This window comes from Rousettus aegyptiacus, unplaced genomic scaffold, assembly GCF_014176215.1.
Source record: "Rousettus aegyptiacus isolate mRouAeg1 unplaced genomic scaffold, mRouAeg1.p scaffold_m13_p_1, whole genome shotgun sequence".
Classification (NCBI taxonomy): domain Eukaryota; kingdom Metazoa; phylum Chordata; class Mammalia; order Chiroptera; family Pteropodidae; genus Rousettus; species Rousettus aegyptiacus.
In genome coordinates this window covers 25,394,714-25,465,310 of record NW_023416284.1, presented here as the reverse complement: position 1 = coordinate 25,465,310, position 70,597 = coordinate 25,394,714, and the positions used below count along the sequence as shown (strand labels likewise).

Here is a 70,597-nt window from a genome sequence, read left to right as displayed (position 1 = left end):
GGCCCATCAACCAGGCTAGGGATGGAGTCTTCAAAGAATGGAGCAGTTCCCATAGAAACCAAATGGATAGAGTGGAGGTGGAATGATTTCGAGAAGTAGGGTGTTGGGTTGGGAGGGAAGGGCAGCTGACAGACAAGCAGTGGGTATCCACTGTGGAGTTACTGCCTTCTAGTCAGCAAGACAGTTGTTTTCTAGCAGTAGGGGGAATCTTATGCTCAGTTCAAACTCCACCTGGGTGTCACTTGCCATTATCTTCATCATCAGACATCTGTCGTAGTCACTTTTTATATATTTATAGCACAGTATGGTTTTAACAGAGATATCTCCTTAGTCTTTGCCAAAAATCTTTAAAGTGGTTTCTATAAATGAGGAAACAGACTCATACTATTTAAGTGACTTAATGTAGATTTGGTATCAATTCAATTGAAAGGACTGAAAGCCAATTTGAATTAATTTAGGCTCCTGGAATCCCAGGATGAGTTGAACAACCGAGACCCTCCCAAAGGGCAGGTCAGGTGTACCTGGACATCAGGAACAGCCGCCACCAGGGACTCGAGACACTACCAGCACTGTCTCTGCCCCTCCTTTCTCTTCGTTGTGTGCTGACTTCACCTTTTCTTCCACGCCAGCCGGTTTTCTTCGAATGGTCATTGGAAGTTTCCACGCCTCGCTTCTCCTAGCTTTTCCCCACTGCAAAGAAGTGGACCTGCATCCCAAGTTTTAAAATTTCAGGGAAGGCCTCTGAGTAGAGTTGGATTCTATTTTCTCTCCCCGGATCAAGCAGGAAAATTGGTTACCTAAGAACATGACAACTCCCTTTAGAACCATACGATAGAATGGGGCTAGGGGTAAAAATATTTTTCAGAAGGAGGGTGAATGTGGGGTTAATGTTGAGTAGACCAAATAATAGGCGTTCGCAGCAGTGACATGGAGTCAGTAAGAGGCAGATTAAGAGAGTAGTTCAGGTCTTTCGACTAGTCCTTGGTGGCATATGGTAACTACTGAGTACTTGCAAAAGGAAGGCCCCCTTGCTATGTAAGGCTCCTGGGACAGTGCATTCTCAGGTGTGACTTTAGCCTTTGAGTCACTAGATAGGAGGAGGTGAGGCACCTGAAAGTGAGACTTAAAATCATTTAGTCCTCTCTATGCCTTCTGCCTGAGTTTCCTATCAAGGTGTTTGAGGGATAAAGACCTTTATTTAAATGTTATTTGTGGATTCAGAAATGTCTCTGTGTCCTACTAAATCTGCATAATGAAATAGAGCCGCATGAAAACCAGTGTTCCTGATGGCAGATGGATGTGCCATCCCACCCTCTTCAAATTTTAACAATCAGAATCTTCACCTGCTTTTTAAGGACTTCCTTCTTGATAGTGACGTTCATGGCTTTCAGTTGCTTTTAAGTGTCAGCATGTAAAGGGTGCAGAGAATTCAGTGATCATGTAGTTCAGTTGTTTTCAAACTTGCTTTAGCTGTGGATCCTTATTTTTCTTTTCCAAATAAAACCTGAATGCCAGCATGTAATACAGATTGAAGCAGAGTGACTCGGGGTTTGGGTGGGCCACAGGAGCCTTTGGACCCTCTAATTCAGTCTCCTCCCCTATGGAACACACTTTGAAATTCACTGATCTAGAGTAGCCATTTTATTTCACAGATGGAGAAATTGAGGCCCAGAGAAGTTGAGTGGGTCACCCACAATAGCACAAATAATAGTAGTGCTGTGACTTGAGCCCTAGCCTCTTGGCTTAGGAGTTGTGTTCATTCTATTGTATCATGGTGCTTCTAGCTATTTAGAATGAGCACTCCAACAAAGTAGTTGTATTTTTTTTTTCAGGTTCATAATAACTTGAACCGGATTAACACAAAGGCAAGTAGAGGACTTTGGAACCCTAATCTAATAAACAGATAAGAGCTTTATAATTATGGATGTCTGTTTATTAATTTCTTTAGTAGACTTAATGAGTACTTACAGTTCATCACTGTAGGTACTAGAGATGTATCAGTGAACAAGGCAATTCCTGTCTTCAAAGAGTTCTAGGTCTTTCACGCTATTCCAGCGGATGTGATAAACTGTAAGAGACGTTAGGGGAACATGCACCACTGTATCTGACCCAGTTTGGGGAAGTCTGGGAAGGCTTTCTGAGGAAACGGCATCTAAGAAAACACTAGGAAAAGTAACAGAAGTGAGTCAAGTGGGAGAGTGTTAGGAAAAAGGCTGGAGAGGTCTGCAAGAACCAGGTCATAGAGGGCCCTGTAAGCCATTGACGCCAAGGTAACTATGTCAGATGTGTTTAGAGAGAGAACTCTGGTGCAAGGAGGAGAATGAATTGGCTGGAACAACCTAGAGATGGGGGGCAGCGGGGGGTGGGGAGGACAGTTAAAGTATTTAGCAGTTAGAATTTACAGGACTTGGTGAAATATTGGTGATGTCAGAGAGGAAAGGGTTAAGAATAAGGCTCAAGTTTTTCCCACATGAGCGATTGATTGATGGTGGGGCCTTTGACCTAGATGGGGAGCACTGGAGGAAGAGCAGGAATGGGTCAAGGGCAGAGAATAAGTTCAGTTTGGGACTTGAGCCCAAAGTGCCTACAGAGAGTCCAAATGGGAAGTATAGCGAGGAACTGGATATTCAGGTTGAGCCCAGAGAGAATTCTGGGCTAGAGATAGGGATCTCTAAGCGTTGATGGTATTTGAAGCTGTGGAAGATGAGGTCACTTGAGCAAGGCATGTAGAGGGAAGTGGAAAGGTCTAGAATAGAACTTGAGGAACACCCAACAACTATGGGAGAGGAGCTTGCATGTGAAACAGGAGTGAGGGAGGTGAGTAACCAGGAGGCTGGGATCACAGAAGCCAGGTGGAACAAGCTTTGAGAGGGAAGTAAGCAGCAGGGAAGAATATGTAGAGAGCCCATGTCTGATAAGGAATGAAACGGCATTCAGTGGATTTTAGTGACGAAAATGGAAGACACATTTAAGGCAGCAGTCCTCGACCTTTTTGGGACCAATGCACTTATGAGAATCTAATGCCTGATGATCTGAGGTGGAGCTGAGGCAGTGATGCTAGTGCTGGGGAAGCAGCTGCAAATAAAGACGAAGCTTTGCTGCACACCTGCCCATTACTCACCTCCTGCCGTGTGGCCCGGTTCCTAACAGGCCAGAACCCGTACCTGTCCACAGCCCAGGGGTTGGGTACCCTTGATTTAAGGAGTGAGTGGGAAGAGAAAGGGTGGCCACGCTGAGGGTGGTATGCTCTTTAAGTTACAGAAAGGAGAGAAGGCGACGCCAAAGGGAGGCTTGGGGTTGAAGGAAGTTGTTTTTATTTCTGACTTTCACATGTTTAAATGCTTGGAAGGGCTAGTAATTCTAAGTACTAGAAAATGGTTTCCTTTTGTGACAGGTTTGGGGAACATCTGTGCCAATATGGCAGCTTCTCAATGCTGTCTCCATCTAGAGGTAGGGCGACCAACTTGTCCTGTTTGGTCCTGGACATTCCTGGTGTTGTTGGCACTCAGTTCCATGTCCTAGGAAACCCCTCAATCCAGGCAAATCAGGATGGTTTGTCTACACCCTAGGTATAGACTTTCTTCACAGGATAAGTAAGAAATATTCTATAGTTGCGGAGGGTTACTTACCATTTTCGTGAAGACTGAGAGGAGCTTCCTACCTCAGAAAAAGACCTATTTATTGCAACAAACAGAAGAAAGTGTAGGCAATACCTGATTGATGTGGCAATAAACTTCAAAAAGAAGCACATGATTAATTTACAACCAACCAGCAATCCTGCAAGTGCAATAATCAGATAAAGAAACATGGAGGAGGAGATTCAATGAAAAACTACACGGAAGCAATGAACGCCAGGGTGAATACAGTGGGTCAGTTTAGTAAAGAAAACAAGCTTCATATGTTCTCCTAGAACAGAGGAAACTCATACAGATGTGAAAATAAAAGAGATGGAGAGCAGAACAATGAAAGATGAATTTTAAGACTTCAAATGAATGGACTAACAATAAGTGAAAACATGTTGAGTCCTTACTCTATGACAATCACTTTGTAAACACTTTACATGTGTGAACTCATTTTATTCTCAAATACTGTGGATGCTATTATCCTCCCCATTTTGCGTATGGGAAGACTGAAACCGGCTATTTAAACAATGGTGCAAGTTAACACAGATAGGAAGTGACAGAGCTGGTGAACTGAGGCGGTCCAGCTCCAAAACCTTTCCTCTGAGGTACTGTGCTGTGCTACCTACCTGGTGATGTAACATTGAAACCAAAATTATTCAGGCTTTCATTTGAGTATTTTTTTTGCGTCTCTTAACTGCCAGACTCAATTCTGCCACTGGGAAAACATCAACGAGTGAGCCAAACTCGGTCTTTGCTCAAATGGAGATAACATTCTAATATGGAGATAAAGAAAATATACTAGTAAATAAACAGGAGAGTTTCAACAAGTATTAAGTCCTATTAAAAACAAACAAACAAGCCAGAAACAGAGTAGAGAATGAGGAGCATATGTGTGTGTGTGTTGTGGTGGATGGTTACTACTTTAGATAGGACTATCAGGTTAGACCCTCTGAGATGACTTCACCTGAATCTGGAATGATATGGAGTCAGCCATGCAAAAACATGAGGCAGCCAGAGTAGCAAGTGCAAAGTCCCTGAGGTGGGAATGAATCTGGCAAATTCCAGGACTAGCAAGAAGGCCAGTGAGGCTATAGCAGAATGAATGGCGGGAGGATTTGTAAAAGATAAAGTCAGAGAAGTAACCTTGGCCATGATAAGGACTCTGGATTTTTTTTCTAATTGCAACAGGAAGGTTTTTTTTTTTTTTTTTTTTTAACATTCTAATTGCGACAGGAAGGAATTTTTTGCAAGGTTTGTTTTGAGGCTTTTTAGCAGGGGAAGAATCTAATCTGATTTACATTAAGAGATAAGTCTGGCTGCTAGGTAGAGAATAAACTGTAAGGCATAATAAGGATATGGAATGTGGAAGCAGGAAAAAGTTTAACCCGGTGGTCTGGCTGAACCACAGGGCCTGGAACTCAGAAATTTTGGGTAGGTTAACGATTAATGCTAGCTGTCTCTCTGCCCCAGAGCATTTCCTCTCCTTGATCTAATCAATCCACGAATTTACATAGAGATGAAGGATTCTCCTGTGGGAAAAAGATCAGAGATTCCAACCCTCTTAGGAGTAAGAACTACCTGGCCTTTCTACATCCTTGCCGATTAGGCCATGGAAGACCCAGACTGAGCCAGACTCCTGAGAATTTCAACTTGCAACTCAGGCTTTCCTGGGTACACTTGAACACAAAAACAGAACAGCCATGTTTGGGCATATACACAAAATATAGATTTGTTATGTGAATGTGGCCGTATGGCAGGCAGAAAGGTCTGCCCAGAAGGAGAAAAGCAGATGTGTGAAGGATGCCCAGATGAAGAGAGAGAGATTCTTGCTGACTTTCTAGTTCCTGGTTTCCGACCCTCCTCAGGCCTAAGGTGCTTCCACAAGGTCCTGAGATAAACCTCTGTTTCCTTATTTAAAAGCTCAATTTTTGCTGAAGTGGATTTCTTTTATGTGCTACCCAAGGACCCCTGTTCCATGTACATAGCTCCCATCCTTCATGGTCGCGTTGCTGTCATCTGAGGCTGGTGGTGCCCTTGTTTCCCACAGCTTCAACTGAGGGCTTTCTACCTATTTTGTTTTTTTCTAGTTTTATAGGCCTGTAATGTTATCTTAAGGTAATCAAATTTGCATTTATTTTATTCACTGGTGAAAATCATCATTTTCCGGAGATAACTTTATATTCATAGTTTATATTTTAAGCCTTTTCTGAGTAGACTCTAGTTTCACATTTATATAACTTACAAACTTAATTCAGTTCATTTGGGTAATAAACATACCTTTTTTTTTATTAGTTCATATATTTTTCCACATTCACTTTTCTTTATCTACAGAATCCTTTGAATTCCCTCTCTGTGTCAGCTCTGGGTGGATGAGTATGTCAGGGGGTCCCCCTTCCCTACTTTTGCCCACCCTCTGAAGTTGGTTTCCCTTAATCTCCTCTCCTCCTAGGCCACAGCTCCCTCTGAATGACTCATCTGCTCTTAGGCCTTAGTTCCCACCTGTTCAGCAGGATAAGCAGACTTTGTTTATTATTTATTATTTTTTTTAACGATATGTGACTTTTACCCCATATACTTTGTATTCTGTCTTTGAATGTTTACTTTGCCACATGGGAAACTCCACTGAGATATTTCTGTCACTGTACAAACATGTTGGCACCACCCATAGGTATAGGTGGAGTTAACTGGCTTATGTACTAGGGGACAGGGTGGCCCTTCAGGAGCTAGAAGAGCTCACCCAGAAATGACTCAGCATGGCTGATCTACTTGGATCTTTGCCCTGTGGGCTGCCATGCAAGGCCCTGGCAAGTGTGAGGCTGTGCCACTGGAGGTGACACACTGGGTACCTCCTTGGAAGAATTAATTTGGATTCTGCCATCGGGAATGAATCTACCACCCAGTCCAAGGAGGGGTATGAGGAGGATGCTAGGTCTGAGGATGACATGTTCAATAACTGCCATCCATGAGAGAGTGTTGATCCCACATCACGGAATATGATATAGAAAAGAAAACCCATGTCTCTGACCACAAGGACCTCCCAACATTTTTAGACAAGAGACTGCACACAGATGCCTCCCAAGCCCCATCTTAGGATCCAGACCTTTCTCTTGGACATTTCATCTGAGTGTCCCATGGGTACTTCAAACTCATGTGCAAGACTGAACACACCAACCCTCCCACAATTTCCCAAACTGCCCCTTCCTCACTATTTTCAATCCTGGTTATCATGACCTCACTACCTGTCCATCACTCAGCTAAAATCCTGGCTGTCATCCTTGACCCTTTCTGTGACCGCACCCCCCATCCTTTACTTTTTTCATAACCTTCTGATCGCCAGATCTTCTTCATCTGTGTTTGTTTCCTATAGCTTTTATAATAAATACACATTCGGTGGCTTAACACAAGTTTATTAAGTGACGGTTGTGACAGTCAGAAGTCTGAAATGAGTCTAAGTGGCTAAAGCCAAGGTGGCAGAGGGCTGGTTCCCTCTGAAGACTCTAGGGGAAAGTCGTTTCTTATCTCGGCTTCTAATGGCTGCCTACTTTCTTTGGCTTACAGCCACATCACTTCCATCTCTGCTTCCATCATCACATTGCTTTTTTCTTATGACCTGATTTCCTATGTCCTCTAATAAGGATCTTGTGATTTACAAAGGGCCCACCCAGATAACTCAAGATAATCCCCCCATCTCCAGATCCTTAACTTAGTCCCTTTTGCCTTATATAAGGTGACATTCACAGATTCCAGTCATTAGGCTGTGGATATCTTTCATATCATCCTAACCACTTAACATTCCTGGAACCCATCTTGTTTCAACTGTCACTGCTCCGAAGAGTCACCTTGTCTTTCATCTAGGCCATTAAAACAACTTCCTAATTGGTCTCTGCTTCTGGTCCTGCCCCTCCAATCCATTATTCTTCTAATGACATCTTCTTTGCCGACTTCCCTTTACTATCAGGATAAGTCCGAGCTCCTGAAATGGTGCACAAGGTCTTCTATAGTCTTTCTGCTCACTCCTTCAGCCAAATTTCCCACCAGCCATTACGAGACTACTTTCAGATCCTCAGGACAGAATAATGTGGGTTATAGAGCTTCTGAAGCCAAACCTCTCAGGCTTGAATCCAACCCAGCTCTATGAAACTTGACAAATATGAATTCTTGGGCCAATAACATAATCACTTTCCCTCTCTCATCTTTTTAAGAATTTGGTCCTCAAGGGCTGTCGTGATGATTAGATTAATATTTTTAAAGTGCTCATTGAAACAGTGCTTGGCACACAGTTAGCTTTTCCTCCATAATTCCATGTTCTTTCAGTCCCATTGATGCTGTCTGGAATGCTCTCACCAGACCATTCTTTCCCTGAAAGTTCTGACTCATCCCTGCAAGGCTCAGCTCAGTATCACCTGCAGTGCACAGGCCTCCCGGCTGTCTCCTTCCATCACAAGCCAGAATTCTGCGAACTCTTCAAACCCACACTAGAGACCCTATTGCATTGTCTTTAGAAATATTCGATGATGTATGTAGCAGGAAAACAATTTGGAATACTAATATTTGTGCTTTTCCATGTTTCCTTTAATGCGACCCTTCCTCTAGTCAGAGGTATTCACATTGTCTTTAAGAATTATTCTTTTAATAGCAAGAATGCAAAGAGAAAGGAAAATTATGTTCTTCAACCTCTAGGCTTCAGTGTGGACACCTACATGTTTAGTATTGAAAGTCAGGTGGTGAGCTTTATGGAAAGAAGGGATTTTGAGAGACCGAAGAGGTGGTCCCAATGGAAGCAGGGTGTAAAACTTATGCCTTAGTCGTAAACTGGAAAGAGTGAAGAAGAGTTCCTGGACCATGCTGCTCATGTGAAGTCTAGTCAGGGGTCACTCAGGTGGAGAATGAGGACAGGAGTTGATCTTGGAGGAGATCAGAGTGGTCTGAGATGGAGGCAAAGACGTGGAGAGGAGCAGCGTCGGTGTCAAGAGACTACCCTGCAGAGGGCCGGGTTGCGTTATGGCAGCCGAGCCAACATCAGTAACCATTCATGGCCTCCTGTGTTAGCACCGCCATCACCTGTGCTGAAGAGTCGCAAGCGCTGTTCTGCTCTTTGCTTGCTTGTGAAGTCCTTCTCTTGTCAGCTGCATGTCATTGCCGTTGAATCAACCAGCGGAAGTGGAGCCCGCCCATCTTATGGCACTCCTGAGCCATTCCCTGTGAACACCCGATTTTCCTAACAGCTCAGGAACATTATAAGCCTCACAACACAAGGGATAGGATCTTGACACTGAGCGTCCATGGTGTGGGAAAGAAAGTCTTCAGCTCCTGAACTTAGGTAGAACTGGACAGTGATGCTGACCTGTTTTATATGACTACACGCCAGCCAGATGGAGTCTCTGGGAGGGCAGTTGGTTGGATTTGTCTCTTTATCCCTAAAACATGGCTGGTGTTTGGTAGATAATTATTATATTGACAGAACGAATGAAAGTCACAGTCTAGTGAGGAAGACAGATACATACATAAGTATAACACAAGCTAAGTGCTATGATAAAGACCGTAGAAAGCACTGAATGAACAAAAGAGGAAAAGGGACCAGAGACGCAAGGGATTTCCTGAGGCAACACCAAGACTAGAGCTCAAGTGTCAGCTTCACTCCAGAAGGCCACTGGCGTAGATAGATACTCTTGAGAGTATCTGCCCAGCCCATGCCGCTCTCCCTGGGCCCTAGACTGTCCACAGGACTGGGTCCCTGGTGGTCCCCTCAGCCATACTTGATGAGCTCTTGGTGCATGACCTGGACAGAACAATGGGCTTTCTCTCCCATGATTTTGCCGTTGGGGTTAGGAGATGCTAGTTCATCTCTGCTGGTCACATGACCTGAGAACCAAGAGCTGCTCATGTCTGGCCATGTGTTCAGAGACATGGAGGATGGTAAGGCCCTCAGAGGAAGAGAGGCTTCCTGGCTGCTCAATAGCTTTTAAAATCCTAATTCTCATTCTTTGCGGCTTGGTTGCTCCCTACCCTTGGGTTCCATATGACACCTCGGAAGATTTGTATTAAATTCCTCTCTTTTGTTTAAGCTTGCCTGAGTGTTTCTGTTCTGTACGACCCAGAGTCTTGGCTAACACTATCCTCCTTGATGATGTCACCACCATGATCACAGCAAATGCTTCCACAGCTGTTACAATGTCTCAGACTATGTCCTGAGAACTTTACATGCAATAACTTGTTAAATCCTCTTAACATTCCTATGAGGTAGGTAAAACTATCATCCCTAGTTTTCAGATGACAAAACAGGCACAGAGAGATTAAGTAACTCGCTATAGTCGCACAGCTGGTCAGTGGTGGAGCTGAGAGTCATATCTAGACAGAACCGTGTCCAACATTGCAATTTATCATATTTTGTTGAGCAAAAGTTTATATACGTGCGAGCTTGTGTGTGTGTGTATGTAAATACATACATTTTAAACCTATTCTCCTGAAGGTAGTAGTTCTAAATGCCAGACACCATGAGGAGCCTTGAGTGAGTTCCTTCTCCTGAAGTGAAAGTCCGCCCCATAGGTCCTGCCTCTCACTTTGCTAGGCCTGGCAGAGTAAGCGCAGGAAGGAGCTGCTGAGCCAGGTACCAGGCTTGGCGGCAAAGCTGCTTGTGCGGCGGGAGGCCAGAGCCGCACCCGGGCACCTGGCAGGCAGCCCAGCCCCACTGTTGAGAAAATACCTGAAACAAAGGAGTCCTCCCGCCACGACTGGCCGCCTCTCCTGCGCCTGGAGCTCCTCAGCTGACAAATCTGACCTCTGAGCCAGGCCAGATTGGGTCCTTACATGGCCTCGGGAAGCTGTGGAGAGGCCTCGATGCCCAGCCTGGAACCCTTTCTTGGCTGCTCTGGTTGCTGGGTATTCCAGAGGGAGGCCCTCATCTCGCCGCACACTGAATGAGTCCCAGGCTGATTTCCACTCGGGGGCTTTCCTGGGCTTCCTGAACTTCCCATTACTACCACCCTCCCTCATGGTATCCAGAGCAGATGGCTTCGCAGCTCCAGGGCCTGGAATTCCCTCAGCTAAGAGGTCCATCTTGCAGCTGCGGTTTGTCAGAGATGAAGACTGTGTGTCTCTCGAATCATCAATGGCCCTGCAAAGGAATTTGGGCATAATCAACAGCAGGCATTTGGGGGAGTAAATCATCCTGAGAGAATGAAAAGTGAAGACTGTGGGTACCCAAGGGTGGTGGTGTGGTTTTGTTGGACAGAAGCTCCACAGAGGGACTATGACCAGTTCCTTCTCCATCCTTCCCTTTTTCACATGAGTAAGACATTAGGGGCGTGGATCTGGACAAGAAACTGCCTCACTGTCTCTCTTTCATTCACAAAGGGACTGGCCCAGGAGCCCCTGGCCCAACTCCCAGCTTCGGGCCAGCATCAGGTCTTACCTAACCCTGTGCTTTAGTGACCACTGCATTCAGGACCTCTGCTAGCTCTGTGCCTATGAGGATGCCTGTGAGGGTTTAGAAAAAGAAGCTGTTTCTCCAGGTAGATACAGCCCTCGTGCAGGGCCTCCTGCAGTGCCAAGTGGAGCAAGGCATAGAGCAGGACTTCGATACCCATTTGTTTTTCATCTATATGATTTTGCGCAGACCCGACCTGTACCATCTTATGCAGGGGCAATGGCCATTAGGATAATCCCCAAACCATGACCCTGGGCCCCTGATCCTCATGGCCAAACCCCTGACCTGAATATGCCCGGAGCTGGACAAAAAGAGGTCATTTTAGAGGTGGCCCATCTTCACTGGCCCAAACCCACTTTAGGCAGCAGGGCAAGGACTCAGGAGGGTTTTCCTAGAAGCAGCTCCCAATACCATTGGCAGGAGCCTTCTCAGGCAGAGCCTTCTGGACCTGGAGTTGCCCCTGAATGAGGGAGCTCCCAGTCCTAGGCCTGAGATTATTCTCATGCCAGAGTGCTGTCCAGGGAATGATCTGCCTCCAATGTGTGGAAGATAAGCAAGCTCTTGTCAGGCAGAGGTGGTACCGAGATAGTACCCTCAGTCCTGGTTTTCTGCAGCCTGGGTTCACTTGCTCAGTGCCCAGAACCATGGAGCCCGTAAGCTCTGAGCCTGGTCACCCTTAGTTTCTGCTTGTTCCATTACCCATCATTTGCTTTAGGACCCAGGGCATGGCACCCTGTGCTCACTACAGGGCCAGGCTCAGAGAGCAGCCTACACACACAGTCAGATGAATGAGTAAAAGAATTGTCCAAAGGAAGAGGCCCTTTTGAGGCAAGTGTGGGCACCAAGCCTGGAGTCACAGGATCTCCAGCTCCTGGCTGTGGGACACTGTGAGCCTCTCTTCCTCTCCTTTAGAAGAGGCACAAATGACACCTGCTTCCCTTGGTTGCAGGGCAACTTGCCATTAATAATAAAATAGTGATGACAACAATATTAGCCACCACTTCTTGAGAACTTCCTCTGAGTTAGGTGATTTTCACAAATCCTCACTGTAGTCCTATGAGGGAGGTGCTCTTTCCACTTTATGAAGGACTTGTCATGACTTAGGGATGATTGATGAGCTTTGCTCAGAAAGTGGCAGCTGTAGCCTTTCTGTGTGCAGCAGGGTGGGGTGGGCTGTGTGACACCACGGATATCTGTGGAGTTCACAGCTGGGGTCAGAGCCCTGGCCATAGTCCAGAATCCATGCCCACCTTGTCTCCTCCCCCAGGTGCTCAGGGTCACCTGAGTCTAGCACCAAGGTCAAAGCTGCTGGGAAGCTGGAGTCTTGGGCTCTGGTCCCACTTCTGCTCCTCACTGGCTATGCCACGTGGGTCGGCCACTCCCCCTCCATGGCCTCAGTTTATCCTATTGTCAAGTGAGAAACGGGTCAGATCCCTCCATCACCAGGATCTCTGACCACAAAGAAAGGCTTAGGGAAGTTCAGGAAAACAGGGAGCCTGTTTCTGAATTCCTGGCTTCTCTCTGCCCCCTGGTGGGTACCAGCAGCCTAGCACCCAGGAGAAAATGACCGCCTGAACACAGTGACTCCCAGGGACTAGGGGACCAACTTTGTGACCCCTGCCAAAGTTCTCACCCCTTGGAGTCCCAACATCCATCTGTTAAATGGGGAAAGTGACAGTATCAACATCATCAGGATGTTGTGAGGATTAAGTGTAATAGTGAGTACGAAACTCTTGAGCCACGCACTTAGAATATGCCCATGAATGTTAATCATCATTTTCATCACCTCTCTTCCTCCCTCAACTTCACATGCACTCAGTCAGTAAGCCCTGCTGATCCCCTCCACTCCATAGACCGGGCCTCACCATCTCTCTCCGGGATTCTTCCAACGATTTCACCACCTCCCACCACCAACTCCAGCGCTCCTACATCCATCCCCCTTCAGCTGACTCCATCTGCCCACACCCCAAGGCCAGACCTGCAAACTCCCCATCTTGGACAGTTGTCCAAGCCCGTCAAGTGGCCCTCAGGGACCCTGCCCACTTCTGCAGCCTCCATCACCTTTTGCCTTTCTGCTCCTGTGCTCTGACTGTACCCAACTGGCATCCCTCCACTCAGGCCCAGAGGTCCCGCCTCCCTCCTGGAAAGCTTATTTTAGTGGTATTTTCCTCCCGTTCCCTATCTCTGCCTTAAACCCTCTTTAGGTCTCAGTTTCCTCATCTGCCAAATGCAACAGTTGTGAGGATTAAAGAGATAATATTACTGAAGTGTTTGGCCCACACTTGACGGAAGCCAGGTGACTACAATCGGGATGGAGGATTCTGTCATCAGTGCAGTGGGGAGTCACATCTGCCATTGGGATGGGGGCAGGCATGAGGTGTGAAGAGAGCTTACAAGGCCTTTCCACTGTCCCAAACACCAGCAGCAGTGGCACACTCAGCAGTGAGCTCAGATGAGGCCTCTGGATAGAGCACAGAGATTGGCCCCTCAGTGCAATCTCTCCCCCTCCATCCTCCGCAGGACTAGGTGGAGAACAGGCCCTCTGCCTCCGTGGCCCCAGGGAGCAGCACTGCCACTGAAGTGCTGACAGCCTTGACCCCAGTTTAAGAGGAGGGAGACGCCTGAAATGAGGCCGATCCCTTCCAACCCTCTGCAGGGCCGAGGCCAGAGAAGTGGACCAGAGTCCTAGAACAGAAAGTAGGGCAGCCAGTGAGGGGAGGCTCTCAGCCATCCTCCAGGCCACTTAGGGAAACTGGGGTCAAGATTATTAGGTAAAATAATTTCCATTCATTAATTCAACACTTGAAAGTTCTGTTTAATGTTTTGGCTAAATAATATATTCTCAACATTCGAGAAATCATACATAGAATGATATGCTTTAAGAAGTCTCTCACGACTTCTATCGACATTCTACCTCTTTCATCCCCTATAAGTAATCAATTTTATTAGTTTCTGTGTATCTTCTTCATGTAAATAAAAACAGGAAATATGAATATTCATTCTAATTTCACCCCCTTTGAACTCAAAAAAGGGCATTCTATGTTCTGCATTTTACCTTTTTCACTTAACAGTGTATGTTGTAGCTTAATCAATTCAGTTCTTAGGTTTCTTGTTCTTTTATTCAGCTGTCTTGTCTTCCATTATGAGGCTTTTTTATAGTTTATTTATCCATTTTCTACCTACAATCAACTCTCAGGTTGTTCCCAGATTTTTGCCATCACAAACAATACTGCAATGAATAGCCTTATATACACAGGGCTAATGAGTAGACAAGATTATCAAGGTCATGGCTGTACCCGTTGTTAAAATATTGAAATACTGCTTAGCAAATAGCACAATGTAACTGTAACAACTGATAAATTTAATTAATGATATAGATTCTGTGATAATTTCTAGTTCAAGCTATGGTTGCAGGACGTTAAGACTTATCCAGTGGGTTTCCTGCCAAAAAGGCATTTGGACAATCAGAAATATTAGGACTAGCTGGACTTCAGCCTAGGCCAATGAGCAGTGTGACAGTATGATCGTCCTGAGCCTTCTTTACAGAACACTCTGAATTTCCGAGAATCATCAGTTTATCATTGTCTAATTATCTACTTGCTTCTGCTTATAAATATTTTATTTTTCACTAAGCTTCTATTCGTTTATTTTAATCTTGTCAATTTGGATGAATGCAGTGCTTCAATATTTGCAAATTTAAGATATATAATAAAACATTAAAAACAAACACCAAAATGAAGAGACAAGAAATTCTGGATATTTCTTAATGTTTCTTTTAAATATCTTAAATATGAACCTTTTGTTTCTGGGAGGAGGTAGAAAGAAGGAATAACAATAATAATCAGTCACAGCCTGGAATATCTTTTATTACTGTGCCAAAATCTGAAGAGCCTAGAATACTTATCAGTATGCAAGAATCAGTATAAAATAAAACAAATAACTGGTATTTCTTGAATAAAAAACAACCTTATTGACTTGGATGTCAGGTTATGATCAATCCTATTCCTGAGGACAACTATAAAAGCTGGACAAAATCATTTAAAAATTATTCTACTTAACAGCTGTGACTGGTTCAAAATATGTGCATAAATTCACGATATTCCTCTTTTTAAGAGGTAGAATCTAATTTCTCCTCCCTGGAGTGTGAGTCAGACTTCAAGTGACGGTAAATGTTCAAATCGTTAAAGAGACTGAGGTTTTCTCCTTACTTTTGCTCCTGGATTAGTCATTCTGGGAGAAGCCAGCTGCCACATGATGAGGATACTCAAGCATTTGGCGAGGTCTACAAGGTGGAGAAGCAGGCCTCCTGCTGACAGCCAGCAAAATCTTGCTGGGTGTGAGTGCGCCATCTTGGAAGTAGATCCTCCATCCCCAGGCAGGCTTTCAGACATCTGCACCCCAGCTGGCAGCCTGACGGTAACCTCTGGAATGACCCTGAGCAAGAACCACCCAGCTAAGCCACAACTGGATCCTGATTCTCCGAAATTGTATAACGCAATAAATTTTAATTTAACAATATTTTAAGCAGATAAACTTAGTAGTAATTTGTTATTCAACGATAGATAACTAACACAAAGGCAGTAGTGTGCTAACAAGTTAGTGAAGAATTACCAACTGGGGCAAGACTCTTGGGAGTGTAGAGGCTCAGGGCTGTGAGCCTTGTGTTGGGGGCTGCTTTTCCCTGAGCAGGCAGCTGAGGGGCTGAGCAGTACAGGAAGTCCTCACTTAAGGTCATAGACAGTTTCTGTGATTTTAAGTGAAATGGCATGTAGTGAAACAAATTTTACCATAGGTTAATTGATATAAATAAGAGTTAAGATCATTTGGCATCTCATGAACATTATAATGAAACAATACTGAGTGAAATGAGGTTATTTGAGGACCCGCTGTACTTCCACAAATTTTCAGGGGAAGTGGGACAGAATTTGGAGTCAAGGATCATCAAGGAGTGAAATACCCTCACTTCGAGCGAGGACCCTGAACGGCTAAATTCTAGGAGTATGTAAGGATGAATGGGAAGTAGATTGATCCTCATAGAGAATGCACCTCAGCCCCATATCATCCATCACAAACGCTGAAATGGTGTTAAGGTGATCCTAGATTTCAAGCCCCTCCAGGTGCTGGGCAGAAGCGAAATAAGTTCTCTCTGGACTTACTCTCTGGAGGAAGGTAACACTACCCTAAGCCTGAAATTGTTTCTCTGAGGAACTTAGAAATACAGTGCTGAGCACATGCACAGGTGTGTGTACACACATACGAGGAATACATAAGAAATTAATATGAACAAACCCAGTAGAACCAATAGATAAGAAAAATGGACCCTCAGAGGCATCAGATATTGGAGGTATAGATGCAGACCTTTAAATGGCCCCAAAATGGAAACAGTACAAATGTCCATCAATTGGTGAATGGGGAAACATAATGCAGTTTCTATACAATGGAATATTATTCGGCAATGTAAAAGAATGAAGTACTGCTGCATGCCTACAACATGATGAACCTCAAAGACATGTTAAGTGAAAGAAGCCAGGTGAAAAATGTCATATATTGTATGATTCCATTTTTGTGAAATGTCTGGAAAAGACAAATTTATTAAAAAAAAAGAAAGTAGATGAGTTGTTGTCTAGGATTGGGAGTGGGATTGGGGATAAATTGCAAATGGATATGACGTTTCTTTCTTTTGAGGGTGATGGAAATATTTGAAAATTATAGTGTGAGAGTTCCACAACTCTGTACTAAAAATCATTCAATTGAACACTTAAGACACGTGAATTTTGTGGTGTACAAATTATACCTCAATCAAGTGGTAAAAATAGATAAACAAGGCGAGCATGTGATTTAAGATGCTGAAAAACAAAAATAAAACAAACCCCTAAAAACAGGAAAAAGGAAACAATAAAGGTAAATTTAGAAACCAAGGAAAGATAACAAAAAATTTGTTTAACATGATATATTGAAAATAATTAGTAAAATAGATAAAGCTGCTGAGTTTATTTATCCAGAGGTGGGTTAATTATCATAGGAACCATGAATCCATTTACGGCTTAAGCAAATGACTTTGGTTTCCAGTAACAAACATGTTTTATAAGCTTGTAGTCATTACATTCTTCACTGATGACAGGACTGCCATCTCAGTTGTAGGATCTGGCTCCTGTTGACTGGCTAGGCTGCACTCGCTTCTGTCCAAGCACTTCTCATGTATTATCTCTGCATCCTCACAGCAGCCCAAAGAGATGCATATTATTATTATTATTACCCACATTAAAAGATGGAAATTGGGGTTCCAAGGGGTGGGAACTTTGGCAGAGGTCACAAAGCTAGTCCCCAAGTCCCTAGGAATCACTGTGTTCAGGCTGTCATTTTTTCCTGGGTGCTGGTACCCACCAGGGGGCAGAGAGAAGCTAGGAATTCAGAAACAGGCTCCCTGTTTTCCTGAACTTCCCTAAGCCTTTCTTTGTGGTCAGAGATCCTGGTGATGGAGGGATCTGACCCCTGTTTCTCACTTGACAATAGGATAAACTGAGGCCATGGAGGGGGAGTGGCCGACCCACATGGCATAGCCAGTGAGGAGCAGAAGTGGGACCAGAGCCCAAGACTCCAACTTCCCAGCAGCTTTGACCTTGGCGCTAGACTCAGGTGACCCTGAGCACCTGGGGGAGGAGACAAGGTGGGCATGGATTCTGGACTATGGCCAGGGCTCTGACCCCAGCTGTGAACTCCACAGATATCCGTGGTGTCACACAGCCCACCCCACCCTGCTGCACACAGAAAGGCTACAGCTGCCACTTTCTGAGCAAAGCTCATCAATCATCCCTAAGTCATGACAAGTCCTTCATAAAGTGGAAAGAGCACCTCCCTCATAGGACTACAGTGAGGATTTGTGAAAATCACCTAACTCAGAGGAAGTTCTCAAGAAGTGGTGGCTAATATTGTTGTCATCACTATTTTATTATTAATGGCAAGTTGCCCTGCAACCAAGGGAAGCAGGTGTCATTTGTGCCTCTTCTAAAGGAGAGGAAGAGAGGCTCACAGTGTCCCACAGCCAGGAGCTGGAGATCCTGTGACTCCAGGCTTGGTGCCCACATTTACTAGTAATGGCAAGTTGCTCAGTAACCAAGGGAAGCAGGTGTCATTTGTGCCTGTTCTAAGGAAGAGGAAGAGAGGTTCAGTGTGTCTCACAGCCAGTGAGTGGTGGAGCTGGAGACCCTGGGATCCCATGCCCTTATCCCTGAGCCAAATTAAGGGCAGATGTCACGCCATTAAGACAGCACTCTACATTGGTACAATTATGATCCTATCCTACACATGAGAAGTCAGAGTCTGAGAGAAGTTAAGTGTCACATAGCTGGTGTGGAGCTTCGATAAGAGCTCCTGTCTGTCTGACTTCAGAGCCTGTGCTCTTAACTACTGTCTTAACTCAACCATCACCCTCTTCTGCAGGGGTGCACAAGTTCATCAGTGCAGACTTTCTGTCATTAGGGTGTGTCTGTGTGCACACTCAGCCACTGGACTGTAAGATGTCAGAGATACTCTATACCTGTTCCCTGCACTCTGCTTAATCCACTCTAGAGTGTGGTTTGAGTAAAACTGTGTAAACATTACTCTTGGTAACTTTTCTTTTTACTGTGATAAAATATACATAACAAAGATTACCCCTTTAACCATTTTTTTTTTTTTTTTTACATCTACAGCGCCTGGTATTCCTAGGTGGTCCCCCATCCAAGTACTAACCAGGCCTGACCTTGTTTAGCTTCTGAGATCAGAAGAGATCAGGCACATTCAGGGTGGCATGGCTATAGCATTTTAATTTTTTTTTTTGATGTATATATCAGCGGCATTAGGTATATTCATATTGTCGTGCAACCATCGCCACTATCCATCACTAGAACTTTTCATCATCCCAAACTGAAATGCTATACCCATTAAAAAATAACTCTTCACTCCCAGTACCCCTAGCCTCTGGCAACTACTTTCTGTCTCTGAATTTGTCTACTCTAGGTACCCCATGTAAGTGACACCATACCCATACAACATTTGCCGTTTTGTGTCTGGCTTCTTTAGCATATCTTCAAGGTTCATCCATGTCATAGGATGTGTCAGGATTTCCTTCCTTTTTAGGACTGAATAATATTTAATTGTACGTATATCCCATGCTTTTCTTATTTATTCATCTATGATTAATATTTATATTGTTTCTACCTTTTGGCTATTGTGAATAATGCTGCTGTGAACATGAGTGTATAATTATCTATTCAATTCCATGTTTTTAATTATTTCAGGTATACACCCAGGAGTAGAACTGCTGAATCATATGATAATTCCATGTTTAACTTTTTGAAGAGCCACTATACTGTTTTCCACATCAGCTGTGCCATTTTACATTCCCACCAGCAATGCATAAGGCTTTCAATTTCTCTACATCCTCTTCAACACTTGCTATTTTCTCCTCCTCCTCCTCCTCCTCTTCATAATAACCATCCTAATAGATGTAAAGGGGTATCTCATTGTGGTTTTGATTTGCATTTCCCTAATTGTTTGTAATGTTAAGCATCTTTTTGAGTGCTTATTGGCTATCCATATAAATTCTTTGGAGAAATCTTTGCTTAAGTCCTTTGTCCATTTCTAGGTTGCTTATTTATTTTATGGTCGTTAAGTTGAAGGAGTTCTTTATATATTCTAGATATTATAAAATATGTGATTTGCAAATATTTTCTCTTACTATGTGAGTTGCCTTTTAAATCTGTCCATAGCATCCTTTGATGCACAAAAGTTTTAGATTTTGTTAAAGTCCGTAAGTCCAATTGATGTATTTTTTTTCTTTTGTTGCCTGAGTTTTTAGTGTCAGCACGATAACTTTGAACTGTATTTCTAACCATTCTAACATAGAGGTCCCTCTTTATATAAAGTTCAAGCAATATTTCCCTTCAGTTGGGCCATTCATACAAAAAGGCGAGATTCGTGTATTTTTCTCAGGCAGCACAAGTCAGAGACCCTGCTGTTTTCAGGCCAGTTTGTGGACGTTTTGCAGGCCTCAGTGGACTGGTTGTATAAGGTGGAGCCACAGTTGCCCAAGGACCAGCCGGTGTGCACTGGGACCTCAACCTCGTAATGAACTTCATGGATGGCCAGAAGGTGAGGGGTGAGACCTGGGCTGCACGGAGGGCAAAGCCATTGAAACCTTTACCTATGTGTGCCTACTAGGGGAGGAAGGAAATCGGGAAGAGCCTGGATTTCGGCTTGTCAGAGGGTGACTCCATGTTCTGTGTGTTTAAACAAACTATTGCCAAGATTCTATATTGGCCATAAAGAATTTACCAAAATTGGTTAGATCCAGATTCGGCACTGTGTAAGCTTCACTTGAAAAGGTTTCCCCACTCCTACCCCCACTCCCATCTTCAGTCCATTCTCTAATATGGGTCACAAAATGGATTTAATTTCATGTGGAAACCTTTAACGATACCCACTTCCACTGAATCTCAAATACATGTGAGAATTTGTAACCATACACATCAATATTTAGTGTAACCTGGGCTTTCATGTTGAGCTGCATAGTACCCTCCTGTTTCAGTAGGATCAATTCTGATTAAGTGACACTTTTTTCACTAACTCTGCTAATACCCTTCATCTCGAAGACTAGTTTACCTGATATTACTATAGCCACTCCAGCTTCTTACACTTTTATTTTCATGATATATTTTTTTCTATCCATTTACTTTCAAACCATGTTTTTATATTTATAGTGCATCTCTTATAGATAGCTCGTCATTTGTTCTTGCATCCTCCCTGCACTCATCTGTCAATCTCTGAATTTTAATTGGAGTATTTAGTTGATTAATAGGAAGTGACATGACCCATTGGCTGGAGATTACACATGAAGCAGGACCATATCATTACGTTTCTTTTTTTCTTCTTGCCATGTAAGTACACCTTGGGAACATGATGAGCCGGATTTTCCCAGCATCCTAGATGCAGCCACCCAGGAAAGCAAGTGAGGCATCCTTTCCGTTCCTCAGCAGTCATTTAATGAGGCATTATTGTATACCCACCCCATGGCGGCCTCTGGTTTTGACACAATCATGACATAGGAACTCAGGATAGGATCCTGTGATAGGATTAAACAAACAGGTCCTCGGATCACAAAATGCGAAGGTTAAAGGTGTCAATAATAATGTTGGATAATTTTCATACCTGTAGTATGTTCCTTATGGAAAACTGTTCTCTCCCCTCTTTTAAATTGGTGTTTCGTTTTTCTGTTCAGTATAGAGTAGGTCTTAGTGATCATGAATTTAACCTTGTGGTTTCAGTAATCAAAATTTGTGGATTTGCATTTGTGGCTGGTGTGCAAGAAAACCAGTCAAATAGCTAGAGACTGAGACAGGCTGGCCACTGGTCCCCACACACCAACACAGCTTTAAGCTTCTGTTCATTGCCTCCCATGTAATAATGAACTATTCTTTTTTTTTTTTAAGTGTGTGTGTGTGTGTGTGTGCGTGTGTATTTTTTTTTTAGGTGAGGCAACCCTTGGTTGACCTCACAGATTGCAAGGACTTTGTCAGCTTACAATATTTTTTTTTTTTTTTTTACGCCTACAGCACGTTGTCTTCCTAGGTGGTCTCCCATCCAAATACTAACCAGGACTGATCCTGCTTAGCTTCCAAGATCAGATGGGATTGGGCTTGTTCAGGGTAGCATGGCCATAGACTGAACTATTCTTAATAGAAGGATTCATGAAGGTTAGAGGCTACCCTTTTCTCAGAGACTAGCAAATTCAACAAATATTTATTAAAACCCTAAATGCAAGCCTGACATTGGGATCCAAAGTAAATTTGGATGACAGTCTCTGCTCAAGAAGTTCACAGTGGAGAGAGTGGAGTGAGCAAAATGCCCTTCAGTTTGACAAAATGAGTGAGTTGGGAGGGGGAGAGATCTATCTACCCATGAAGGTAGAGAGGGCACTAGGAAGACAAGTTGTTGCTTCAGCTACATCTCAAAGAGAGGTAATACTGGACCAGGTGGGCAAAGGGGATCTGGACGTTCTCAGTAAAGGAAACCACATGTGCCAATTAACAGAAATGTCAACAGCAAGACAGGTGAGGGGGCCCCAGGTAGTCCCCTGTGACTGGAGCAAAATGTACTCCATTAGTGGCTAGATAAGACTGTGAAGAGAGGTCAGCAGCAAGGACCAGGCGACAGATGTCATTTGATCACATAGTATTCTCCTGGTCCCCAAGATGTGGTCCTCACCACCCTGGCAATTATGGTCAAATGTGTTAGGAAGACATCAAGTTAAAGCTAAGCAGGTTTCTTTACTTCAGGACTTCCCAGAGCTCAATGACAATTGCATTAGGGCTCTCCTGGGGGAAATGTAGTGTACAGGATTTACCAAAATCCTTTTCATAGGAAATTTCTCAAAAACCTCAGTTTGAGAAATTCTGCTGTTACCAGTGAAAGGCCATGGAAGGATGTTGAGCTATTTGCAGGTACAGATTTTTACTGAGAAGTGCAGGCTGGGGGCGAGGAGTGAGGGAGGAATGGGGAATAAGATGGGAACCAAGGAAGAAGCCCCTTACAGTGTCCAGGGTGGAGAAGATGCTGCCTGAACCACACAGTGTAGGAGGGCGGGGGAGAGAGATAGAGACTCCAGGATTCAAGAAGCTTTAGAAGGTCGTCAGTAGACTAAACTGCCATCAGGAAGAGAGGGACCTGCATTGGCTCCCAGGTTTCTGGCTTTGACGGTGTCTAATCAGTGATTGGCTATAACTTCTGGCCTCCAGGAGTAGGGTCTGTGCTGGGATATATTTGGGAGTCAGGCATGGCCTGTGATGGCACTGAAGTCTCAGATGGATGAGCTCATCACCAGGTTGAAAGTCTAAGAGGGAGAACAAGACTGAGGACAGAACCCAGGGGAAATTCAGCGTTTAAGAAGTGGGCAGGAAGCAGCAAGGAGGAGAAGCAGGAGAGAGGTATTCTAAGGAGCTAAGGGAGGGGAGTGTTTCAAGAAGAGAGAAGTTGGTAATCCGCCCCTCATCCCGTCCCACGTACACATTACAACAGTTGTTTTTACCTGTCACATTGGCAAAGATTTATTTATTTCCGTATTTAACAATAATACCTAGTGTTGGCAAAGGTGGAAGACGCCGAAGGCCTTCACTATTACGACGCTCAAAGGGGGTTCCCTGGAGCTCGATAAGGGCGCCACTCACTGCTCCTTGGTGCACGTCTCGCGCAGCGCTGGATCAGCGACAGCCCGCGGTGCCCCCACAGCCGCTGGAACGCCCGCCTGTGGTGCCGCCAGAGCGCGCAGGAGCCAGGTTGTTTGGCGCTAGGAGAGCAGCGTCTGAGCTGGCGTCAGGGGAGAAGCCCTCAGCAGTGTACGCAAGGGGACAGCGGAGAAGGCTCGCGGAGGCAGTCTAGGAGCTGCGATGGCGGAGGACCTGGGTTCCGCTACTGCTGGCAGGGAAAGGGGCTCCAATCTCCGGGCCGGCCCCACGAGGCCCTTCCATACGGGACTGAGGCCTTGTTCCGGGTCCTGGGGCGACACTCAGCGCACCAAGGCGGGGATGCCGGGTCAGTCACTGGCCCGACCGAGACTCAGGATCCCCGCCAGGGCGAGGGCGCTCGAGGTCATTCCTCGCGGGAGGGTAGGTTCCTGCTTTCCCTGGACCAAGCCGCTACTCTGGAGTCCCCAGACCGAGGCCCCATGCCCGCCCGACGGCGTGGCCAGCGGCTGCGACGCCAGCCCAGGACGACTCTGACGACCCTGACGGCTGGGCTTGGGATCCCTCACCCGACTTGCCCACCCCCTCCCGGAGTTAGCTGAATCTCCCTGGAGCCGCAGCCTGCGGCATCAGTCGCAGTTCAGAACTCTTTGCCCGGGAAGTGGGCTCCGCGGTTTGGCCCCGCCCCCGCGTCCCCATTGGTTAGGCCCTCGGGGGGCGTAACCTAAAGGCCGGGCGCTGGACCTAGGGCGGCTGCAGCGGACGCCGGGCGCAGACTGCCTGTGGGGTTGAGCCGGTGCTTCAATTCTGCGCCTTCGTGAGCGCGGACGAGAGCTAGTCTGACTCCCAGACTGAGCAGACCTCGCCAGCCGCGGGACTGGAAGGCTCAGAAGCGACATAAAATTACCCGACGGGCCCCAGTCGCCGGAGTAGCCTCTGCCCCGAGGCGGTGGCGGTCACAGCCACCCGACCCATCGCCAAGACAGGTGCCGCGTGCGGGGCGCTCTAGACACTGCGCGGCGGCCGCGGACGACTCCCGTCGGGTCCCGCCGTCCCCCGCCGTCCCGGAGCCCGACGTATCGCTCGCCGTCGGGGATCCAGGGCCCCGGGCCGGCGGCGGAGCGGATGAGCGCTCGGTGAGCGCCGGTCCGGTCCGGTCCAGCGCGCCATGGCCGCGCGCCCCGGGCCCCTCTGGCTCCTGGGCCTGGCGCTGTGCGCGCTGAGCGGCGGCGGCCCCGGCCCGCGCCCCCCGCCCGGCTGCCCGCAGCGCCGCCTGGGCCCGCGCGAGCGCCGCGACCTGCAGCACGAGATCCTGGCGGTGCTCGGGCTGCCTGGGCGGCCCCGGCCCCGCGCACCTCCTGCCGGCGCCCGGCTGCCAGCGTCTGCGCCGCTCTTCATGCTGGACCTCTACCATGCCATGGCCGGCGACGACGACGAGGATGGCGGCTCCCGTGAGCGGCTCCTGGGCCGCGCCGACCTGGTCATGAGCTTCGTCAACATGGGTGAGTGCGGGCTCCGGGGATGGGCGTTGGTGACCCTGCTGTGCCCGTGCGACCTCCGCGAGAAGGCGCGTGAGGACAGGGACCCAAGTGTCCGGGCGCCCCCTCGGGGAGGAACACGGGCTGCAGGGGAGATTGCACAACCTTGGGCTGTGTGGTGGACCGGGCCCCTCAGGGGAGTGGTTACTGCCAGGTTAGAGTGGCCAGGCCAGGGTGGCCAGGTCAGGGCGACCAGATCTGAGGGGTGTGGGTTCGGCGAGCTGTGGATGGGGAGGGACAGACGCAGGAATGTGAGCCCCAGGGATGTGTACAGTCACCCTGCTCCCAAACACACCCAAGAGTAGGAATCATGTAATGTCGGGTGGACCTGGGCAGTGCCAGGAAGACAGTCTGGTCCCGGGGAGATGGATGAGTAAACAGAGGCTGCGATGCTGTCATTGTGATAAGGTCAGTACTGAAGAGAGGGACAAAGTCCAGCATGGAAATCCCCGGTCACATCACCAAAATGACCAGAGCTGAGAGGAGAACCCAGATGTCCTGAGTCCACAATAGCCACAGCCTGGGAGCCTGTAGGTGGAGGTGTGGCTGTCAGGGGAGCAGGCAGAGAAGGAGCAGACAGCTCAGTGGGGCAGTCCCTGGTCTTGTCACCCATGCCCAGCACCCAGAACATAGCTTGAAATGCGCTGAGTGTCCAGGCCTGTGGAATGACCTTGTGGGAAGCTGTGACCCTCATTGTTCTTCCAGGCAAAGCCCAGCTTTTCCTTTCTGCAGAAATTTCACTCCAAATCATGGAGCCACTTACCCTTAAAATTCTCAAAGATATATTTTTCCATCACTAAACTTTAATCTACAGTCATGAATATTTGTTCCCCCATCTGCTCTTCCTCCTGTCTGTGGCCAGCGAGGGGCCAGGGGTCTGGGCTTGGGACCTGGGGGCCCAAGAACTACAACTCAGCCTGGGGTGGAGAAAGCTTGGGGCTGAGAGCAGGGAGAGGACCCTTGCCAAGGCCACCAGCCTCCCTTCACCTGCAGTATCACTCTCAATCCTCCTGACAACCCGGTTAACAATCACGATGTTCATTATCATCTCCCAGATGAGGACAGCGAGGCATCACACTCAGGATAGCACAACCTCTACGTGACTGAGCCAGGACAGGTCCAGGTCTTTTGGTCTTATATCCAGTTCTCAAAGACATTTCTACTGTCAGGAGGATGGGCTTTCAGGGTGGAGGGAGCTTTCAGAGCGGTTTAGGCAGAGGAACCCAGGGGACATGGAGCAGCAGCAGGTATTGTAGGGTCCTCAGCCATTTGCTTCCTATACAAAGGCAGGAATTGGAGACAGCCAAGGAGGCCTCTGTCCCTCCTAACCCAGAACTGGTGGCGGGCTGAGATGCAAGAAGCAGCTGTTACCCAATGCTGGGAGCCCCGTGCAAGGCAAGGACTCCAGCTGATGGATTCTGGATTCCACCTTCCAGAATTAGAGGGTGGGATAGAGACTCTGGGCAGAAGAGACGTTTTGTGGAACTGAGCTAGAGCTCTGTCTTTGGGACAAGCTGACCCAGGGCTCAAGACCAAGAAGAATTGTGGATGCAGTCACCCAGAGAATGCCCCATGGGAGCCATCTATCAGAGTGAGTCACTGCCCAGCCCATGTCCTGCTTCCCTCAGCATCCCTTGGGTCAAGGTGTACACAGTCCTAGTGGGAGCTGCTTCTGTGAATCGAGCTCAGGTCCCATTCTGACTCTGCTGTGTGATCTTAGGCAAATTCCTTGCTGTTTTAAGCCTCAAGTCCCTCCTTGTAAAATGGGGCTCCTAGTTATCAGTGTATCCTCAGAATTGTTGTGTGATTGGTTGATAGATGGGAGGAGTAGAAAGTCAGCCCCTCTTCTAGGGTGAATTTGGCCCAGGTCACTGCTGACTCTGGTCTCTCCCAGATGCTGCCTAGCCTTGGTGTGGATGTGATGGGAATATCCCCACATATCTTATATACATGTGAAACCCAGAAACAGATTTTAAAAGCCAACCAAAGGTGTTTCCACCTATTTATAAAATAAAAACCAGCATTCGAAATTCTATATCCTTATAAAAGTCCACATTTCATATGCAGCACGATGTGAAACTGTTTTACCAGCCTCATTTCATAGGCTCAGGGAGGTTAAATGGCCAGCCCATGGCCACACAGCATGTCCATGGCATCATCCAGGCTGTGGATTCCAAACCCCAGCTTCTTCCCCTGCCATCTGAGTGTTTCATTAAGACCTAAGGCCTCTGACTCTGTGGGATCAACAAGCAGGTCCTTGTTCAGTGGAAGTCCAGTTGTGGATGGGCCCAGCCAGCTGTCAGAAGGGCCTTTTTTATTCTGACATACTAATTGTACTAGCAGAGCTCTCAGTGAGAGTGGTTTTAACTAGTAATTATCTAGGCTGATGTGGGGGATTAGACACCTAGCAGGATTCTTTCCTCGTTTGGAGGCCCTGGCCCCAGGCCCATGAAAGGTTAAGGCCCTTAAACCACCATGGAGTCTAATAGCAGAGTCGCTGCGCTATCAGCACCCACGCTCAGGCTCCCACACCTGTTGCCTCCAGCTCCACCTCTCCTATCGGCCTCATCTGCCTCCAGAGAAGCCAGGCCTGGTGCCGGCCTAGTACCTGATCATCAGTGGCAGCCTGTGGGACCCAGAGGCTGTGGGCCTCGCTCAGGCTTCTGGCACATGGGTCAGGGTTCTGTGGTCAGTACCAGAGACCCTGCTGGCCTATCACTCTTAGCCTTGTAGAATCTTGACTGCCCTTGGCCAGGACACAGTAATGGGGGCCAATACCCACGTGGAGCAGACAGAGCCTGCCCCCGGTGTCGTCTGTGCTCAGGGAGGGGAGAGCCCTGAGCAGGGAGGCAACACCCAGGTTCTTGTCCTGTCTGGCCTGCCATCGATTTCTCCATGTCCCAAATCATGCCGCACTCCTTTCTCTGGGCTTCTGGTTTCTCGTCCAGTCTACAGTGTCAGAAAAATGAGGGACCCCCAGCACCTTCCAACACTATGTCATCCCCTTGCCCCGTCAGGTGTGACTGGCTGGCTGTACCTCTGGCTGGTCCAACTCTTCTGGAGGGAGGAAAGAGACAGGAAGGACCAACTCTGCTGTTCCTTCTAAATTCTTCACATATCAGTGGAGCAGCAGGTGCCCATCTTCCAGATCAAAACACTGAGGCAGGAGCAGCCATGCAGGAAGAAGTCCAGTCAGAAATGAATAGAGCCATCTTCACTTTTGTCCTGACCTTTCCCTGCACCAGACCAATTTATTCCTGGGGTCTCAGGCAGCCAAGGGCAGGAGTGTTGACAAGCTGAGGATATTGGGTTTAGGAGAGTCAGGACCCAGTGAGGGACCTGGCCCAAGTCCTGCTCAGCCCCATGACCTTGAATGAGTGACTGACACTTACCTAAGGGCTTCTTTCATTTTATTCATTAATTTATTTAATAAAGTCAGGTGGTACCTGCTCTGTGCCAGGCACAGTTCTAGCTTCTGGGATATGACAGTGAATAGAGCAAAGTCCCTGCCATCATAGAGCTGACCTAGTGGGAGAGACAAATAACATACATAAGTCATAAAGATGATCGTCACGTGGTCTAGACATTGCCATTCCCCCATCTGGAAACCAGTAGAGGACGGACAGTGAGTGAGCAGACAGGACCAGGGCGGGGGCTCGGATCTAGGACGCAGACAGACAGAATTTGCATCTTGACTCCTCCACCTACTCTCAGTGTGATCTGGACTTTCCAATTCACCTCTTGGAACCTCAGTTTCCTCTTCTGTAAAATGGAGACTGTCACAGTCTCTACCTGTGGGGCTGCTCAGGTGTCGTGTGAAATGACACCTAGTGATAACCATATGCCCAGGACCTCCACATCTGTTCTGTTGTTTGCATCTCACAGTTACTGTCAATCTTTGTTTTGAAGAGGAAAGTGAGGCTCAGAGAAGTTAGGTGACTTTCCCAAGATCGTTTCCGCACCTGCACAGTCTCTGCTCTTCTACCCAGAAGCTGCCTCTCCACCACCCTGAGGCCGGGCTTATCATTAGGTCCAGTAAGTGCTGCTGAATTGGACTGTATCGAATGTATGTTGAAAACTGAGAATCTTGTTTTAAAAAAAAAAAACTTTATTTTGGGATTTATAGTACTAAAACATGTTTATTATAAAATCTCATAGATTTATTATAGAATTTTATTATAGAAAATTCAGACCATATGTTTAGAAACATAATATGGAAATCCCTAGTAAGTCTCCCTCTACTTCAGAGAAAACCAGCATTTTAATCCTTTGATGTAACCCCCACACCCAGCCCTGGTATTTTATCACTATAGATGCTAACATTTTATTATTTTTTTACAGAGTGGGACATAAATGCCCACTGTTTTGCTACTTTGTGTTTTATTTAACAGTAAATCCTTTATCCATCTTAAAAGCTTACTGTTAGAGTGACCACTGTCCAAAGGTATTTTTCTTTTTTAAAAAAGCTAATTATTTCAGCTTGATTGAGGTATAATTGACATTTACAATTATAGGATATTTAAAGTGTACATCATGATGATTTGATATATGTATACATTGTGGAGAGATTTCCCCCACTGAATTAATTAATACATCCATTACTTCACATATTTATTATTTTTGTGTGTGTGTGAGTATTTAAGTTCTACTCTCTTAGCAAATTTCAATTATACAAACATAGTGTTATCACCTACAGTCACCATGTTTTACCTTAGATCCTCAGAACTTATTCATCTGATAGTTGAAAGTTTGCACCCTGTTACCAACCTCTCCTCATTTCCCCAACACCCCAGCCCTTGGCAGCCACTTTCTCCTCTGTTTCTATGAGCTTGACTTTTTATTTTTATTTTTTTTTTTGAGATTCCACTATAGGTGATTCTATGCAGTATTTACCTTTGTTTGGTTTATTTCACTTAGCATAATGTCCTCAAGGTCCATCTGTGTTGTCACAAATGGCAGGATTTGCTTCTTTCTCATGTCTGAGTCATATTCTATTGTATCTGTTTATTCATCAATGGACACTTAGGTTGTTTCCATGTCTTGGTATTGTGAATAATGCTACAATGAACATGCAGTGACAGATATCTCTTTGATATCCTGTTTTCATTTCCTTTGGATAATACCCGGAAGTGGGATTGCTGGATCATATCGTAGTTCTATCTTTGATTTTTTTAAGGAACCTCCATAATGACTTCCATAACGGCTGCACCAGTTTCCATTCCCACCAATAGTACACAGGGTTCCCTTTTTTCCTTGCCAACACTTGTCTTTGTGATGATAACCGTTCTAAGAAGTATGAGGCAATATCTCATTTTGCTTTTGACTTGCATATCCCTGATAATGAGTGATGCTGAGCACCTTTTCATGTCCCTTTTGGCTATTTGTATGTCTTCTTTGGAAAAATTTCTATTCAGTTCCTCTGCCCTTTTTTAAATGAAAAAAAAAATTATTATTATTATTTTTTGCTATTGAGTTATGTGAGTTCTTTATATATTTAGGATATTCTCAGGTATGTGGTTTGCAAATATTTTCTCTCACTCCATAGGTTGACTTTTCATTTTGCTGGTGGTCTGTTTCCAAAGGTATTTATTTCTCTGAAACCCTGTCTGGCCACCAGGATGGTAAATTACTCTGGAATAGGACACACCGGGTTTTAATCCTCAGTTTGCCACTCCAGAGCTGTGAGTTATTGAGTAGCTTACTTAAAATCTCTGCCTCTCAGTTTCCTCACTTTTATAATTGGGATAATAATACCTGTGTCATAGTAGAATGGATAAATAGGTAAAGCATTCAAGAAGGTAGCAAATGCCTGCTCAGAATGGCAGTCAGCGTGATGAGGGAAGAGCCTGCTGTGTGTGCCTATACTCTACCCCATCATTTGCTTAGGGACCTGCAGCCAAGTGGCAAAGAGCAAAGTTCCAGGAGCCGGCCGCCTGGGTGAGCATGAGCAGAAATGGCATGTGTAATGTACCCAATACGGTGCCTGACACAGATCAAAATGGGAGCTGGCACATTATTTCCCACCTTTGTGCCTTTGTCTGATATACTCTGCACCATTTCTGCTTGTCAAAATTCTTCCACTACATTCAAATATGTTTTCTAGACAAGTGTCTCTTCTCCAAGGCATCCTCCATGGTTAAGCCCCCGGCTTCAGTGTGTGTTCTTCTTGGGATTCTAGTCGCTTTTTGCCTGTAGATTCAGGGGCATTGCCCCTCTTTCTCCTCTTAAGGGAACTACAAACAACCTGAGACTCTTTATGATTCCCCCCAGCCCTCCGTGCACTCCAGCCTCTGCATGAAGGAAAGAGGAATTCAGTGGGAGGCAGAGTTGGGACCAGGTGAAGCAGCCGGCCTGGTAGGTGGGGCAAAGCGGCACCAGCTCTTCCTTTCTTTTCAGAAGCCAACAAAGGGGCAACATCTCCCTGGGTCCTCCTCTGAGACCCTGAGTCCTTGCAGGGAGGAAGGGGGCTTCAGCAGGCATTCTCGGGGCACCTGCTGACAGAACCTTGATCCCTCATCCTGGTATTGCCACCCAGAGGATCTCTAGGGCCACTGATTTTACATCAGCCTGAAAGTCCACATGAAGGGCCCTTAACCTGGCACGTGACCCCTGGCAAGTCTCTACCCCTTCAGGACCTCAGTTTCCCCATCTATGCAGGGTTGCCCTGAAGGCCTTTCCAGCTCTGACCAGAGAATGTGGGGCTTCTCTGGGGTGAGGCACAGGGCAAGGGGCACACCCAGCCCACCTCCTCATGGGAGTCTATCCCCATGGAAGAGAGGGATGTATCACCAAGACCACATCTTTCTGGACAACGCCCACAGTGCAGCTCTTCCCCCCTGTTTGAACTGAAGAAATCCTGTCTTTCTTGCTCACATCTCCTTGGACCTATTTTCGGCCTTGGCGGGCTTGATGTGGTAGAGCGCGCGGGTGTTCCCTTTTAATTTGCGGTCTGAAGCCGTCTGAGGCCCAGACCGGTAATTGTGAGTGCAGAGCCATTTATGGAAACAGCTCTGAAAGAAGTCAGTAATGAGAACTGCCTAAAAATACCTCAGAAATGAAGGCTTGGGCCTCCCCTCGGCAGCACTGAGATTTCTGGGTGGGAGGAAGCCCTCGGGGTGCAGAATCGATAGGTAATCAATTCTGTGGTTCCGCTGTGGGCCTGCACAGGCCGTGGGGACCCGGGTCTTGTTTTAGCTCTGAAGTGGGCCCCTCAGCCTCTGTGACCGGCAGGACCAGCCAGACAGGCCCAGCCCGTCTGCCTCTGGGTCCCTGGGGGAGCGAGTCCCGCAGCAAAGCAAAAACATGGGTGGCCTCTGATGGAGACATGCTATGACATGGAAGCCACTCCCAAGCCAGCAGAGATGCAGCCGCCCAAGGACCCGTAGATGCTGGACACTGAACCACTCCTCAGGGTAACATGAGCCCTTGGGAAGAAGGGGCCGGAGCCTCCCTCTGGGCCCCTGGGAGTGGACTGCTGCAGCCTCCCCTTCCCACCCCACATCGTTCAGTCCCTGACCTGGAACTGCTCGCCGTCCAGTGGGGCAGATGAACCAGGGACAGGGACTCCTGGGTTGAGGGAAAGGGTGAGACTGGTGGGCTGATCTATGTGGGGTCAGAGGAGGACAAGGGGCTTTTACAGCTGGACTGAGAGGAAAGCAGCCTTTAGACATGGTGGGAGGGTGGCCACCCAGGAGAGAGAGGCTTTGGGGAGGGACTGGGGGAGGTGATGGCAACCAGGAAGCCCAGGAGGTCATGTGGACAGGATGGGCCAGCTCAGGGGATCCTGGAACACAGAGCAGACCTTGGGCTATTCCTGGGGAGCCTGTGGGCCTGGAGGGAGGGTTTGAAGGCAGGAAGGACAGACAGGTCAGAAGATTCTATTCTCCTAACAGTGGCTCTGGGCTCGAGGAAGAGGGGGTTTCTTTTGAAGTCTTACTTTTTAGTCAGAAACATGGCCAATTTAGGTCATCTGGGTGACTCTAAATTTTGTCCAGGACATAAAAATAGCTGAAGTCTCTGCTGGTGTCAGACTGGTGGACGTAGAGTGTGGTGTGGCATCTGGAGGTGTAGAATGCAGGTGGCTGGTGCAAGACCCCAGAAGTGGAGAGGCAGAACGTGGGTGGCAAGCAGGTGGTGAGGGCCGCCTCTTGCCCATAGCAGGCTGTTCCCACAGATGTGGGACCCAAAGGTTGTTTAACCAGGGGCTGGAGGAGAAGGTCCAGAGTCCCATTACCACACGGTGATTCACGGTTGTTTATTGTTCTGGAAGCCACATTAAGGCGATTCAGAAACAAATTTCATCTGCTGCTTCCCAGACAGAAGCTGGTTCAGTGTTTGGACATTTTGGGCAGCTTTGATAATTTTGTTGAAAACATTTAGAGGTCCCTATTTGAGCCAAGGATAACTTTGTCTGGTCCCCATGCCCAATTAATAGCTTTGTGCATATGGTTTTTCATATTTTTGCCATTGTGTCCTTGGGATTGTTGTGTCGAAGGGTAAATTCACATGTATTTGCTGGGATCTTACAAGGGGATATTGCCAGATTCCTCTCCGCAGTGTTTCTACCAGCATCGTGTGAGAATGTTCTCATTTTCTCTTACGTAGTTCTTTCTCAGAGGACTGCCATACTGTTTACCCTATGAAAGGCACCCTCACCCCTTTTCCATTACTCTTGAGCCCATAACCGTCGATATTTCACTTACGATAGCTAAAATATCCCTATTTTACTTATAAACTCCACGAGTGCCGAGACCTGACTTACCCGTCTTGTTTACCCCATTCCCAGGGACCAGAACTGAGTCTTTCATATAGTAAGAATTTGATAAATTCGTTTATAAATTAATGAACAAACAAGTGAGCAAATGACTACATTTATTTAGAAAAATGTCATTCAGAGGCTCCCCTTCCCACCACCCCATGACCTTGGAATTTCTGGCTTGGCCTCCTGACGGTATCACATCTTGGCACAAAGTTGGGAGATTGTAAGTCAGGCTCATCCGATACTCCTGTTGAACGGCCACTCTGCCCTGCCTGTGGTCTGATTGTTTACAAAGCCCCTTCATAGCCCTGTGAGGAGGGCTGGGCAGTATCCTTATTCCCAGTTCACAGAGGAAAAGACAAGACCAAGTGGGGAAATACATGCCTGACTGGTGCAGGGTCAGGCCTGTGATGACCACTGGTTTGAGAGTTCCACGCTGCCCGAAGCTACCTCACTGGCTAAAGCAGTGAACCAGCTTAGTTATCAAGGAAGAAACAGAGGGGCCAGAAAATGCTTTCCCAAAACACCACTTTTGGGAAATATCTCTCCTAACTCAAAGCAGCAGCCACTAAAAAAGCTGTGAACCCACAGGTGTCCTCTTCCCATCCTCCCCACTGACCGTCAGATAAACGACTTGCTCTCTTTACTCAGTTCCACACTTCAGGAAATCGCACCAATTTTTGATGAAAATTATTTTTCTAAAAGTTTCTCACCCTCTGATACTTGCCTGGAACAATCGGGGTTGGCAGTTTCCTGTGCTGGAATGACTGGGTGGTTTATCGATATCAAACCCACAGAATGGAGGTTTGGAAATGGGGTCAGTTTAGGTGAACAAGGTGCTCTTGACCCAGCAAGGGAGAGAGGCCGCATGGCTGGGTGCCCGCACGGAGCTGGCAGTTTTGTGGGTTGTCCCTCAGTCCCCAGATCCAACGTGAAATCAGCATCAGGCTTGCAGACAGAGACTGCCAGCGAGCCTCTGGGACCCACCCGTCACCCCTGCTGTGCGTGGGGTCAGATACACTTAATGATGCTCTGAGAGGAGTCTGGAGAAGGGCGTGGTGGAGTGACCCTTCCCTACCCTCCAAGCCACACCCTGTGACAGCCAATAGCCTGGACCTACTCCCTCCCGCGGGTGGGGGGTTCTTACACAGCCACAGGATGGAGGTGGGCTGTGTGGCCCCTGAATCCACGGGAATTGTCACCCAAGTTGTGTGTGTGTGTGAGTGTGTGTGTGTATGTCTGTAAGGAGGGACTCGTGTAGAAATTCATGGTGGCATCACTCGGAGAAGGTCCAGAACCCTGCCCTCCACACCTGTGCAGTAGGACCCAGTGCCACCCTGTGTCACGCTGCCCCTAAAACAGCCTGCCTCCGAGTGGGCATCTGCTGCGTCCAGCACCCTGTCTGACGATGGGCGTTCTATTTTTAATCCCCCCCAGTCTGGGGGTGATACGCTCATCCCTCCCGCCCAAACGAGTGTGCCCACTGGCCTCACCCAGCACAGCTGTTTGCCTGTCCATCTCTGGACCGTGTCCCTACCGCAAGGACAGGAAGTGCTCCCCACATCCGCCTCTGCCACCAGCCTGGTGACTTGTGGTCACTGAACCCAGTAGCCAAAGAGAGAATTTTTAAAAAGACTCACAGACGTGTAATTAAAATCTCAGTGTTGGGTTTTGGGGAAGGTGCTGGGCGGCTCCCACCCCTGCTTTCCGGAAACACAGATTTTTAGTGTTTGAAAGTGACAAGAGGCTAAAGTGAGACGGCCCTAAATATACGGTCCCGGGCATTTCCCGGCAGCTGGGGAAATGTGGGATTTATTCCGCGCCCGCGGCCTCCTGCCCAGAGTGTCGCACGCAGCAGGCCCCGCTGCCTCAGGTCCCCTCCCTCCTGTGCTTTACTCTCGCCTCCACACACAGAGTCCACTCCACCCAACCACCTCCTCCTCTGCTGCCCGGAACCCTGGCCCCTGCTCCATGCTCCCAGGCCGGAGCTCCAGCCCTCAGCCAGGCTCACTGCCCGTCCCCACAGCACTGATCTGTGGGTGGCCCGGCACCCCCAATCCGTGCATACAACGTGCCCCCTGCCCAGCATGCCCTCCCCACCACCGCTTCCGTCCTCCAAGACTCTGTCCCATTCTTCAAGGCCAGTTCGGATGTCCCCTCCTCCGGGAAGCCTGCTCGGATCCCAGCACGCCATGGGAGCCTCCGACTTCCTCAGCTCTTGACTGGGCCTCTCCGGGAGAGGTTACCCCTGCCTCGCTTCTCGTTCCTTTCCGCCTCCCCCTCTGGCCCTTCCTCCCTCACCTTGTTCTAACAGGGACCTGCCGCCCTCCCCCCCCCGCGCTGTGTTTTCTGGCTGTTGTTTTCCCGCCTGTGCCGTCTGTCCCTCGGCTCTAACCTTTGCTCGCCCTGGTCCTTCCTCTGGAGTGTCCTTCTCCCATGACGTCCCGGCAACTTCACTGTCACCCCTCAAGGCCATGAGCACTCACTCTCCCCCACGCCCATCCACGCACATCGGCAGACTCTGAAAAGTACTTAGTCATGTCTCTGCCCACCAGGCTGGCCCTTTTCTACCTTGGGTCTGACGTCCATCTCCCCAGAGGAGGGATCTGTCCTCTGCCTTATCTGTGAGTCCCAGAGCCAGTGGGGGCCTGGGCTGGGGCCTTCAGGGTTTGAGGCTTGGGGGCCAGCAATGGAAGCTGCCTTTGTTGGCACCCACCATGTGCCAGGCGCTGTGCTGGGCCCCTGACTACAGGCCTCGTAGCGCCCCCTCAGCACCCGTGGGGCAGAGCTTGGGGTCAAGCCCGTTCCCAAGGAGGGAATGGACCCCCCTGGCCAGGCTTCCTCGGCCCTGGGCTCCCACCAGGCCCTGCCACCCCAGAGCCCGAGCCCAGAGCCAGGGCTGAGCGCCGGCCCCGCCTTGTCTTGCAGTGGAGCTCGACCGCGCCCTGGGCCCCCAGGAGCCCCACTGGAAGGAGTTCCGCTTCGACCTGACCCAGATCCCGGCCGGGGAGGCGGTCACAGCCGCTGAGTTCCGGATTTACAAGCTGCCCAGCACCCACCCGCTGAACAGGACCCTCCACGTCAGCATGTTCGAGGTGGTCAGAGAGCGGGCCAACAGGTGCCTGCCCTGCGCCCAGTTCCTGTCAAGCCTGGGGGTGTGTCCGGCCCAGCCCTCGGGGGCACATTTCCCAGAGGACAGAAAGGGAGCTTCTGGGAGCACACCCCAGAGATGAGGGATGCTTGGCCTGAGGCCCCGGCACCCTGGGGAGAGGCCCAGTGTCAGTCGTGGCTTCAAGTCCCTGCCCTACCGCCCTGGCTGTGGGACCTGGAACGGGCCATTGAGCTCCCGGCCTATTTCCCTATCTGTCCACGGCACAGTAACCCCTCTCTGCGGTAGAGACAGTGAGAGGAGGCACACGGGGCACCCAGCCCAGAGCCGGGGGGGTCGACGCCCCACTCAGGGTCCCCCAGGCGGGCACTGGAGACACGGAGGCAGCTGTGCCAGCCCTCAGTTAATTGTTCTTTCGTGTCCACAGGGAGTCTGACTTGTTCTTTTTGGATCTTCAGACGCTCCGAGCTGGGGACGAGGGCTGGCTGGTGTTGGACGTGACAGCAGCCAGTGACCGCTGGTTGCTGAACCGTAACAAGGACCTGGGACTCCGCCTCTATGTGGAAACGGAGGACGGTAGGACTCAGGGCCTGGGCAGCGGACCTTCTCCAGGGGGGTCCTCCGAGGTTGCTGGCAGCAGGCGCAGCTGGAGCCCCCGCAACTGGCCTGGAGGCCACCCCTTTCCCAGCTGTGCCGCTGGGGTGATAGTGTCCCCCCCAAACGCAGGGCTCAGTGGGGTAAAGAGCGTGAGGTTCCCATATTTCCAGGCGGCTGGAAGCCCCGGGCGGCGGTGGTTTGCCTCCTCTCCTTCTGCAGACCAGCATTGGAGTTGCTAAGGGAGTGAGTCCATGTTCTCTCCCCAAGAAATAGGTGATTCTTTCTCTCTACGGAGGAGCCTTCTTGTTGGGGGTTTCCGTACTGGGTGGGGCACAAGGGCAACTGGTTACGCCCTCAGGCTCTGATCAGGGAGGCCTGGGTGTGAGTCCCGGCTCTTCAGCTTTCTAATAACTCTGTAACCTTGGCAAGTTACTTACCCTTCCAAGCCTCCGTTTTCTCATGTGAATAAGGAGGGTTCACGCATTCATTCATTCACCAGGTGTTAGGCAGGGAGAGCCTCCTTCATCCCAGGCAGTGCGGATAGAAAGCCTGAAGGTGGGCACAGGACTGGCATATTGGACTACATACAGCAAGGGGCCACCGTGACTGGGAAGAGAAGGCCAGGGCGAGGTTGGAAGGAGGAGATTGAGAGAGACAGGCAGGGGGCATTCTGAGGTAGGGTAAACCAGGGTAAAGGTTTTTAGGGAGTTTCTTGAATTTAGTAGCATTGGAGGACGGCAGGATCTGATTCAGGTCTTTAGAGAAGACTCCTCTGAGACACCCCCCTCAAGGACCTGTGGCGCCACTCCCACCCCTTCAGAGTGGGTTACCCTTAGTGACTGGCTTCCCAGAGGTCAGTGTAGAGGAGATGGGGGAGGTAACTTGACAGTGGACAGAGCTAGCCAGCACCGCCTCAGCCAGGTGTTCGAGGTTCCCATGAATCAGTCATGTGGCTCCTGTGTACCCTGGATATGACGGGATGAGAGGGGCACTGCTTCTCAGGGGCCTTCTCCCCAAACCCATAACCCCAGTCTAACCATGAGAAAACATCAGACAAACCCAAATTGAAGAATTTCTTACAGAATACCTGACAAGTGCTTTTCAAAACCATCAAGGTCATCAAAAGCAAGGGAAGCCTGAGAAATTGTCACAGACCCAGAGATGCCTGAGGCACTGTAACCATAAAATGCCATGTGGCATCCTGGATGGAATCCTAGAACAGAAAAAGGACTTTGGGGAAAAGTAATGAAATCTGAATATATTGTGGTGTTTAATTAATAAAATGCCAATATCAGTGCATTAGCTGTGACAAATGTACCATAGTACATTGTTAACATTTCCCAGGGGACACTTGGTCTGAGTATATGGGAACCCTCTATGCTATCTTTGCAATTTTTCTGTAAATTTCAGCTATTGTTAAGTAAAAACTTTATTTATTATATGCATAAAATAAACACCTCCTGAATTTAGTGGGAAGTGTAAACATTGGAAACAAGAGTGAAGTGAAGCCAGAGAGGCCCAGGGAGCTGCAGTGTCCAGGTGAGAGCTTTGAGGGGCTTGTTAGTAACAGTAGAAATGGAGAAAAGTGGTTAAAGGAATCTTGGATATGTGGATGGAGCCAGTGGTTTTTGTAACATATGCTTTTTTCTGCTCTTGGGCCCTGTTCAGCAGAGTAAGCACCAGAGGAGCCCTGGCAGCTGCTCCAGTCTGCAGGGTGTGATCAATCCTATATGAGTGGCAGAAGTGGACCTCAGGCCTAGGAGTCCTCAGACCAAGGTTCTGACAGTCCCTGACCATGTGGCTCCAGGCCAGCTGGGGGTGACTGTGAAGGTTCTCGGTGACATATGAGGTCCAGGATCACTGTAAAGATGAGTGAGATCATCAGTGCGAACTAACGTTGAAACCTGTAAAATGCTTCACGAATGGCAGTGTGCTCAATTGTCACTAATACTGAGCCCACGGTTCACGAGCCCCACCTCCCACCACCTCCCTCAGAGCTGCCTGCCTGGGGGCCGGGGCTGGACGTGGGACTTAGGTCTTCAGAGGAGGAAACTGAGGGGACAGTGGGTCCCGCTCAGGTTCCCCCCAGGCCCGGCAGAGGGCCTTGCTGTGTCCGTGCGCCTGGCCACTGCCCTCGAGTGACCGCCCTCTCTCCTCTCTCTGTCTCAGGGCACAGCGTGGATCCTGGCCTGGCCGGTCTGCTGGGGCAACGGGCGCCGCGCTCCAAACAGCCTTTCATGGTCACGTTTTTCAGGGCAAGCTCCAGCCCCATCCGAGCCCCTCGGGCAGTGAGGCCCCTGAAGAGGAGGCTGCCGAAAAAGACCAACGAGCTGCCGCAGCCGAACAGGCTCCCAGGGATCTTCGGTGAGGTCCGGGTCGGGCCCGGGTCGGAGCCCGCAGGCTTTCGGCCGAGAACCAGTGGTGGTGACAGAGCCCTCCAGCTCTCTGTAGGGTTCAAGCTGGTGGTCACCCTCCAGCCACCTTTCCTAATAGCCTTCTTTGTCCCATGCACCCTGGGGACCGGCCACTGCACTGTCTCTCTGGCTTCCCTACTACCCTGTCCCTTCTCTGCCCTTCCTTGGCTTACTAGGCCTTCTCAGAAATCTCCATCAGAATCAGGTGCCCCTTCCTCCAGGCAGCCCGGCCCCTGGCGGCCCTCGGTTCACCCCGGGCACCCTGCAGCATGCACAGTTGTTTAGGCAAAGGCCTCCCCACCAGGCCAGATCTGACTCCGTGCCCTCCTTTCCTTCACTGGAGTCGGCCCTTCAGCTGGCCTCAGTGTGAGCCACATGACCCGTGGAACGAGTGTGGCAGGGGAGGTGAGCTGAGCGTGGGGTCACTCTGGCACCATCAGGAGCCATTGGGAGCCATCGAAGGTGCTTGAGCTGGGTCATGGCACCAGCAGAGCTGCAGGGATGGGCTTTATGAGACCAAATGGCTGAGTTTCCCGTCATTCATGCATTCCACAAACGTGCCTATCAGGGCGTCCCCCTCTCTGGGAGCGCCCGTGGTTGCTGCACAGAGCAGGACCCAGAAAAGACCTCGCACCATCTCTCCCCTGCAGATGACATCCACGGCTCCCACGGCCGGCATGTTTGCCGTCGGCACGAGCTCTATGTCAGCTTCCAGGACCTCGGCTGGCTGGTAATTCCTACTCTCCCCCGCCCCCCATTTCCTTAAATGACAATCTCCCCCTAAAGATCGTGAGTGTGTCTCCAGGAGGAGGCAGCATCATGGGGGATTTCATTTTGTTGTGTATTATTTTCTTCTGGGTTTTCCACGTTTTCAAAAAGGGAGAATGTGTTACTTTTAAAAAAATATATAGTTTCCGGTACATAGTACAATGGTTGGACATTTGCATAATTTATTAAACTTACGCCCCATTACTCTAGTAACCCCGGGCACTGCGCACAGCCGTGACAGTAACGTGACTCTATTCCCCCTGCTGTACTGTCCTCCGCGCCCCCGTGACTGTTTTGTAACTACTAATCTGGCCTTCGTCCTTTCTCCTTTTTCACCAGCCCCTAACCCCCTCCCCCGTGGCAGTCATCAGTTTATTCTTTTATAGTGAGAAAGTGCTTTTCTGTAAAAACCATGAAAATGGAGACAGTCTGAATCCCAAGCCATAAACTGTCAGCACCACAGCAGGGAAGCCAAGGCCAAGGTGGCGGGGCCTCCGTGCCTTCGCGGCAACAGCAGGGACAGGAGACGGGGCGGGGGGCGGGCTGGGAGGATGATGCCGAGCGCTGCCGGCAGGTGAAGGGGACAGGGCTGGTTTCCAGTCCTGCCTGCCGAGGGTCTTCAAGGGCTGTCAGCCCGCTGGGAGGGGCCCGAGCGTGGTTCGATGGGGGAAGGTAAGGGGCAGCCCTGAGTCATCTGTGACAGGTGCCGGATAGAGGGGCTCGGGAGGGGCCACCTGGTGGGATGCACCTTCTTCCATTCTCCCCCTTCACCCCCAGGATTGGGTCATCGCCCCCCAAGGCTACTCAGCCTATTACTGTGAGGGAGAGTGCTCCTTCCCACTGGACTCCTGCATGAACGCCACCAACCACGCCATCCTGCAGTCCCTGGTCAGTACCGCACCTGTCCCGCCCGGACCCCCGGGGCGGGTGCGCTGGGGAGAGGGTCTCGGACAGCCAGGGGGCAATGGGAGCGCCTGCTCGGGTCTCAGGCGGCTCCCTCGGCGTGGAGCCTCTGCTGCTGCGTGCACGCGTAGTCAGGTTCCCACACCTGTGCGGATGCTGCTCCCTGTGGGGCCGCGCCGTGTGTAGACTCTGCTGGTGCACACACATGTGCACACACGTGCACATGGGGACATGTAGGTACGGGTGGTGGAACCCAGACTCATGAAGGCAGCCTGCTTGTGGTCACACACACACACAGAACAGGTGTGTATCCCACCTCGGCACCTGTGTGCTCTGAACACAAGTGCATCCACGCACACGGGTGTGCCCGACCTTCTGTGATGCGTGCACACAGGGTGGGACAGGGGTGTGTGTTCTCCCGCCCCCTTCAGGACGCGTGCAGGGAGAGTCACCGTGTGCCCAGTGCTGGCAGTTCTGACTAGGGCTCCGCCTTCTGTTTACTCCCTGTTGGCTCTTTCCCCTGGTCCTCCCAGCTCTTTGCGTTTCCACAGATGCTGTGGTTTTTGATGCCTGGTGTCTGAGGTAATTTTAAATGCCGAAAACTAGTTTCTGTGAGGAATATCATGGCTACTGCTTATCGCTCAGTGTTTTAAATGTCTGTTGTATTGAGACTTCTTTCTAGACCATTTACGCAGACTCCTAGTTCTTAGTATCCCTAGCGTTATGTTTATCTCCTAAGAGGTTGTCAAGGTGATGCCTTAGGGTGAGAGTAAAGGACTGTAAAGAGTGGCTTTGACCCTGTAAGGCCTCCTTTCTCAACATCAAATGGGATTCGCTAGACCCTAGGGGCCGCCTTCCTTGGGGACGCTCAGGGGCGATACGCTGTGTGATGGCCACCGGGGCTTCCATTCTTCAAGCACATGCATCTCCCGGCCCCTGCGAGGGACATGGGCTGACGGCCACACCTGCATCTCTAGGGCTGTCCCTCTCCTGCCTCCGCCTGGACCCTGGCCCTTAGTCCCCAGGTGTAGGTCAGCAGGAGTGAGCGCTCGGGCTGTGCTGGGGACAAACAAGACAATGACTGCCCTCTCGGGGAGGCTGTCAGTGAACACGTGAGCCAAGCACAGGCCAAGACAGTGGGTCCTGTGAGAAAGGAAGACTGGGCCTCCATGAGGAGGAGGAACGTTCCAGGCAGAAGGGTCCAGGCCCCAGGACAGGAGCAGCTGGATGGGCTCAGGGCCTGCAGGGAGGCCAGGCTGCAGGGGAGCAAAGGAAGGCCGAGGGAGGTTACACTGGGGTGCGGAGGGGCCCTAACATAGGCCCTGGGGTCCCCGGTAAGGTGGTAAGTGGGTGGATTTAGTCCCAAGTAAAGTGAGAAGCCTTTGCAGGATTTTAGGGAGACAGCATCATGACCTGACTCTCGAGAAGCATCTCTCTAGCTGCAGTGGGAGGATGGGAGGCTGGACCATGGGTGGAGGGTGGAGGAGGCCGAGAGACACTGAGGGGGCTGCTGTGGCCACCTGACAAGAGGACCAGGGTGGCTGGCAGGTGGTGAGAAGTGGCTGAGGCCACAGGGATGGTGGAGGGAGGGACAAGGGGAGGAACCAGGGGCCTCCAGGTGAGGGCCCAGTGACCTGCTGTGTGAGGCCTGGGGGGCAGAGTTGTTGGGGTAGGAGGAGGGACTGGGGGAATGGTTGTCTGCTTCTGCTACCACTTTTTGAGGCCCAGCGAGACCCCACGTGACCAAGTCAGGCAGGTGGCTGGATCCCCGAGTCTGGAGTTCAGAGGCCAGGCTGAAGCTCTGCACTGAGATACGTGGCCCATGCCTGGCCTTTGGGTCCCGAGAGCAGATGAGATTCTCTGGGGACACAGCAGGCCCAGGGGAGGAGAAGCCTGTGAAGGAAGAGGAGCCCCGAGGAGACTGGGGGAATGATGTGAGAGGGCCTCAGGGTGTCCTGGGGGCCAAGAGAAGGAAGGTGACCCTCCAGGCTCACCCTGGGGCCGTTCTGCACGCAGCTGGGCGTGGGGTGGTCTCACTAAGGCACAGAGCTGACCTTGTTCTCAGCTGAGAAGCTTCCCTTTGCCGCCCATTATCTCCAGGAGGAAGTCTGAGCCTGGGACGGGGCCCCTCATTAGCCGCCCCGCTGACCTCTCCCACGCCCCCTAGCACGCGCCCCAGCGCGTGCCCGTTCCCACCTCCCTGCCTTTGCACTTGCCTTCCCGCCTGGGGGGGCCTCCCCCTCTGCCCCTGCCCCGCCGACTCCTGCCTGCCCCGCAGCCTCACCGGCCGTCCTTCCCTGCCGGGAGAGGTCGCCATGCTCGTGCTCCCGCAGCGCTCAGGGCCTGCCGCGACGTCGCGCCACTCCGTGGGTCCCGGCCGCTTCCCGGAGTGTCGCCCGTGTCCCCTGCTCACCCCACCGAGGGTGGGATCAGGGACCATGTCTGGGGCATTTCTGTGCTCCCTTCCGGGCACGACAGGCACAAGACACGTGTCCGAGATACGTTTGTGTTGGAAATGAGAAAAGCACCATTAGACCCCTTTGGCGGAGGAGAACACTGAGGCCGGCAGTGAGCGAACTGTACCCAAAGTAACAGGCCCTCTGATTGGTCGCCTAGGGGCTCAAAAGCGAATCTAATGGAATGGCACATCAGACTCTGCAAATCCATCTGTTTGGTGCCAGATGGAATGCAAGGCTGTTTCTCTTCTGTCGCTGGTCTGATCGAGCTTGGTCTGGGGTGGGGTCACAGAATGGCCGCAGCCCTGTGGGCCCGGTTTTTCAGGAAAAGCCCTGTCCAGTTTCCAGCCACTTAGAGCCTGTGGCTGGCTCACAAGGCTGGTGTCACCCGGTTTTACATGTGGGCCCATGAATGCCAAGCCAGACACCACATGTGCAGGCTGGGAAGTTGGGGAGCAGTGGCCCCTCACGTCCCAGTCTGGCTGGGCATCCCCGCAAGAGGCCTCGGCTTCCCCTGTGGCCGCAGACAGGCTCTGGCCCAAGCGAGCCCAGTGACCACTCACGGCCCCCCCGGCAGGCTGGCTCAGAGCCGGGGCTTTTGGGACAAGGCTGGGCATTGGGGAATGGGAGCCAGACTGCCGCACAGGTCCCCACATCAGACAGCTTCATCCAGGTCCTGCTGAGCAGCCTCCGTGAGGCCCGGGCAGTCCTGGGCCCTCTGAGTGGCCACAACGCTCACGGATGGAAGCAGGCTTTTCTTCCCTCCTGCCCCGAATAGCTCAGGGCTGCCTTTAGGGCCCGTCCATGTGGGGCCCTGACGAGGAGTCCAGTGTAAACTCGGCTCATCCTGCCAAGTCCCAGGATAAATATTTGTATGGAGGCTGAAATAGCTCCTCGATCAGGCTCTCTTTCGGTGGGAAAAGCTGTTTAGGAGGAGGGAGTGGGATCACTACCCCCGGGTCCAAGTCTCGCCACAGGTCACGTGGCCTTGTCCCGTTTCTTCATCTCCCAGAATAATACTTCCTTTAGAATCTGCCATGAGGGGTGAAAAGCACTTTGAGAAATAACAGTGTGAACACCCAGGGGTGAACCTAGAATCCTAGGCTTTGTCCAGTTGTTCCACGGACACTCGGCTCAGTGGAGGAGGAGGAGAAAGACCATAAACAGCCAAGGCGGACAAGACAGGGTCAGGGATGTTACAGAAGCGCAGAGAAGAGGGAGGGGCAGAGGGGACCCCAGAGGGGCGGTGCTCCAGGGGCATCAGGCAGAGGGACCCGCCACCAGGAGCACTGCACTGTATTTGGGGACCAGCGGGGTCCTCAGGTGAGGGGAGTCCCTGTGGCAGGGAGCTGGCACCCAGGCCGTGCCCTGAGGGCCTCAGGTAGAGAAGGGATCAAGGAGGTCAGGGCTGGAGCTGATGTGCACGTGACACCTGCCCTGGCTTGAGAATAAAGCAGGGGAGGGGAGGGGAGAGTGGCAGGCAAGAGCTTGGCCAGGGCTGTGCAGGTCCTGGGAGAAGGCCCCCCGTGCTCACCTCTGCCTGCCGCCCCCTCCCTGGCCAGGTGCACCTGATGAAGCCGGACGCCGTCCCCAAGGCGTGCTGCGCGCCCACCAAGCTGAGCGCCACCTCCGTGCTCTACTATGACAGCAGCAACAACGTCATCCTGCGCAAGCACCGCAACATGGTGGTCAAGGCCTGCGGCTGCCACTGAGGCCCTGCCTGCCGGCCACTGCAGCGCTACCCAGATCGGGCCCTCTCCAGGGGCAGGAGACCCTCAAATGCCAGCAGAGCTCGGGCCGGGCCACAGGGAGGGCCCTCATGCCTCTGTCCATGTGCAGCCAGGGTCTGGTCCTCTCCAGGCCCCTCTGCCCCCTCCCCTGGGTTTGTGGTTTGTCCCATTCCATCCCATAGGGCCTGATGCACACAGCAGCCTTGGTGTGCTGACGGCACTGTCTGCGGTCAGCACAGGCCTATCTTAGGACCTGTCCTTGGCCGTCCTGGCCCACACTGTGGCCGACCTGGGATGGTCTGAGCTGCACCTGGAGCGTAAGTGCGGCTGTTGGGCTCCGCGCCACTCACCGCAGGCTTTGGGTGTGGGAGCAGGTCTGCCCCTTCCCAGGGCAATGCTGGGCGTTTCTGGGCACAGTCAGACATGTGCATACCCCCAGCACAGTGCATGACTGAGTTCCTAACCTGACCCGCTGGCCGTTAGCACGTTAGAAAAAGGACAAGCTGGGGGTCCTCATGCCCTGGGCCTGCCCTTCTGCCTGGGAAAGAGGCGTCACCCCTGGGGAAGCAAGAGCCTTGGGGGCTTCCAATTCCCTCAGTCTCCACGTGGAGCTCAGCACTGAGTCAGAGTTAACTCTCAGCAGAAGCAAGGAGTCTGTGCAGCGAGTGGTCCTGGCAGACACAGCAGATGCCCCACTGCCCATCCCCTAGCCCATAGCCATCAGAATCAGCCTGGGTGTTTTTTCCACTGAACCTGGATAGGGCCTCAGGACCCCCAGCACAAAACTCTAGGCAGCCACCAGCGGTTCAGAGTTGAAATGAACGGGTTTCCCGCTCCTGCAGTGCGAAGGAGCAATCCATTGCTCCAGAGCCTGGTGCCTCGGCCGCCTCTGGCCAGACACTGTCAGTGTCTGCTGGAGTCTAGGAGGTAAGAACGGGCCGGTCACCCCATGTGGCCAAGTCCTGTCCTGTTTCTCGGGGCCTCTGAGCCAAAGAAAAGGCCCCTGTCCCAGGGGGAGTGACAGGTGGTAATTAGGCCGAGCTGCGTGGGGAGGTTCCCGGAAACCACTGTTCTTGGAGCAGCCGAGGCAGTTGGAGTGTTTATTTGATTTTTGACTTGCTAAGCCTGTAATTTACCTGCTGGAGCACACAGAGTCCAGCTGCCTGAACCCTGAAATACTATGTCATTAAAAGCAGGTCCTGGGCCCACCCCAACCCACAGGCACAGCCCGCAGAGGGAGCACGACCCGTGTGCCCAAGGACACGCATCCTTGAATTCACTGCACCTGAAGACAGGCTCCCGGAGAGCAGGTCTAGAGCAGGGGTGGCGGCTGGGGCCATGCTGTGGGACAGCTGTCCCCCCACCAGGAGACTCTGGGAGCAAGTGCGGAGGAAGAGACTCCCCGCCCCCAGGTTCAGAGGGTAGGCCCAGACCGTCTTAAAGATAGTGAGTCCCTCATCAGTGTAGGCATCTAAAGTCTGGCCTAGATGTTGGTAGACCTGACTTGTAGGTGGCTTCTTTCTCTGGGCCTCATTTTCCATCCTTAACATGAAGGCAGGGGACTTCCTGATCTCCAGAGGGCCTGCAGCCAGGGAATCTGTCTGCTGACCCTTTCGCACACTGTGCCCAGATGCAGCCCCAGAATCCTGAACACGGAGCTCAAGTGGCCGTTGTGAATCTGAGTCACAAATCAGATGGTGGTTACAAATTGGCACATAACTGGAACCTATTTGTCATTCTAGTACTTATCTAATAGCTCTTTCTTCCCAACATCAAGGATTGTCTTTTAGTAACTGTACATTTAAAATAAGCCAACTAACTTCTTATTTCCCCTGGAAGCTTGAGTGTCCAGCCAACGGCCTGGTATAGGTAGGGGTGCACTTGGAATGTCTGTCAAATTACCCAAAGATTTGTAGATATGGAGTTCACCTTCCCTATCAATCAAGTTATGCACAGCAGGAATGAATAGGAATTGCAATCCTCCTTTTTCATGCAGAATAACTGAAAAACAGTAAGTCATTGCTTACCTATCTGGCCATCAGCAACTTATGAGATCTAGTCATCAAATGAAATCAAATTTAAAAAGTCCTGAGCAGTGAAACAATTGTGGACACAAAGCCCATGCGTTTTATTCTGCGAGTTATCTATTTGCTGCGCCAAGCATGGCAGCTGCAGTGTGTGGCCTAGGCTGGCAGATAGATACGCAGCACAGATGCCACCATTTCCCTTTCTCTTGCTCAGGGCATGGCTTCACCAGACCACAAGGATAAATGAGTGTGGTCAGACTCACTGACAGCAATGAGAAACCAATGACAGTTGGCAGGAAGGGAGGACACACGGAAAAACAGGCTAAGGAGAAATGCACAGCAGTCTTGGTATTTGCAGTTGAATCCTGGCCTTGAGACCAAGTTGTCAGAATGTTAGCATTCGCTGTCTGCTAAGGTAGGGGAATAATATAGTCTGGAAAATCTCTAAGGAATAGGAAAGAAGCAGCATAGCAAGAGTACGGATTTTTGGAGACAGATGGATTTGAGTCCTGGTTCTTTTTCCTCAGTAGAGCAGGATATTGGTTATTTCCTTCCAATCTGTTATAAAGATCAAATATGTGCATAAACATTTAGGACAATGTCTGGCTTATAAATGCTTAACAACTTGTACCTGCTGGTATTACTACAAATAAATTTGCTAATTTTGAGCCACTTCTGTGCTTGTTCCCTAAACCTCCTCCTAGGATGTGTTCTGTGGGTGGTGGTGTATTTACTTCCGAGCTGTGTTTTTCTGTAATGTATCTACACATGGTAATCCTTTGAGAGCAGCACTTGAATTCTCACTTGCTTGATAGGCCTGAGGCATGTGCCCAGTTTTGCCCACGGTGGCCAGGGCTGTGGAACTTTGCGGTGTTCCAGAGGCACGCGGATCCCAGTCTCACTGAGGGCGTTCAGCACCCACCAAATGCATCTTTCAGCAATTTGAACGGAGGATTGTCCATCTTGGGTTTTCCTACTTATGGCAAGACCTTGTGCAAGCACTTGACCCACTTTTTTTAAAAAATGTGTTTTTCATTTACTACAAAAATAATGCAATTTTGGAGGAAAGTTAAAAAAAAATCAAATCACCATAGTTCTATGACTCAGATAAACACACTATTAATATTGTGAATTTAATTCATTTTTTTCTAGAATATACTTATATAGATGTTTACATATTATAGATAGGTATTTTGACGAAACTGGTATACTGTGCTATATAAGTGCTTTGAGATATGCTTTTCCCACTTTATGATACAGTGAACATTTCTATTAATAAATATTTTTTAAAAACATGGCTTTCTAGTTTTCCATCACCTGAACTCTACGATACTCAGTTTTCGCCATTAAAAAGTAGGTCCCACAAACCCTTTGTTGGAGGGTTGCTGCGAGGCTGCCGTGACTGACAAATGTACCGTGCGGGCAGCATCTGGAGGCCGATATGCTGTTAGAGAAGAAACTCCAGCAGTAACAGGACTGATTCTAGGGCTACAACCCCCGGTCTCTGCCTTCGTGTGGCTGTTAGAGGGCCAGCACACGGATGCGGCCCAACCCTGAAGGAGTTGTTGAGGGAATGAGTCGGCAGAACTGAGCCCCACATCCTTAGCCCTGGCACTGGAGAAGCAGGAATGTGACAGGGAGGCCACCTTGCACAGGAGCCAGGCAGTCGTAAGAAAGCAGCTTTTCCCTTTAGTCTGCAGCAAAGGGCCCACGGTGCCCTGGGGTCCACATCCCCCTGGGGTCTACTTCGCATAGGCCAGAGCACTCCTGAGAAAGGGGGATCAGTGTTGCCCTGAGTAGCTGAACTAGGCGGCCAGGTTACTGCTCCCCAAGCTCTGAAGCCTTCCTCCCACCTGGCAGAGTTGAGTCCCGTTTCCTCAAGTCTCTCACAAGAGTCCAGACCAATCCTAGGGATCAGGACTGTCTCCCCTGAGGGCCTTGGGCCTCCCTGCCATAGACTGAGCCTGAAGCCCAGTTAAACTCCCAGGACTCCATTATGATCTGGGGGTGAGAGACAGGCTAAGCTTCTGGTCCCAGCTTTGCATATTGTCCCAGGTGACCTTTGCAGTCACGTCCTCTGAGCCTTGGTTTACCTCTGTACAGGATTCTGGTATAAACAGTGAGATGACACCTACAGACGCTCCAGCAGAGCCCTGGGAAGGGCAGCAGCACCTAATGACTCCAAACTTGCTAAGCTTTCTGACCTGCTTGCTGGTCTCAACCTCCTTAGGCCATGAGGGAAGAGCAGAAAGTGGCAGAGTCACCATCACAGGTGTCAGCCCTCTCTTGAGAGGCTGGCTGTGCTAAGTGCTTCAAATGCATCCTTTTCTGGTTCTTGAAAAAGCCCTGAAGTTGCTGCTATCATACCCGTTTCATGAAAGCTGCCTATGCCTGTGACTGAGCTGCAGTGGCTGTGGTCTACACCAATGGGGCCCAGGACATGGATGGTCTCTTGGAAGCTCACGGTAACCATGTGGTACATCTCAGTCACAAGGAAACAGAAAACTGGCCAACTGCAACACAGGGAGCTCAGCTGGGAGCAGGCAGTCCATTTGGTACACGGGAGCCAAAGGCAGGGCCAGAATGCCATCAGCCCCCAGCAGGAGCTGTCCTGGGTTGCAGGACCAGAGGGCAGCAGGCCCCTCCTGCCTTCTGGCCCATTCAGATCTCAACTCAAGATGAAAAAGCCTAGTCCGGTGGATTCTGAATGGCTTGAGTAACCCAACTCACAGGGAGGTGCCCAGTGGCTATAGGGCTCAGTCCTTGTTTGGAGTCTTCCATAGGTAACTGATCTTCAAAGCCACATGGAGGGGGAGTGGAGAGAAGCCAGCCTAAACAGTGGCTGCACACAGTAGGACCAGACTGTGAGCTCAGCATTCAGCATGGGGTGGGACCATTTGTCTCATTCAGGGGCCAGCAATTTTCTGTAAAGTTTCAGGTAGTAAATATTTTTATGTGTCAACTTGGCTAGGCCACAGTGTCCAGTTTTTAATCACACACTAGTCCAGATGTTGCTGTGAAGGTATTTTTCAAGACGTGATTAACATTTAAATCAGTAGAGTTAAAGTAAAGCAGATTACCCTCTATAATGCAGGCGGCTTCATGCAATCAGTTGAAGGCCTCAAGAGAGAACAGACTGAGGTCACCAGTGTTTCCAGGGATTTTTATATCTGGTAAAACAAACTAGAATTTACTGAATCAGAAGAAATGTCCAGGAGCCACACTGGTGAGCCCAGGAGAAGCCCTGGCAGCAAAGGCCTCACACAAGGCAGGAGGAATTCTGCTTCCAGACGGCCTGTGGACTTGAACTGCAAATTCAACTCTTCCCTGGGTCTCCAGCCTGCTGGTCTGCCCTGCAGATTTCAGACTTGCCAGCTCCCACAATTGCAAAGCAATTCCTTAAAATGAATCTCTCCCTCTACACACACACACACTCCTATTGATTCTGTATATCTGGAAAACTCCAATATTGAGACTATTTAATGTCTGTTGCCAGATACTCAACAATGCCACTATAGTGAGAAAGCAGCCATAGACACTACATAAACAATGGATATGGCTGTGTTCCAATAAAACTTTATTCATAAAAATAGTCAGCAGGCTGGATTAAGCCTGCGTAATGTGCTGACCTCCTGTCTGACAAATAAGCAAAGTACCTGGCATAGAGAAGGCAGTTTGAGTTATAAGTTTCGTTTTTTAAATTCTGTAGAATAAAACTGAATAAATAAATGAATCATTGAGACTGATAAGTTTGCTGGCTACTACTGAACAGCTTGAGTTTAGGAGTATGGGCAGCAGATGGGAACTTTCCCAATATCTTTGATTTCCGTTGTCCTGACAATGGTCTGATAAGGATATCTGGCTTGAAGATACATCCCCTGGCATCTCAGGGAATACACCCAAGGATGGAAAAAAAAGTTGTGAAGAAGACACTATGCCCTATTCCCTCACCTGCCTACCTTGGCCATAGATGCAGCCTCTGACATTTCCCAGGAACTAGCTTGAGGCAGCAGTATAGGAACTAGAATTTATTTTACCACAGGAAACATCCAGAAGACACACTGGTGGGCCCAGGGGACGCCCTCACAGCAAAGCTGCAACAGCCATGCACAGCCGTCCACAGCGGGGAGAGTGGCTTGGTGCCCGCGCTGGCTCCCAGGCCCACAGTCTCGCTTGGGAAAGAGCCAGAGGAATCCAGGCCATGCCTGCAGAGGAGCTGCTCCAAGCTGACCCTGCAAAGGGCCATGACACAGACCCCTGCTTAACGGGACACCCTCGCGTGCTGGTTCCCCGGGCTGACTGCTCCTGGATACGCAGGGGCAGCGTAGAGAACGTGCCTCTCACACGTACTCCCCACAGTCGGAGATGATCACCGTCTGCTTTGGCTTTCCGTCCTTGCTGCCCTGGGCCTTTGTGGGTGGAACAGAAGAGGGGAAAGATTAAAAGGTGGCTCAGGGATAGCCCCCAGCTCCCAGCCTGAGCAGAGGCAGCCTCGGCCCCTCTCTCCAGGACACAGGGCGCCCACTCCAGCTCTCCCACCGGGCTGTGCATCAAGGGCCCGGGCGGCCACTCACCTCAATCTGCCGCAAGACATCCAGGCCTTCTGTGACCTCCCCAAATACCACGTGCTTGCCATCCAGCCAATCCGTCTTGTCACACGTCAGGAAGAACTGGGAGCCATTGGTGTTTGGGCCAGAGTTGGCCATGGAGAGCAGGCCTGGGGGACAGAAGGAGCATGTCAGCTACCTCCACCCAGGGTACGAATGGTCATACTGCCAACCACCCTTCAGCCAGGCAGACTCCAGGATGTACAGACCATGCAGATGCCTTGTCTGTCACTCAAATGATAGTCGATAAAATGATAATCAGCATCATTTTAATCATTTGATACTGGTTTGTCTTTTCATTCATTCGTTCATTCAACAAATATTTATTGTCCGCTGCTGAGCCCTGGTGACACTGGTCCCAGCTCTGGTGGAGCTCACTGTCTAGGGTAAAAATCACTCTGGGAAAATCACTCAGGAGAACTGCGCTGTGACGGCCACAACACAGCGAAGCCCACTGATACAGACATCTGTGCGGGGAACGGAAGCACAAGGGGCAGTCACGTAAGAGTGTGTGTGAATGTATCGTGTAGGCTGGCGTCACTGTCGTGGAAGGCTTTCTGGTGGAGGTGCCGTCTGAGTTTAGTCTAAAAGGCCCAGGTGTGGTGGGGCTGAGGGGCAGGAGGAGCTGCAGCTGACCTGTGGCGGTGAGAAAGCCCACTCATGGCTGGGCCTCTGTGCCATGTGCTCCCTTTGGATGGGGTCTGTGTCCCCTTCTACTCTCAATGCCAGAGGAGAACAGGGTGTCTGACACATGACAGACCGGCCCTGGGAATACCTGTTTTACACAGTCAAATACTTATTGTGTGTTCGCTATGTGTCAGACGCTGTTCCAGAGCACAGTGCTGAAAAGAGCCTGCGTCCTGCCCTCACGAGGCTGACATTCTCAGAAGGGAGACAGAAAATCAACACGAAAAACAAATTTGTACCATAATTTCAAGTAATAAGTGTGATAAAAAATGAAGTTGACTAAAAAGAATGAGACGACAGGAAAGCCCATTTAGAGGGAGGTCAGGGCAGGCCCCTCAGACGAGGTGACCCGCGTGTGACACCTGAAGGAAGCGAGGGGTGAACCGTGTGGGAACCAGAGGACGGACGCTCCAGGAGAGGACCCGGCATCTGCCGAGGCCCTGGGTGTGTGAGGAACAGGGGGACTGCAGTGGGGACGGGACGCACGGGGCAGAGCACGCAGTCAGCGATCATGGGGAGGTGCCAGGTCAGTGGGCCCCACAGGACCAGATCCTACGAGTGATGTGGCCACAAGGGGCTGTCAGCAGAGCGATGTGATGGGACTTCTGTTTATAAGGTTCGCTCTGACTACCCCTCGGAGATCAGACTACGAGGGCGAAGAGGCAAGAGCAGGAACAGGGAGTGAGCGCGCAGGAACCTGGGGGTGGGGGTGCGGGGAGAGAGCGGCCAGACCAGGAGGTGACCTGAAGACAGGTGGGCCTGACGTTTGGGTGATGGAGGAGCGGGGTCAAGGATGAGTCCTAAGTTTCTGACTAGTGGGCTCGGTGGACGGTGGTGTCACTGACTGAAATAGGGAAGGGGGAGAAGAGTTTGGGGGAGGAGAGCAAGAGCTATGAGGGCCTGAGAAGCGTGGGGTGTCTTCTCCCCATGGAGGGACTGGCACGGAGATGGAAATGTGGGCAGATGAACTTGCAGATGTGACCGAGAGACCTGAGACTGGAACTCTGCCTGGGTCAGTGGTTCTCAATGGTGTCGGTCCTATCCCCAGGGACCCCTTGGAAATTTAAATGTATTTTTGAATATCAGAAATATTATGGATTGCTACTGGCATTAGTGGGTTGGGAGGCCTGGAATGCTGCATGTTCTACAATATCTTACAAAATGAGAAACTGTCCTGTATCTTCTTAGACTTTGAAATGTCCTACCAGACAATGGTGTGGGTGGAAGATCTATTTACAATTTTCTGCACCTAAAACCTAATTCCATCATATATTTAAGACCAAAGTTTTCTGTTTTTGTTTTTGGCAACTATTATCAAGAGAATACTGTCCTTTGTTTAACTGAGAATTTAACCAACTATATTTACCACTCCACAAAATCATGTCACCAACAGTAATGCTACCCCTGGTGTTCAAGCTGCTGGTCTACACAGCGGCCTGCATTTCTAGTTGCTGCACCTGAATAATTCTTTGTCATCTGGTTTAGTTGTGCTTGAACTTTTACCTATGAAAACCCAAATTCTTCTATTACAACTCATTTTCCTTCGAAGTTTGTTTCTATTAGTTACGGAATATTTTTAAAACAATTATGTCAGGAGGTAGGATAATCATCTATGAATTCTGTTTCAGCACAATAAGAAGGAAATTATAAGCTATCAGAAAAAGGGGGCAATGGGCTTCTATGGGGACAAAGACTGAGCTCTGGGCCACTTATGTTTTTGGGGGTCAGGAAAAGGAGGAGAGCAAAGACTGAGCAAAAGTAGTCAATTAGATAAAAAGAAAACTAGAAGGGAGAGGAGGCCTGCCAGCCAAGTGAAGAAAGATTCAAGAAGCAGGGGTTAGCGGTGTAAATGCTGCTGGGAGGTGGAGTAACATGAGGCCGAGAGGTGCCTGTTGGTAAGAGGTGCGGAGAGGTGTGGCTAGAAGTCTGGCTAGAGGAGGATAGAGAGAACAGAAAGCAGGGGGTCTACACAATTTTTTCAAGAAGTTTCGTTTAGAAAGGTATGAGAGGCATGGGTGATAGCTAAGGGGGATATGAGTCAAAGGATGGTATTTTCAAAGACTGATACCACATGCTTTTATGATGGGCTGCTCTAGCAGAGCACGGGGATGGAGGATACAAGGCAGCAAGGGCGAACGACTGCGGAAGCCAGGTCCCTAAGTAGGGGTGAGGGGATGAGGTCCAGGCCACAAGCAGGGGGGCTGGCCTGCGGAAGACAGCCCATTCCAGGCCTCAGAGAGAAGTCAGAGCATGTGTGAAGAAATGCAGGAGGCCATCCATTAGCTGAGGCAGAGGGCAATGTGGAGGCTTCAGCAGTGAAAGAAGGAATGGAACCATCGTCTCTGATTGGGACTATGGATTAATGAGGAAAACCTAATAAGGCTGCCCAGGGTCCCTGATGAACTAGAGTCAGAAACCTCAAGTGGGACCGTTTAGTATAGTTCTGTGTTTTTCTTTAGTTGCTAGGGGACTACCCACTGAAATTTTTTACTGAGTAAGTCTGACAAAGAGAGGCGGCAGTTGGGTTGAGGCAATAAGAGTGAGCGTACAATGAGAAATCACAGAACCCAAGCTAGGATAACAGGGAGTATGGACATGGTGGAAGGATGGATAGCGTATGAATGGAAGCAAGCTTACACTACTCTAGCCAGGCTGAACGCTTCTCCTCTGTGAACTGATTGGGTCTCCTCCAGTCCCTCAACCCCTCAGCCAGAACCACAGCTCATCATCCACCCTGCACAGCCATCCTGCCCCAGCCCAGCCCCACTCGTCACCACCCACTGATGGGGTACTACCTGGTCCTGTGTGTTTGAGGATAAAGTTCTCATCATCAAATTTCTTCCCGTAGATGGACTTGCCCCCAGTGCCATTGTGGTTGGTGAAATCGCCACCCTGGCACATGAACTGGGGGATAATGCGGTGGAAGCTGCTCCCCTTGAAGCCAAAGCCCTTCTCGTGGGTGCACAGGCAACGGAAATTCTCTGGGGTTGAGAAAGGACAAGGTGTTCGGGTTAAAAACAAACAAACAAACAAACAAATAAAACTTCCCTCTAACTAGACTCTGAAAGCTATGCTACGTTTGTTTAAGTCTTCTTTTAAAATCTTAAAAGACTACATGAAATTCTGGTTAAAGGAGGAGTGAATACAGGCATTCTAGTTCCGCCCCATAATAAATTCACCAATTTGGTAGAGTGATTTTCTTTTTTAAAAATCCAGAATGTTAAAAAGAAAACATGGGCGAATCTTTGTGACTTTGGGTTTGGGATGGTCCTTAAATATGACAATAAAAGCACTGGTAACAAAAGAGAAACAGATAAATTAGACTTCGTCAAAATTAAAAACTTTTATGCATCAAAGGACAATCTTCGAGTAGAAAGGCAACTCATATAATGGGAGAAAATATCTGCAAATCACATCTGATAAGGGTTTAATATCCAGAACATATAATGAGCTCCTACAACTCAACAACAAAAAGGCAAACAACCCAATTAATAAACGGGCAAAAGACTGGAATAATTCTCCAAAGAAGATTTACAAAGAGCCAGTGAAGCACATGAAAAGATGCTCAACATTAGTCATTAGGGAAATGTAAATCAAAACCACAGTGAGATACCACTTCACATCTACTAGGATGGCTATGATACATAGAAAATGACAAGTGGGAAAGGTTCTCAGGTTATAGGCTTGTGAATGTATTAGGCACCTGGATAATCCAGATTACTCTCTTTATCTTCTGAAGTAGGAAGCCAATAGATAATGTCTAGCATGAAAAGACCAGGAAGCACCAACATAAATGTGTTATCTACCAATATTGAGGTTAAAACCAAATGTGTCAGCTAAGAGTTGAAATTGGCTGCCTCTGAAGAGGGGCACATGGTGCTGGTGGTGAGGGAGGGTACGAGGACAGCACCTGGGGACTGGGCAGCTGATTTCCACTGTTTTATCAAAATACACTTTGTGAAATTGACTTTATATGTCTATATAATGAAATTTAGATTAAACAGAAGTCAATATTTAACAAACTCAAGAACCTGTCAGTTAACAGTATTCTAGGAGGACTGGATGTAGATAGGAGAAAAAGACAAGTTTTAAATGTACTGCCTTCAATATTTTTGGAATCTATGTGTGAGATGTTCTTTTTCTTTTTAAATAAAAACATATTTATTATATTTTTTACGAAAAATATTTAAAAATAGTAAACCGGCACTTATGAAGCCTCAAAAACACCTGCTCTGAATAGATCTTACTAGATCTCAGGATCAAATTTACTCAGGTTAGAAGCGATGTTGAGGGCATAAGAACCAAGGCATCAAGAACCTTGGCAAGGCTCGGTGTCAGCCACCAGCTTCTTGGCCGTCCTGAATGGAGTCCTGCCCACCTGCTGTCATGGGGACGACGTCTGAACGCAGGAGCATCTGGATGCGGCCGGCTGGCTTGTTCCCAATCTTGATGTCCATGTACACCTGAGGATTCGACCGGGCCTTTTTTGCAGTGGGCTCTCCCTAGGCGTGGAAGACACCATTAGTTTAGAGAGGACTCCTTGAGTCCCTGAGTAGGACAGCGAGTACTCTTCTGAGCATGCGCCCAGAGCCCAACTGCAGTGAGCAGGCTGGAGCGAGGTGCTGACAGGGAAGGCCTTGGGCCCTGATGGGGCTGCAGAAGAAAGAGGCCATGGCCACAGCACCCAGCTGGACACCTAGGGAAAGGAGATCTCAGCACTACCCAACTTGAGCCCCACCCCGCGGGCACGTTATCTCATCACACTCGCCCTCAGACACCTGGGCTTGCTTCACCCTGCTCTGCAGTCACACAACAACACTTTTCTGGCTCACAATACACAACTCTCAACATCGTCAAACCCCAGCTCAAGTCACTCACCTTAGTCCAATTAAACAGATCCATGCATGTAACATCACTTCCTTCTATGCTTAGCCCTGCATATCTATGGGCTGGCTACAATGGCAGCAAGGAGGGCAGCCTTCCAGTTTGGGCCATAGTGCTCAGAAGACAATGGAGAAGGCTGGGGCCTGGCTCTACACCCTAAGCAGACGAAGCTAAGCAGGGGACAAGGGGACATTTAATACAGCCATGACTTTTGCTCTAAAGAAAAAAGTCGAATGTTTGTAATTTGTCTGTGGTTCAGTTTAACAAACGTGCTGAGGTATTACGCTGGGCACTGAGGACACCATTACCGTCAATTGCTGCTAACAGCAGCAGTAGGATAGTAGTAGCAGCAAATACATGGCACTTGCTATGTACAGGGTAGTATTCTATGTTCTATGTATATTAGCTCATTAAGTCCTCATAATCGCCCTTGAGATCAGGACAATTATCTCCATTTTATAGATGAGGAACTGAGACACAATGAAGTCCAGTAAGTTGCCCAGGATCATAGAGCTGGTAAGTAGTGAAGCTGGAATTCAAACCTAAACTACTCAGTCCCCTCTCCCCAGTCCATGCTTTTTGTTTTGTTTCTCAGTTTTCTTTTTTCTTTTTTTTTTTTATACCCAGTCCATGCTCTTAATCACCTTACCCCACCTTACATTTTTATTAACAAGATGCATAATACAAAGCCACTATTCTCAGAGTTTGCTGCCTAGAAAGGGAAAGGCAATAAGCACTTGAATTGTCTGTACAAAAGCAAAGATATACAGGGAAATACAGAGTGTAAAGTGGAGACCACAATATGAAGAGGTGGAACTGAGACTGGCGAGGTGGGCAGCATCAAGAACTTGGAGAGCCCCTCTGGACTTTATCTCATGGGACAGGTGATAGGGGAGTCACCAAAAAGGTCTCTGCAGGAGAGTCAGATATTGTCTTGTGCTTTAAAAAGACCATTCTAGCTGTCTTTATGAAAGACTGGAGGACAGCAAGACTGTAGTCAGAAGACTAATTAGGAAGCTGTTGCAATTATCCAAATGGATTTGAGCCCTGGTTCTTTTTCCTCAGTAGGCTAAACTGGGACAATGGAACAACTGGGGAGAAGGGATTCAAGAAGATTTAAGAGAAAAACTTAGAACACGATGATGTATTTTCTCTATTTTAAAAAGGGGTCTAGGATGACCCAGGATTACTCCACTGACTATGAGGGCCATTTATGTGCTCTGCTTTGCATCCAAATTTCTGGCTGAGGTCAACATGTAGATGGACGGTGGCAAATTAACAAGCTTGAGAACACAGGAAGAACAGGATTAGTGAAGGGAGGGCATCTACTTCAGATAACTTTAAGCTGCCTGTGAGACAGCAGCAATGTCTGTAGCTCAACACTAGAAATAGAGACCAGGAAAGTTACAGCAGACCAGAGGCTGCGAAAAAATCAGACTGACTGCCACTGTGTGGCAGAGAGTAAAGAACGATGCCATGAGTCAACAAAGCAACAATGTTTGTAAGGAGGGGAGGCCTAAGAAGCAATGGCCAGAGAAAGATGGGGAGAATCAGGAGAAAGTGCCAAGGAGAGGTTCTCTGAAGAAGAGAGGACCTCGAACCTGTGTACAGATGGAAGGGATAGTACCATTATCCTGTCCTATCAGCCCTCAAGGACAGAAGAGGAAGACAGTGAGCCTTGTGCTGAATGCTTCAGTAAAAGAGGAGGGCTGATCAGGAGGGATGAAGAGGAGCACTCACTACAGGTCCTCACCTCAGGCTTCCTCCTTGACAGCTGCCAATCATGAAGCAGTACCTGAGAGGAGCTGAGAAGCTCATGACGCAGAGCACAAGGATGAGAGGCCTTCACCAAAGTACTGAGTTAATTTTTTATTCTCTTTGCTTTTGTATATATATTTGCAAATTTCCACAAGAGCTTAAAAAGTCTCCTGTGGTAAGTGCCAGCCTCTTCTCTAGAAGCACACGCCTTCGATCTCACCTCCTGGGTTTCTGCCTTGGGAGGCTCTGAGCCTTCTTCTTCTTTATTCTCTTCCAGGGTCTTCCCAGAAAACTTCTTCAACCAGTCATCATCTGACCAAACTGAAGGGAAAGAATCAAACCAATGTTAAGAGATTTGAGCTATCAGGCAACTGCTAATTAGCTGCTTTGGTCAGCAAACTGGAACACACTCAGCCAGAGGATTCTGCTCTAGGAACTCCCAAGGGCAAGGAAAGTTCCTGTTGGGAATGCTGGCCCTGAAGTACAGCTCAGCAGGTCTAAGTGAAAAGCTATGCCAAATGGAAAAGTGTAGCCTTGCTGGTTCCAGCCCCTTGGTGGCGCACCCCAGGAACAAGAAAACTGGGAAAGATAAGAGATCAGGCAGGGTTTCTCTCATAATGGAAACAACTGCCTGAACAAGCTCAAACTCTTTTCATTCATTTACCACAAAGGTGGCACATGTCCTTCACCCATGTGAATCATCCTTTACTCCTGCCCACCAGGAGTAGCACTCAACACCTACTTCTATGGAAATAGGGAGAAAAAACGCAACTAAGGCCACACTGGAGGATGTGATGGGGAATGTGTGCTTGTCCCCACTCACCTGGTCTGGAAGAACCTTCCTTAATCCTCATTGGTTTGGCCAAATTGACTCGAATTGTCCGTCCAAAGAGTTCAGATTCATTCTGAAAAGATTGAAAATCCAGCACCTAAAGTCAGACTGCTTTTCCATTTGCTTCTGACACATCTGAGACATGCTCATGACTCGCTCTCCCTTAATCCCTGAGGCCCTAACAGCAAATCTGCACCCACCAAAAAGCAGCCCTTGGGGTGCAAGGAATTTCCTCCCAGGAGGCATCACACATCTCCTTTCTACAATACCAAGAACCATGCCAACAAAAGTAACTCCGGGTTCAGAGTGCTCTGAAATTGTAACTGTAGTTTCCAAGTACCTGAACTCACCTTCAAAAGTCAAGGTCAGCTCTGAAATGGAGAGAAATAATCTCTCTGAGAGCTGATGAATACGTGTGGTTAATGGGTAACAGAAACCAGGACTAGAGCAGAAACTGACTATCCAAAGATAGCTGGTACCAAGAACGGTCACTTAACGTGAATCTACTCAGAGCGGTGAAGAAAATTTCATGGTAAAAAGTGTAGAAAAAAAGGTCTAACTGAGACTTTATTGTGATGAAACAAAAAATAATAAAAATAAATTTCTTATAGGTAAAATTCAGGTTTAACTACACACTAATTTGTAGAACAAAGATGTAACAGGTGCTGATTAATATGCAGTATTTTTTTCCAACACAATTCTATCAACACTACAGTATGACATCTTGCACACCATCGCTGACATGAAAATCACAAGGATCTCAAAGAGGACACAAACTCTCAAGAGCGGCATCATTTTCTCCAAGACATTCAGGTCATGTGTGTCAGTAGCACCCCCTGGCATTATTCTTACTGAATTTTTCTTCTCAAATGTTAACCAGTCTAATGCTTCGTGAAAAGAAATTCTGCCTCTTTTGCAAAATATAAAATTTCCCTGTGCAATCACTTTGCATAGTGTTTGCAATTTATTATCCTAGACATGGGGTAGCCAGGGAGAGATTAGCCAATAAAGATGATTAGGATTTATATTATTGTTAAATGGGGAAGGATGTTTAAGGATTAATCTTCTAAGTGAGTAATTCAGAATGAATATTTCCATATGACAATTTTTACTTCCCCATGCAACCTTGCAACTTCGGAGGTTCAGCAAACCAATAATATGAACACGAACCCTCTGTACCACCAAAAATAGCTTTAGTAAGAATGAAGATTCTCAGCCCTACCATGTTGTCAATAGCTGCTGCAGCATCCTGCCAAGAAAAGACAAGGTACAAGTTTAGCTTCCTGCAGTGTCTAAATACATACTCAGTAGCAAAAAAAAAAAAAAAAAAAAAAAAGTCATTTCTATATTTACTGCCTAGGTTGTGCATGTGTCTAACAAAGAGCGCTTCCTAGCTGACTCCAGAGCTGATGGTACAGCAATTAGCCATCTGGCGAAAGGCATAAGAAATGATCACCAGTGCTGCCAGGCAAGAATGCACAAGGAGCAGGGCTGCAGGAACTCTGCAGAGCAAGAGGGGCGGGTCTGAGATGTGAACCACAGCCTAAAATTTAAGTGAGGGAAGTTTTTCTTCAAACAGTACTTCTTGTCTCTCTGAAAGCATCAGCATGAGGCCCAGAAACCTAACCAAATGGAGAACAACTCCCTCTGTGATCAGTAATAACACTAACACAAGCCAAAGATGAAATATAGGTAACGCAGAATTTTCTCACCTCTGCCAACTCAAATTCAACAAAAGCAAATCCTCGGTGTTTTTCTGAAAAAACAGAAGACATTTAGAGTAATGGGAAAAAAACAGATAATCACAAGGAAAGTGAAGCCAGTCACACGTCATATCTAGATATTAGAAATTCAACCCAATCACTATTTTGGAAGAAGAAATCTCATTCTTTAATTCTTTCTAGTTTAAACAGCATTTCAAGCAATATTAAGCTTTTTAGTGACTATAACTAAATAATGAACTATACTTTTAATCTTTAAAATAAGCATTCAATTCTGCTAACAAGGCCAAATTAAAATCTTAACCTTTGCATGCAAAGCAACTAGAACAGCGAAGTCATTCAACCTATCAAGATATTCATTCCAAATACATATTATGAGCATCAGCTATACATGAAGTGTGAATCCTAAAACCCAAAAAAGGATGCTCATTCTTTCTTCTCGGAAAAATGCTGATCTACCTAGAAAGACCAAACACAGAAGGGTTAATTTAATTAACCTACTGACCTTAGAGAACCAATATAACCTTTTTGTTTTTCACAGTTAAAGATCCTAGGTGCAGAGAGTTGAAAGACCATGCTAATAATAATGCAGGGTCAGTGACTGAGCTGGACCTAAAATGCTGATCTCAAAAATGACAATAAAGGTAAAATAGAAAACTGAACTGTAACTGTCATATCTATTAAAGGTGTGCAGAGGCCAAGTCCCCAATGTTGGGGCTAGGCTTTCCAGCTGCTGAGAAGGGAGCAGGTGTGCTGGGGTACCCAGTAGGTAGTTTGAAACAACAGTCAGGTCCATTTTGAGCCCCATGTACCTCAAAATCTATCTTCCTACTGGGTAAATTCTGCTTTATTTCAAATCCAACAGATGGGACTCTGCAAAGTTGTTACAGTTCACAACCACAAACCTCAGAACATTCCTTCTGCATCAAGATCACTGTTATGCTGCCCTACTGAGGCACCCTTCAGAACTTTGGTGTATACTAACCATATAATACAATGTAGTAGGACTTTAAATTTTTCTTTTAAGTTCTTTTCCCAGTAGGAGAATTCTGAACAGGAGAGGCCCTAAAAGGACTCACCTGTTTCATAATCTAGAGGAATCTGAATATCTGTAATGTCTCCAAAAGGAATAAAAGCAGCATGAAGAACTTTGTCGTCCACCTCCTCTGCAAGTCCACCTGCAAAGAAGCCAAAGGCCTTCTGAGCCACCGTCCTTCATTCCTTTGAGAAGTCCCTGCAGCACAGTTAGCATGCTCTAGGCAAGGGGAGGGGTGGTTCCATCCAGTCCTTTGGGTACATGCATAAGCACTCCTCTAATCTACTTCTTCATCTATACTTAATAAACACACTACTCTCTTCACCTTTCTTGAAGACCCTCATTTAGCCTCAGGATGACTGAAATACCTTCTTAACAGATCTCCCTCTCCTCCACAGCCAATTAGAATGAGATCGTGCAGATTTTACCCCATCATTTCCCTGCTTAAACTCCTTCAAAGGTTTCCCACCGTCCTCAGGATAAGGTACAAACTCCTTAGCAGGCTCTTCATAATCGGAGCCCTGACCACCTCTCCTTTCTCTTTCTCTCTACTCCTCCAATTCCCTAGGTTTCCCGCAGCGACCTACTCGCTCCCAAATGTAAGGCTATTTCACACTTTGGGCTTTTGCTCTTGCAAACACACTTTCAGCAAACACACTTTCAGCAAACACACTTGCTCCTACTTTGGCTACCTGGCTAATTCCAGCTCATCAGCTCCGGCGTCACTGCATCCTCAAAGTTTGTTCTCGCCTCTCCAGATGACATTTCTCCCCGCACCCAGGCCCATGTCATCATTGTTCGTCCCCATTAAAGCGCTTATCAAACTGCCGATAGAGATTATTCTCAAGTCTACCCGGCTAGTCTGGGAACCCCTTCCTTTAGGGCAAGGGCTGGGCTGAGCCATCGCTGCAAGTTAATGTTTGTAAAATTAATGGGCGCGAGGATTCAGAAGTCCATAATATTCCTCTACCAATCCCCAGTGCCCAGGAGGCAAGTGTTCCGGTTAGAGCTTAGTGGACTTAGAAGGGAGAGGAAAGATCACATCTTGGGCTACCACCCTGAAGCAAATCAACACAGCCATAGATCTCGCTGAGAAAGCTGCTCGCCGCCCTCCGCGTCCAGCCTCACTAAAACCGGGTTCACCCAGACCCTGGCTAGCGCCCGCACTTGCTCACCCACGTACAGCACACGCTTGGTAGTGGCCATCTTGCTCGCGCGCTCTCTCTCCGGAAGCGGGCGCCCTCCCGCCTCCTTCCCATGGCCCCGCCCCCTCTCAACCCCGCCCCTCCGCTCCGCCTTGTCCCTGCGTCCGGATGCTCGTAGACCCCGCCCACTCCAGCGAGGGCCCAACCTGTCCTAGTAAGCATCAGGCGCAGCAGGACTGCACCGTGGTGAGATTAGCGGCGTGGTCCAGATGATCCCGGTGCTCAGTGCTGTTGGAAAGATTCCCGGGCGGAAACAGCCGGGAACCGCAAATAATAAGTTAATATAAACAAACTACGGTCCGCAGGCCTCCCTTGGCTGCCTGTTTTTGGACAGTCTATAAGCTAGGAATGATTTTTACAGTTTTAAATACTGGGGGAAAAATTAAAAGCAAGAATATCTCGTGACTCGTGAAAATGTATGAAATTCAATGTCCATAAAGTTTTATGGGAACACAGTCATGCTTATTCCTTTAAATATTATATGTGACTGTTTTCACACTTACAAGGGCAGGAGACCTATGGCCCACAAGGCCTAAAATATTTACCATCTGGCTCTTTAAGAAAAAACTGTGCTGACTCTTGTAATACATAAATCACAGATTGACATACATGGTAGAAAATAATGGGACCACTTATTTTAGACAGAGCAGCAGATTAAGAATTCCCTGAGATTACATTTAAGATGAAATTGAAAGAAGGGGAGCCAGAGAGAGAAGGAAGCAGGGAAAAGGATTTCAGAAAGAGTAGACAGCTTCTAAATACCCAAGGAACTGAAAGGTGGAATCTGGGCTGACATGAAATCAGGCAGGTAAGGCGGGTAGGGGCCACAGCTGGCCGGTCCCTGTAAGCCATGTGGAGGCTTTGGGGGCTTTGAGAAGCTGGTCACATTTATGTTCTAAAATGGGCTCTCTCTGACTATGTGCCCAGAAAAGATTCGGGGGAAGCCTGGAGACCAGGAGACTAAGATAGAGTTGAAGGTGGCTTTCTCCCTCCAGTCCTTACCTGGTAAAGGTTAGGACATACCAAATATTCAATATCTGAATACTGCCATTCAGAATGCCAGGAGAGGGCGGGAGAGAGGTAACAGTCTCTGAGTAAGTTCAGTCCACTGAGAGTGGAGTGTTGGAAATATGAAAAAACTATATAAATTCTCAAATGTATATATTCAGATATAATAAAATGCAATATGATGGGAAAGAGGAGGTGAAATGAACACATACAGAACATACCTGCTCTGTGTCAGCGATTCCATGTACTTTTAGTCCTCACAAACTTTTTCGGGTACCGATTATCACCCCATTTTACCCATCACACCCAATGAGCTCAGGTAATTTGTTCACAGTAGCAAATAATAACAGTATTGAATTTGTTTATTGAATATACAAAGTTGTAGTAACTGTCTTTAGTGGCAGTTTAGCTCTTTTCTAAAGACTCCATTAACTCCTTTGGAGGGATTCCCAAAAGTGACTGGGCCAAAGGACATGCATATCAAAACAGTTACAATTATTCTATAACCTACTACCACCCTCTTCAAATACTCTAGTCTACTTCTTTAAGGTCAGTAATGATCTCAAGCCTAAAAGCAGTTCCCTGGAGGCTATGGAAAGTAGTCAAATCTCTTCACATGGCATTAAGTTTTGGGAACCACTCTTTGGAGACTGTTAGGTAGGTAAAATGAATGGGAGAGTGGGACGCATGGATTTCTGAAGGGAGACGTTAAACATCATGATCACACTTAGCACAATTTGTATCTACTTTTTAAAATCCCCTTTCTCTTGCTAGAGAAAAAACATTTTGAGAGCAAGACCATGTCAGTTTACCACTATAACTCCAGGCCACTGTACAAATCCTTGGCATTTAGAGGAGTTTTAATATCTGATGAATGAAGCAGAGAAAAGCTTCTTTTAAATAATGTTGAAATGGAAAATTCTATTCTTAGCATATTGGGTGCCCAGGCCTCTTTTGCAGAGGCTGAATCACAGGACGTGGCTGCCAATACTAGAGGTACATTTATGTGGAGTGACAGCTCAAGGTGCTAAGTGCCACACAGCAGCGGGAACCCCTAAAAAAAAAGAAGCCAAATTAAAGCCCATCGTTTTTGGCAACCACAGTCTCCAGGAGTTTTCTTTTAATTCAATGGTTGTCTCATGTAGACTGTTTAAAGAACTAGAAGCTAAGACAGTCTCTCAGCTATCCAGGGACACTTTTCTTCACTGGTAGCAGGAGGGACGGATGTCCAGGTCTGCCAGAACCTAGAGGTGGTGGCCCCTTCCCTGCTTTACACTGTCACTTCCTGGCACTGGATTCACCAATGCCCTAGATTTTAGTCCTAGGTATGGCAGATTCCATATTCTCAGGCAGTGATTCTGAACTTGAGCAGATATCAGAATCATCTGGAGGGCGTGTTAAAACATAGAGTTCTGGGCTCTACTCCCTTAGTTGCTGATTTAGTAGGTCCAGGTTCGAGCTGAGAACTAACAAATTCCCAGGTGTCATCGAAGCTGCTGTCTGGGGAGGCACACTTTGAGAACAATTTTTCAAAGAAAACTCATAGCATATCAAGAGCAGAGCAGTAGAAGCAGTCTATTATGGGTGCAAACAAAAGAGTTGTTGTCTGTATAGAATTTTCAAACGAGAATAAAACAACTAGAAAATTGGCCATGTTTTATCATTCTCATGCTCAGACAACTCTGAACAATATGAGTTACAAAATATTCCTCCTGGGGAAAATTTTTTTTTAACAATTTAAGTTGAAACAATTACTGCGAGTACTCTTGAATATGCCTCAAATTCACACATTTTATTACTTATTCTTAATAAATATTGTATTCTATGTAAAAGCTACCTTGGGAATTTAATTACACAGTTGGCCCCCAGCACACTTAAACTCGGCTATACACGCATGTGTGGAGAGTGAGTTCTTGGGGGTTCAGAATGGTTTGTGCTCCTTTCAAACTCACTCTGAGCACAGTTCGTGTCTAACCCTTCTGTTACTACAGATTCCTGCATTTAAACAGTATATTCAAAACAAGGGAAAAAAAGGATATAGTTGTATGTGACTTTTTCTTTTCCAAATTATCTTTTTTTTTTTTTTCTGGAACGAAGCTGTAGGTGAGGTTAATAAGACAAAAAGATTTGCGAACAGTGGGATTCAGCCTTGAACAATGTACAGTAAAATATTAAACATTAAAACTGTCTCTTGGATTTGGCAATGTTTCTTAAATAAGACACCCTAAGCATAAGCAACAAAAGGAATAGGTAAATTAGCCCTTGTCAAAGTTAAAAATTCACCATCTTAAAGTGTCTATTCACAAAGTTGTGCAACCATCATGGCTATCCAATTCTAGAACATTTCATCACCTCTAAAAGAAGCCACATACCCATTAGCAGTCACTCTCCGTTACTCTTTCCCCCTAGCCCCTGGCAACCACTAAGTCAGTTTCTGTCTGTATGGATTTGCCTATTTTGGACATTTCACATAAATGAAATAACACAAGATGTGGTCTCTTGCGATTGGCTTCTTTCATTTAGCACCGTTCTTTCCAGGATCCTCCATGTTATAGCATGGCTCAGAACTTCATTTCTTTTTATTTCCACATAATAATATAGTATAGGAATATACCTCATTTTATTTATTCACTCATCAGTTGATGGACTATTGGTTATTATGAATGATACTTTTAGTAACATCCATGCACAAGTGTTTGTGTAGGCATATGATTTCAATTCTCTAGGAGTAGAATTGCTGGATCATGCAGTAACACTATGTTTAACTTCTAGAGGAACTGCCTCTAAGTCTGACTCTATCACTCACTAGCTATGTGACCAAAGGTAGATTATTTCATTTCTCTGTGGTACCTCTTCTGTAAAAGATGGGACAATAAAGGATTTTTTTTTTTTTGCTGATTTCCAAAGCAATTATACCATTTTACATTGCCACCATCAGTGTGTGAGGGGTCCAATCTCTCACACCCTTGCCACCATTTGTTATCACATGTCCTTTTCATTATGGCCATCGTAGGTGGGGCGAAGTGGTTATCTCATTTGGCTTTGATTTGTATTTGCCTGAATGCTAATGAGGTTGAGCATGACCATGTTGTTTTTCTTATCCTGAGATTTGTTTCTACATATCATTAGGCTTTCTCCCTGCTACTTAGTTGTTTTCTCTTGTTGATTTATAAAGACCTTCCAAACAGAGAGTTGATCATTTCCATGTTACTTATTAGCAATAGTCCAGTCTCTCCACTCCACTCCATAGGATCGATTGTGCCCTTTCTGTCATATATTGAGTCTCCGACATGTTTGGTCTGCATCTAGGCTCTCTACCCCCTTAAATTAATGTGAAATAATTCTACCCCACTTAATTTGTATAGTTTAATAATAAATCTTTGTAGCTGGTATCTTTTTTGTCCTCAGAATAATCTTGGATGTTCTTGGACATTTACTCTTTTATGTGAGTTTTAGAATCCACCTAGCTAGTTACACAAAATATCTTGATAAATTTTTATTGGAATGAATTCAATTTGAAGGTTTATTTTGAGGGAGATGTGACATCTTTATGATAGTGAGTATTCCCTTCCAAAGCAAGTTTTATTCTTTTATGTTCTTTTAATATCCTTAAAAATATTTTATATTTTCTTCTGCAAGGCCTACCACATCTTTTATAAGATCTATTCCTAGATACTGTACAGTTTTTATTGACATTGAGAATGGTATCTTTTCACCTATTAATATTTTCTGGTTTCTTATTTCCATTTATAGTAATTTATTGTTTTTGTTCGTTGTTCTTGTACCTAGTAGCCGTGCCAAACTCTCTTATCGGCTCAAATAGTTTTCCTCTAGATTTTCTTAACTGACAGTAATATAACCTGCAAATACAGACAATGTTGTTCCTTTCTAATTCTTACACCTGTTATTTATTTCTCTTACTACATTGGCTGGGACCTCCAGAATGATGGTGAACTGCAGTGTGACAGAGAGCAATCTTACCTTGTTCCTGACTTAATAGGAACTCTTCCAAACTTTCATCTTAACTATAAAGTTTAGATTTGGAGTAGATACCCTTTAATAGATTAAAATTTTCCCTGCTATTCCTAATTTGCTAAGAATTTTTATTATGAACCCATGTTCAATTTCGTTGACTGATATTTCCGCATTTTTGAAAAGATCATATGATTTTCTCCTTTACTAGTTAATTGGCAAATCACAATAATAGATCAACTAATGTTAAATTATCCTTCTGTGAGTCAAAGGAAAATTAACATCAGGTCTGGTCGATGCACGCTTGCCTGACAGTTGGTCTTCCTTAGTATGTTTCCTTGGAAACTGCAGAGTTAAGATAAATAGGGGATATTGCATATGCCACCTTTGTTGTGTGCATGGGTTTAGAGGAGTTGTCAGTGGGCTTACACAACCAGAATGGTATAAAATATTGATGGGAAATAGAGGCCGCAGTTTCTGTGAGTCACGATGACCCCCATACACCTAGGCTTTCCTGTGGTAGCTATACATATTTTGTGGGTGAGTGACAAAAGAACCGGTGTACTTGGATAGTTCCCAAGGAGATAAAAATACAGCATCTGCCATATTTCATGCTTCATATTCCAGATTTAAATCATTCGTGTCTCATAAGTCTGATTGCGAACTTGAACCCAGAACCACAACTGTGGTACTGCACCTCCCATTCTTGTGATCATGACATATTATTTTTTATTCACTGCTGGATTCTATTTACTAATAGTTTAAGATTTTTGCAAATACACTCATGAATTTGGAATAAAATTTCTTTTCTTATACTGTCATCCCGGATTGGTTTGGCATTTGTAAATTCAAAAAGTTTTGAAACCTAGCAATAGGGTTTTTGTGTGTGTGTGTGTGTGTGTGTGTGTGTGTGTGTGTGTGTGTGTGTTTGGCAGGGGAGGTATGTTTTAAGCAAACTCACTTGGAAGCAAAACCTCATCTAAACTGATATGAGGCTTACAGTTTTTATTTATCCTACTTAGTATGTTTTGCTGCAGAAATATTAACATATTTGATTGTGGATCTGGTCCAGACTGTGCTGGGGGTGTTATACACAGCTCACACACTCATAATCTTTCTAAACTCCAAAATCCCAAGAATGTTTCAAGCCTTCCTGGTTTCCTTCGAGAAAGCCTGATCTCGCAATTCAAAGACATTGGAGACGCTGAAGACCAATTGTTGTTGGGTCATTTGATTTGCAGAAACTACTGGGTTTTTGGGTGGACAGTTGGTTTCTTACAGCTTTCCCCGTATTGTTTTTAGGGGGATTGTATTTAACTT

General features: G+C 48.1%; 2 protein-coding genes and 2 pseudogenes across 3 annotated transcripts; 1 reads left to right on the top strand and 3 right to left on the bottom strand.

The window, feature by feature from the left end:
• Positions 1 to 18,731: 18,731 nt before the first annotated feature.
• LOC118606738 lies at positions 18,732 to 18,850 on the bottom strand (annotated as a pseudogene).
• A 2,782-nt stretch (positions 18,851 to 21,632) lies between these two features.
• On the bottom strand, positions 21,633 to 21,751 carry LOC118605040 (annotated as a pseudogene).
• Positions 21,752 to 24,435: 2,684 nt separating this feature from the next.
• LOC107508332 (bone morphogenetic protein 8B) lies at positions 24,436 to 46,402 on the top strand. Its single transcript, XM_016140082.2, has 7 exons — positions 24,436 to 24,769; positions 36,492 to 36,681; positions 37,100 to 37,248; positions 39,439 to 39,633; positions 40,334 to 40,413; positions 41,229 to 41,339; positions 45,373 to 46,402. Exons 1-7 carry the CDS (start codon positions 24,436 to 24,438, stop codon positions 45,520 to 45,522), a joined length of 1,209 nt encoding a protein of 402 aa, XP_015995568.2. The 3' UTR covers positions 45,523 to 46,402.
• Positions 46,403 to 51,580: 5,178 nt separating this feature from the next.
• Positions 51,581 to 64,343, bottom strand: PPIE (peptidylprolyl isomerase E). 2 transcript variants are annotated; one of them, XM_016140080.2, is made up of 10 exons: positions 64,268 to 64,343; positions 63,136 to 63,234; positions 62,048 to 62,091; positions 61,558 to 61,584; positions 60,327 to 60,408; positions 59,724 to 59,824; positions 57,240 to 57,363; positions 55,657 to 55,842; positions 52,142 to 52,284; positions 51,581 to 51,976 (listed from the first exon to the last, which is right to left on the bottom strand). In XM_016140080.2, the coding sequence occupies exons 1-10, from the start codon at positions 64,296 to 64,298 to the stop codon at positions 51,908 to 51,910; spliced, it is 906 nt and encodes a 301-aa protein (XP_015995566.1). In that variant the 5' UTR covers positions 64,299 to 64,343; the 3' UTR covers positions 51,581 to 51,907. The 2 variants fall into 2 exon arrangements, with proteins under 2 accessions (XP_015995566.1, XP_015995567.1); XM_016140081.2 differs by lacking the exon at positions 64,268 to 64,343 and adding an exon at positions 63,785 to 63,973.
• Positions 64,344 to 70,597: the final 6,254 nt, after the last annotated feature.

Bases quoted from the DNA above. Each gene is read 5' to 3' on its own strand.
- LOC107508332 (XM_016140082.2), top strand. From the start codon at position 24,436: ATGGCCGCGCGCCCCGGGCCCCTCTGGCTCCTGGGCCTGGCGCTGTGC. The intron at 37,249-39,438 runs GTAGGACTCAGG...TCTCTGTCTCAG, and splicing joins CTATGTGGAAACGGAGGACG to GGCACAGCGTGGATCCTGGC. The intron at 41,340-45,372 runs GTCAGTACCGCA...CTCCCTGGCCAG, and splicing joins ACGCCATCCTGCAGTCCCTG to GTGCACCTGATGAAGCCGGA.
- PPIE (XM_016140080.2), bottom strand. From the start codon at position 64,298: ATGGCCACTACCAAGCGTGTGCTGTACGTGG. The intron at 63,235-64,267 runs GTGAGCAAGTGC...GCTTCTTTGCAG, and splicing joins CAAGCGTGTGCTGTACGTGG to GTGGACTTGCAGAGGAGGTG. The intron at 61,585-62,047 runs GTGAGAAAATTC...TTTTCTTGGCAG, and splicing joins TTGAATTTGAGTTGGCAGAG to GATGCTGCAGCAGCTATTGA.